Genomic DNA, 72,089 nt, shown 5'->3' with positions numbered 1-72,089 from the left:
TGTACGTCATAGTTCATATTTTTTCACATACTGTACAAATAATTTTGCATATCTCCATTATTACAGTTTTCTACTGTAGCGTATCACGTTAGCGTCGGTGTGGGATTTGCTACTCACTTAATCGTCGCTCTTCGGCCCCGGACGCACCTTCACATTACAGTGTCTACTGGGCTATTAGACTGGGTGAACCCCAACCCTACCGAGTGGCGCTTTCTCGACCCTGAAATCTTCCAGGGCCCTGTTATCACTGACCCATAAGTGTAATGTCATATGATACAACTGTCAAGGAAGGAACTCGTCATGCAAAGTCTGATAATTGTTCATTATGCCTTTTCTTTAGTTCTAGGTCTAGTTCTAAGTCTAGTTCTAAGTCTTAGTTCTAAGTTCAGTTCTAAGTCATTTATTATATTTATGACAGTAAACTGTGTTGATCTTAAGTTCATAATTCTCAGTATGTTTTATGTCTTCTTCTCAGAGAAATTGTAATTTAACCTAGTCACACTCTTTTTTGTGTTTGGTAATATAAGACATTAGCTCAACTCTTCTTATCATTCACCTGACCGACTGTGTACCTTGGGCGTAAAGTTTTTTTTATTATTGTTATTTTATGGATACGTCAAGTTCCGTAGGACCACATCGAGGAGCAATTCTCCAAGGTCATGAAACATCTCAGTACATGAAATTACAACATAAAAGTAATAAGAGATAAAAAAAATGTCTATGAACCCGAAAACAGTCAGTCCATAAGTTTAAGTAAACGCAGTCATCAATACAACAAGAATCAGATTCAAGGAACTCCCCGACGAAATAGAAGGAGTGACCCATGAGGTAACTCTTCAATTTCGATTTGAAAGCGTGTGGATTACTGCTAAGATTTTTGAATTCGAGCGGTAGCTTATTGAAAATGGATGCAGCAGTATACTGCACACCTTTCTGCACAAGAGTTAAGAAAGTCCGAGCGAAATACAGGTTTCATTTATGCTGGGTATTAACTGAGTGAAAGATGCTTATTCTTGGGGAAAAAGATAACATTGTTAACAAGAAATCACTGTAATGACTATACATACTGAGAGGCCAATGTGAAAATACCCAGACTCGTGAACAGGGGTCGACAAGAGGTTTGTGAGCTTACACCACTTAGTGCCCGAACCGCCCATTTATGAGCCAAAACCATCCTTTTAGAATGGGAGGAGTTAGGCCAAAATATAATACCATACGACATAAGCGAATGAAAATAAGCAAAGTAGACTAATTCTCGTGTCGAACGATCGCTGACTTCAGATACCGTTCGAATAGCGAAAATGGCAGCATTAAGTCTTTGAACACGATCCTGAACGTGGGCTTCCCACAACACTTTCTATCTGAAAACCTAGTAATTTGAACTGTTGAGATTCACTGATCATATGTCCATTCTGTGAAATTAAAACGTCAGGTTTTGCTGAATTTTGTGTTAGAAACTGTATAAACTGAGTCTTACTGTGGTTTGGCGTTAGTTTATTTTCTACAAGCCATGATCTCAGATCATGAAATGCACTACTTGAAATTGGGCCAATGTTCCATACAACATCCTTTACTACCAAGTTAGCGTCATCAGCAAACAGAAATATTGTAGAGTTACCAGCAATACTAGAAGGCATATCATTTATATAAACAAGGAACAGGAGTAGCCCCAACACTAATCCCTGGGGCATCCCCCCCCCCCCCCCCCCCCCCACTTGACTGTACTCCACTCAGACCCCACATCACAGCCCTTCTCAACATTGTGAATAATGACATTTTGCTGCCTGCTGCTAAAGTAAGTGGTGAACCAAATGTGAGCTGCTTCCCATACGTATTCCATAACGGTCAAACTTCTGGAGCAATATTTTGTGATCAACACAATCAAACGCCTTAGTTAAACCAAAAAATACGCCTAGCGTTCGAAACCTTTTGCTTAACCCATCCAGTACCTCAAAGAGAAAAGAGAATGTAGCATTTTCAGTTGTTAAACGACTTCTAAAACCGAACTGTACATTTGATAGCAAATCGTGTGTTATAAAATGATCCATTATCTTTACATACACAGCCTTTTCAATAACTTTAGCAAGCACTGAGGGCATAGAAATAGGTCTAAAATTTTCTACATTATCCTTTTTGTATAAAGCGGCTTTACTACCGAGAATTTTAATCGTTCATGAAACTGACCATTCCTAAAGGAAACATTACAAATATTTCTAAATACAGGGCTAACATGTGCAGTACAGTACTTTAATATTCTGCTAGACACTCCATCATATCGATGAGAGTCCGTGGTCTTCAGTGATTTAATTATTGACTCAATCTCCCCCTTGACTGTATCACAAAGGAGTATTTCAGACATCAATCTCGGAAAGTCATTTGCTAAGAGAGGTATATGATTCCTTGTAGAAACTAAATTTTTATTTAATTCACGAGCAATGCTCAGAAAATGATTGTTAAATACTGTACATATATCTGATTTATCAGTAACAGAAATATTTTTACTGTAAACTGACTTTATATCGTCGACCTTGTGCTGCTGACCAGACACATCCTTCACAGCTGACCATATGGCTTTAATTTTATCCTGTGAATTAGCTGTTCTATTTGCATAACACATACTCTTTGCGTTCCTAATAACATTTTTAAGCATGTTACAGTACTGTTTTTAATGGGCTACTGTAGCTTGATTGTGACTACTCCTAACATTTTGAAATAATTCCTGCTTTGTTATACATGATATCCTTATCCCACTAGTCAGCCACCCAGCTGCCTATTACTGCTAGTACCCCGTTTAGAACGTTCTAATGGAAAGCAACTCTCAAAGAGCATGAGAAACGTGTTAAGTAAAGCATTATATTTATTATCTATGTTGTCGGCACTATAAACATCCTGCCGGAAAATTACGTTAGAGACACTATAAACATCATGTCACTCTTGTTCCTTGACGAGGTTTAAAAAACTCTCTATTGCTGTTGCATTAAGTTTCCTACATAGTTTGTAGTTATATGTGACATTTGTTTGAGTACAAAACCCTTTTAGTGTTGAACTTTGTGCGTCAGGGTCTGAAAGGCCATCCATCCTTTTACTAACATAATGCCCATCTAATAATGAAGAATTAATATAAATATTGTCTATGGCTGTGCTACAATTCCCATGCACCATACCTGAAAAAAAAACACAGTCTGCATCGGACTATATGAACTTAAGAGATCTACTGACTTCCTTTTTATTGCACCAACATACACAAAATTTATATTGAAGTCACCACATATAACTAATTTCTGGTACTTCCCACAAAGTGAATCAAGAACTCTATCTAGCTTGAGCAGAAATGCTCTGAAGTCAGAGTTAGGGGACCCATGAACAACAACAATTAGAAGTTTAGTTTCACTAAATTCACCTGCCCCTGCACAACATTCAAATATCTGTTCACTGCAGTGCCGTGATACTTCTATGGATTCAAATGGAATACTGGTTTTTACATACATAGCCACTCCCCACCCCTCAAGGAACTCCTTGACAAACAGCCAGCTAATCTGTATCCTTTTAAAGGAAACCTCTGAATTTCCAAATTATTTAAGTGGTGGTCCAATATACCAATAATTTCGGAGTCAACATCAATAAGCAGTCCACTAACTTTATCTCTAATACCACTTATGTTCTGATGAAGTTCGCTAATTCCTTCTCTAGTTGGAAACATGACGCCCTCTGAAGGTGATTCCTTAGTTAGAGGGACTTCCTTTAAGCTGGTATACCTATCAGCTGACTTCAGTCTATAAAAGGTACAGCACTAACACCAATTAGTACAGGAATTTTTCCATGAGTGATCCCACCACCACCCACTACACTGGCATCTATAAGCTTTGTCAGTCTCCCCATACCATACCTACTTACGTGCAGGCCATGCCTAGTGTACCCCATCTACTGATCGACCAAACTGGCACCACTGAAATGTGACCCATGCCCTCTGCCATCTGTAGCCTCTCCAGCCGCATGATTTAGTGGTCTCTCTGTTCGTCTGCAATTTTTTTGTCGTTCTTCCACTAAAGTTCTTTCTCATTCACGCAGAGTGATACTGATTTTTGTACTCGTACATTGCTTTTCTGGAGAAACTTGATGCCATTTACCGTAACTGGAGACACCTCTCAAGTAAAAATTTCTTTGAATCATTCCCAGTTTTATGCAGGCCATTTTCCTTTAATTTCTCAGTATATTATGCGGTCAATAATAACTTGACCATTGCTTAAATAAATTTTGTAAGCTACGCTCTGTTATTCTTCAGTGAAAGCACAAAATAATAATGATCAAATTTATGCAAGTATATCAGTGGAGTTATAATATCTGACACTGACTGTCGTTTTTGTGGATTTTAAATTGTAATGACAAGCGAGATGCCACAGTAACTGTGGCAACGGTGCTTTAATACTTACCAACAAACATGGACAGTAACTGAAACTAAACTAAACTCTGTCGGAACAGGTCTCGGAAGGTCAAGCCGTACCAAGCGACCGTTGCGCCGTCCTTAGCTGATAATCGTCATTGGATGCGGTGAAACATCCCCTTAGAAAATTAAGAATGACAGTGCTGGTAAACCTCTTACGTTATTTGATTTTCAAACAGCTAAGCAAAACTGAACTTACTCAGACATTTCTCTCTTTACTTATTCTGATCAACTGTAAACTGACTCACCATATATATATATATATATTATTCGTGTTTTGCCCTTAAAGAGCGCATTTGATTTGGACTAAACTACATTGCCAGTTCCTTTTGCTGCCTTCCTTGCTGCCCAAACTTCCCTCATTCGCTCGCTGTGTTTCTGTTTCAGGTCCTCTGTCCATGCTTTTTGTCGGCTTTGTGTCTTCGGCTTCATCTTGATTGCCTTTTTGGTTGCTCATAATTCTTTCATCTTCTGGCTATGATCTTGCATGTGTTCTTCGGTCCATTTTATGCCTGTTCGTTGGTCACATTGTATCTCATATAGTTTACTTTTCTTAATGATGTTTCTGAATTTTATTCTGTCGCTTATTGTGTCTGCTGTTATGTTGAGTTGGTTCAGGTCGTTTTCTACCTCTGCCACCCATTTGGTGTTTCTAGTGGTTACCCAGTCAAAGATCTGTTTGGTCAGCCTGTGTGATGACATTCTGTATTGGTGTCTATAGAATTGTAGTCTGCGTTTTCTAATCTTTTCTGTGATTGTCTCCTTATGTTTGTACAGTTTCTCTGTAGGTTTCTTGATCCATATTCCATTGTTGTTAGTTGCGCCAAATATTTTCCTAAGTATTTTCCGTTCTACTTTTTCTAATTGACTGATACGTTTATGCCCTAGGATTAGTGTGGTCTCTGCTGCATATAGTGCCTCGGGGAGCACCACCGTGTCGTAATGGCGTAATTTGGCTTTTTGTGAGACAGACTTCTTGTAGTAATGATTCCACACTACTTTGTATGCCTTGTCCGGTTTAGTCTTTCTTTCTTCGTTTGAGTCTCTGTTATGTCCACTCATTTGTAGTGTTTCACCGAGGTATTTGAAGTTTGCCGTTTTGTAAATCGTGCCATACTTTGTGTTCAGAGATGAGAGTTTCTTTGTGCTCATAAACTGTGTCTTTTCGTAAGAGGTCTGTAGTCCAGTTTTGGAAGCGATTTCGTGCAGTTTTTCAATAGCGTCTTTTGTTCTCTTTATACCCTTCGTGACAATCGCCAAATCGTCTGCAAAAGCCAGGCATTTAATCTGTAGGTTTCCTAAGGTTATCCCCTGTTGTGATGTTTCCCATTCTTTTATGACCTTATCTAACACCAGATTGAAAAGGAGAGGTGAGAGGCCATCGCCTTGTCGGACACCTGTGCGAATTTCAAAGGGTTCTGATAGTTCCCCACAGAACTTTACTTTGGAGGTCGTGTTGGTTAAAGTTTGCTCTATGATAGCCCGTGTTCTGTTGTCTACTTAGTATTCTGCTAGAATTTTGAAGAGAGTTTTCCGGTCGATAGAGTCGTACGCTTTTTGAAGTCAACAAAGGTAATGATCAGGTTCTGTTTGTGTTGTAAAATCATTTTCAGGTTCCAAATTTGTTCCGCACAAGACCGCCCTTTACGGAAGCCTGCTTGGTATTCCCCAATCAAGTGGTCGGTCTGGCATTCTAGTCTGTTCAGTAAAGCTTTAGACAGGATCTTGTATGTGACCGGTAGTAGGGATATTCCTCTGTAGTTGTTCGGGTCAGTCTTGCCACCTTTTTTGTGTAGTGGGTGTATCAGGACAGTTTTCCAGTCGTCAGGAATTTTCATGGTCCTCCAGATGTCTTCCAAGGTCCTGTGGATGTCTTTGGTGAGTTCTGGGTCTTGTAACTTCCAGATTTCCGCGATGATGCCATCTTCTCCTGGTGCTCTATGATTCTTGAGTGACTTAATTATTTCTTTAACTTCTTCTAGAGTTGGAGGTTCACTATCTGGATTGTATGTGCTCGTTTCTGTCATTATTTCTTCCATAGGGGGGGTCCGTGTTGAGCAGTTTTTCAAAGTACTTTGCCAGAATGTCACAATTTTATATATATATATATTTATTTATTTATTTATTTATTTATTTTTTTTTTTTTAGCGCAACGCAATGTCACTTTCAATAATCCCTACAAAAGAATGGCCCTGACTTTCATGAATCACTTACCTCACAAAAATCTTCGTTACTCAAACTACTGCAATACAGCATGCACCAGTACTGCCAGCTAAATAAAAGATTCTAGTTACTGAAGGCGCTAACTACTGATAGGCATAGTTAGCAAATGAAAGATTTTGATGGAGAACAAACAATGTATTTACCTTAATAGCATTCGAAAGTCATAATATATATATCAGTTCATGACATCCAGTATTACAAATTTCCACGTCCAGATCTTCCGCTCTCAAAATTCTGCCATCCTTCTCCCCACATCCACCACTGCTGTAGGCTCACCTCCAACTGCGCAACGCTACACTCTTTTCACATCCAACTGCCCAACACTGCTATAGCAAATATTCCTACAATGCCAACCAGCCACAGACTGTATGTACACAGCACAGTCAGTGAGTTTCCTACAGAGCGCTACGTGGCGTTACCAACATAAAAACCTAAACAGCTTACTTACAGCGGGTTCGATGGGGCCTGTGTTGTGACCAGTACCCGCTCTCCTAGCTGTTGTCAGGTTTAGTGCTGTACTTCTCAAACAAGATCCTCCTCAATAGGCCTCAGCTAGCATGATGTTAGGAAGAGTTCGGCTAATAGCTGGTAAAGTTGTCGTTTATTGAAAGACAACCGGTTTCGCGAGCTAAAGACGCATCATCAGGTGCAACCTACGTAGCAAAGAGCAAAGTACAGTGTCATCACATTTTTGGGTATTGAAATTAATAATGGCATATCTGAAATATACGCATGACGTTAATAGGTCATTAGAATACCCATCGGTCCTGATGAAAATTTACTATTCGTTGATTAATAGTACTACGACGAGCGAAAGCTAAGGAGGACATGCTCCAGTGATTTAGGACAGATTGCTGATAGGTGAAACTTGCTTTCAGACAGTCATTTTTTAAAAGTTGTCTGCATCTAAAAAGGAAAGAGTGAAATATTTTATAGTGAGAGGACGCAAAAAAATTTGAAAAGGGCAGGGTTGGCGATAAAAAGTTGTCACTGCTAACATGATGAGTCGCAACACTATGCTTTGAAAACTTTTTAGCATTTTCTCATTATAAAATATTTCTCTTTTCTTTAGATGCTGCCATATTTTAAAACATGACTCTACAATCACAAGTTTCTTCTATCAGCAGTTTGTCCTAAATCAATGGAGCACGTCTTCGCTACTTTCGCTCGCTAAAGCATTGACAGTATTCACTGAATAGTAAATTTTGACTAGGAGCTATGGGTATGCGATTGACCTTTTAACGGTGTGTGTATATTTTAGACACTCCTTTATTAATTTTAATATCCACAAAATATGTTGACACTGTACTTTGCGCTTTACCATTTATGTTGCACCTGATGATGCAGTTTCAGGCTATGAAACCGGTTGTGTATCAATAAACAACAGTTTTACCAGCTGTTAGCGGAATTCTTCCTAACGTCAGACCTTTCAACAGCTGTGGATGCCGATAATATAACATAGTTTAACCTCAAATGGGTTCAGTGCCTGCCAGTAGCGCTTGCCAGGATCGGACGGTCACCCATCCAAGTGTAAGCCAAGCCCGTCAGCGCCTAAATTCAGTGAGCAGATAGGAACCAGTCAGTGTTACCACTGATGCAAGCCCGTTAACATGATCAACAGCTGAAGTGGCTAAATACCAGTTGCACACAACTCTGTCATTCCTCAGGAATTCTGTTTCTTTCAGTCTGGCAATGTGTGATGCATATAATCGCTTTTTATTTATATTACAGTAACAACGTGGGTTCCTCATTCGTTACTAACCATTTTTTAAAACATTTATTTCAGTACATGTGTTCCTTCATGATTTTTTGTACTTTGTATCATTTTTCCAATAAGATTATTGTCCATTTTCCACTACATATTTACATGTGTTGCCACATCATTCTATCAGAAAGTAAAACAAATAAATTAAATCATTAAATGATTTAACTAGGGAATTATATTTGCTTACTGGATAGTTGCTGTCTTTTTCACAAATGATGTATTAGTTGTCAGTCTCATTTTCAGAAGCTAATGTTTGTAATAGTGCTTTTATGTCAATGAATTTATTATCCTGTTTACATTTTATTAATGATAAAAATGTTTTAAGTGTACCAATTAATATCAATTAAAATGAAAAGACGTTCCAAGTACATAAATATAGGTAAACTAATTGCTTATAATTCTTATTTTAACGAAACTGACCTACCTTGGACCACGACACAATTGATTACAGTTTACACGGCTATTAAAAAGCTTATTCTCAAACAAATAACATCTCTCTATTACGCAGTATGAATAAAAAGGAAACAATCAGATCATTGTATCAATAGTTTCCTCATGGCCATTGTCTTGAATATTAGTTATTACTTTGAAAAAAATGGGACTTACATAGGAATGCTGTAGCGTCATTCATTGTTGGCTGGAGTAGTCTATGTGACACTCAGTTATTGATTGTCCATTTTAAAATGGTATCTTCAGACATTAAGTAAGCTTTTGTGTAGACAATCTCCAGATCGTGCTGTATTATATATTGAACATCAATGACTGTTGCTGATGTTTACAAGAAACAAACTTTTATACTTCCCTCACTGAAATAAAAATCTTAATCTGTAAACCCTGTTTTCTACTACCTGGAAAATCTTCTGAAATGCTGCAGGTGAAGCCAGTGAACACAACAGTTTGAGAGGCTCACCTGCATTGTTATTGCCTGGTGTTATACTTTGATCTGTCTTCGGCCTTTCTCGTGCAAAAACACTGCAATTCTTTGGAAATTTTGTGATATATATTATATGTATATTATTATTGTTCATATAATCGTACTGGGATTCGAAAATTGTTTTTGATACTGTTATTCGAGGAATTTAGGAAGTCCCATAATATAAACTATTTTGAAAGTAGGAAGATGTCACAGGAAATTACCTTCCTTTGTATTTTCCTTATGTATGAGTGGTAACTAGAATTTAGTTACACATTACAAATAAGAAATTTGAGGAACTACTATATGATGATCAGTTTAGCCTCTAGAGAGGTAAAGGCACAAAGAGTCGGTTCCGACGTTGCACTTCTAGTGGAAGCAAGGCTCAAGGAGAATCAAGACACATTCATATTACTATTAAAAGCAGAAAAAGCGTTTGACGGTGTACAGTTGTGCAAGAAGTTCGAAATTCTTAGGAAAATACATGTAAGCTGTGGAGAAAGGTGGGTAATATACAATATGTACAAGAACTAAAAGACAAAACATGAATGAAAAACCAAAAACGAAGTTCTCTGATTAGGTATAGTACTAAACAAGCACATAATATTTTACCACTCAATCTATACATCGAAGAGGCGATTATGGAAATACAAGAAAGGTTTAGATTGGATAGAAAATTTAGATTGAAGAGATATGAGTGATAAGATTCGCTGATGAAATTGCCTTCTACATTGGAAGTGAGGAAGAATTTGAACTGAATGGACAGTCTAAGGAGTACAAACTGTGGGTTGAGAATAAAAGAAAGGAAAAGGAAGTAACGAGTAATAGCAGAAGTGAGATTAGCGATAAACTGGGGACCGAGAAGTAGACGAAGTGAAGGCATTCAACTTCTTTGGAAGCAGACTAGCACAGCTAAAAGGGTATTACAGGCCAAAAGTAGGCTACTAGTATCAAACAACGGCGTTAATGTGAGGAAGAAATTTTTGAGAATGTACATTTGGAAAAAATCATTGTATGAATATGGAGTGTGGAAAACCGAAAAAGAGAATCGAACCATTTGTTATGTGGTGTAATAGGATGCTGAAAATTATGTAAATAGATAAAGAAGAAACGAGATTATCAACAAAGGAATTGACAAGAGCAAAGGACAGGATGAAACGACTTGTGTTAAGTCGTAAATGAAACGTTTCCATGATGCTTGAGGGAGATGTAGAAGCTAAAAGCTGAGGTGGGGATATGTTCAACATGTGAGTGAGAACGCTGCGGTGCACTGTATCAGATGAAGAGGTTGGCACAGGAGAGTAACACGTGGCGAGCTGCATAAAACCAAACAGAAAACAGAAGATTAATAAAAGTTTTAATATGACACGTGCACGGGAGGCTTAGTTTTGTACTGGAAGTGACTGCAAAATTTTGTTTATATTCTGGCAATACACAAGGTTTATTTTGGGATAAACATTGTTCACTTCTTATTCCTGATAGACACAATTAAATTTTTATATTAGGAAGATCAACCATTGAGCACAAACAGATCCAAAAGCAAGACAGTTTGCAAATAGAAAGCAATGATATCAATATAAATACAGTTAACATAAGTTATGAAGTATGTATAACACGGAACAACTGCAGGCTATATGGTAAAAACTTACCTAACACAGTGTGTAAGGCAAGTGTTAGCCATATACCATGTAGCATGGTATGTTACACATCTGTAAGACCATTAGCATCGTGAGGATCCAATGAAGTATCGCAACACAGAGATTATGATGTGCACTTTCAGTTACTGGGGTAATGTTGTTGTGGAAGCTGTTAAAATTAAACTAACTGACCTTATAAATATAATCGGATGTTCTTGTTTGAAATCTGTTTGTAATTTTACTTCTTGATATGATTCAATCTATTTGTAGACTGTCATCTCACATGTTTCATTCATAACTGATTTAAATTCAGCACAATCTGAGTTCTATGTGTGTCAGATAATAAATATTTAAGGTTTCTAACAATTAACTCCATTAACTGCCTGGATTAAGCTGTCTACTTTTGAATTAATTCAATCTCTTTTCTGGTTGGGCAGAGAGAGCTAGAGTAGTGACTCACTGTCTGGTCAGGACCATCGTGGCGTTTCAGAAAGTGGGGGGAATGAGGGCGAAGGGTCGGCTGTTGATCTTGCTACCATAAAAATTTAATTACGTCTGTCAGGAGCAAGTATATCCCCGGCACTGTTTGACCTAGGCGCTTCAGAGTCTGGCCGTGTTTCGCATGATGCACACTGCGCAATATGGAACCATGTCACTATTCAAAAAAGTTGTGTAACGTTCCATAACGAGCACCTGCACTAGTGTAGAATTATAGTTTGTACAAGTTGTGTCATCTGCTCGAAACTTATTTAAAAATAATTTTGTTTTTCGCCGTCAGGTCGCCTTCCTGGAACATTGTGGAAATGGAAGTCCACCACAGATACTGATCTCAGTGTTCCGCGTAAAGTGATGCAGCTGCACTCTATTCAGGAGTTCTTTTCCGCCTTTGTAAAGCGTTGGTCCGTCTTTTTCGCGCCACTTTATGAGATGAACACTTTCTTGTCTGAAAGGTTGTAAGAGAGCTCCTCGTTGGTTACTCTTAAAAAATAGCAGAGAAGGATAGTCAAGAGACCAGTTCCCAGAAATGTAATCATGGAGAGTAGCATACTGGCTGAAGTGAAAACTTACGTGGGAATTAGACGATTAGTTAAAGACATAAAATTTTGCTAGGTGGTAGAATTGCCCAAACTGGTAGACAGGAAAGAGAAGTCTGTTTCGGGAGAGAACTCTTAGCCGGCAGATTCTGGAGAGAACGCTTCGCCGGCCGCAGTGGCCGAGCGGTAGTAGGCGCTTCAGTCCGGAACCGCGCGACTGCTAAGGTCGCCGGCTCAAATCCTGCCTCGGGCATGGGTGTGTGTTATGTCCTTAGGTTAGTTAGGTTTAAGTAGTTCTAAGTTCTAGGGGGCTGATGAAAATGGTTCAAATGGCTCTGAGCACTATGGGGCTTAACATCTGTGGTCATCAGTCCCCTAGAACTTAGAACTACTTAAACCTAACTAACCTAAGGACCTCACACACGTCCATGCCCGAGGCAGGATTCGAACCTGCGACCGTAGCAGCAGCGCGGCTCCGGACAGAAACGCCTAGAACCGCTCGGCCACAACGGCCGGCGGGACTGATGACCTGGTGTTAAGTCCCAATTTACTCTGAGCCATTTGAACCATTTTGAGAACGCTTCGGCTGCGGATTCTGTAGAGTGGTGTTCCCAGTCAGCAGCTGACGTGCTGCAGACTGCAGCAGATTACAGCACTCGCAACTCTCCACGATACTGAATACAGAATTTGGTGAGACACTGCAGCTTAGGCGACCAGGATACGAGGCTTAGCTAGTGACTGTAGATGTATTATTTAGCTCAAGTAGGTTTTCCTGAGAGACTGAAGTCTCATTCATGACTCGATAAGTGATGTTATCTGCATGTGTAGTTTTAATTCCTTTTCTGCGATTAGGCACTCACTGTAGGTAAGTTCCCAGTTTTGTCCCTTTCACATAAACTGTGCTGTCTATGCCAGGTCACGTAAGAGTTAAATTAAAACTATTTCACGTCAAAAATTATTCCATTCAATAATTGTCATTTTCCATGTTCTCTGCATTTGTCAAGATCGTATACATTCTGTAATTATTTCTAGTTCATTTTTATGTAAGAAGGCAAATTTATAATAAATAGGGGTTAATGTGGACCAGTGTTTCATTTCATAGTTACATGATCCCCTTAATTATTATGTACTATGAGAAGCGCCTACCACGTCTCATTTTTGTAGGACCATCCCCGTTCTATTAGTTACCCACTGCGCCATAATTTTCTTAAGGCATGCGAGGCCTTGACAAGCGACCTGAGTACCGGCCCGTCCAGCGGAAGCGGATCATTCTGACATCCACAGCTGTGACACAGTCGACTTCACATATCATCTGCCTCAACAAACAAGAGAAAGACAGAGTCAGCGCTACTTGCTGACCTGTTGTCGATTAGTATATCACTATCAATAACGTCTGATGTCAGTCATATTCTGTTGCTTGATGGCGCTAGTTATTCACAGTGTGTATTGTATTTCAGCATACACAGCACCTTCGTTTTCTGGTTGACGTAACCCTGCACACCAAGGGCTTAGCCGGCCGAAGTGGCCGTGCGGTTAAAGGCGCTGCAGTCTGGAACCGCAAGACCGCTACGGTCGCAGGTTCGAATCCTGCCTCGGGCATAGATGTTTGTGATGTCCTTAGGTTAGTTAGGTTTAACTAGTTCTAAGTTCTAGGGGACTAATGACCTCAGCAGTTGAGTCCCATAGTGCTTAGAGCCATTTGAACCATTTTTTTTTTAACCAAGGGCTTAACTAGCCAGGGACAGCGATTCATCGTTTTATTTGCGCCTTGAAAATGGAGGAGTTTTCACCTGTCGAAATATCGGTGGTTGTCGAGGACGCTACCTAGTGGCAATGCCGTAAATTATTTGAACACCGGTAAAGTTCAGTTGCTCCATACGTTGTGACAGGTGTAAGTTGTCCTCCGCAAAATGTTTGCAATGTAGCCTGTAAAATTGTGGAAACTTAGACACATCTTAGTGTCCGTAATTTACTTTGTATGGATTATAGCTCTATATTGTTGTATCTATATTATTATACAGGGGTCATCGCTGCTGTTAGCTGAACAAGTAAATAACGAAGCACTTGTAAGTTTCATATGACGACAGCACTTATCAATACACAAGATTGTTTATTTGGATGGGGAGGGGAAGGGGTGGAGGAGGGGGGCTAGAAGGGGAGTTTAATCGTCGTCCAGACATTTCTATGCGACCCACCACGACTTCCCCTTCTGTGTCAATCCCATTCGGTCAGAGCAGCACTTACATCCAACATAGCCGGCTATATCTTGGGTATATTCCAGTGTCTATCTTCCCCTATAAGTTTTGCCATTTATGAGTCCCTATCGCACAGTGGAAGTTATTCCCCGATGTCTTAATACATGACCTGTTATTCTGACGCTTCGGCTAATCAGTGTTTCCACATACACTTCTCCTCGCCAAATCTGTAGAGAAATTCCTTCCACTTAATTTTGAACAGCCTCCTTCAATACCACATCTCAAAAAGCTTCAGACTTTTCCACAGTCGAAGATTCATTTCCATACAATACTGTGCTCCAGACGTACATTCGCAGAAATATTTTCACCACTTAAGGTCGGTGTTTAATATCAGTCGACTTCTTTTAGCGAAGTATATTTTTACCTGTAGTATGGTGCTTCATATTCCCTCTTTGTTTCGCTTGTCATTCTTTATGTTTCTTGCAAGCTAGCTGAATCACTTCATATTTCAAAAAGTTGTATATTTGAGTCTTTGGTCATATAAGTTACCCGTTTTAGTTTACTACCAAGTCATCATCACATGATTTGGATACGTCGTACAGTAACGTGTCACTGTTTCCCTGTTTCCCTAAGCCAGAACACCTAGTGTGTGTGTTTGTGAGTTACGTCACTTAGTTTCCTACGTGGTCCCCAATGCTGTATCTTCATTCTCATGATCCTTAATAATTTCATATTTCTTTACCTTATTCTCGTTCCATATTCTGTGCACATTAGACTGTTTAGTTACCCCCTCAGTTTCACAAAGCTTTAATACCACTTCTCAACCATTATTTGAGTACTTTCTTTCCTTCTTCGATTTATAGATGATGTCAGAACCTCCTCTCTGTTCCTGTACATTTTGAACAGCCAGACAAACAGATACGCAGCTTTTCACATTATCCTGTACACTATTCTTATCAGCAACTTAAGATACACGATTTGTCAAGTTGTTAATGCGATAGTTTCTTCATCTTTTTGTTCTGCCTATCTTCCGGATTGAGTGTTTGAAAATCTTCCGAAAATCTGATTTTATGCCTCCAATCTCATGGACTCTGTACACTAACTGGTGAAATCGTTCGGGTGCCACCTTCCCCAATGTATTTAGAAATTCTGCATGAATATTACCTTTTTCCTCCGCCATTTTTGATAGCAAGTCTTGCATAAATCTGCCTAACTCATGATCCTATACTTGGCCCCTATGTTCTCCAACCCGAATCTGGTTTCTTGTTCTTGTTGCGTTACCATACAGTTCCTCCCATTCGTAGACGTCTGTGATTTACTCTTCCATTCTGTTCTCCATCTCTTCGTCTGAGAGTAGTATTCCATTTGCAATTTTAATAATGGCATTTTTGCTTTTAAATTCTCCGAAAGCTGTTGTGACGTGTCTGCAGTCTGAATCAGACCTTCTGCTGACAATTAGCTATTCGACTTCTTCGCGATTTTCGAGTGTTCACTTCACTTCCTACTGATGTTTTGCTGCATTTCTAGCTCACCACGAACATTTTTCTATTTCATTTTTTCGTCGATTACTTGCATTACTTCCTCGGCTACCCACATTTCCTTCCACACGACATATTGAGTTCTTTTGTTTTTTCTTAATTACACATGTTTTAGAATGGAAATTGGTGAAAGTTTCGTAGATATTTTGAAATATATTAAAAAGGCAAAGTAAATATTGCATCCAACTGGTTATACGAGGGCTACTCGGAAAGTATGGTCTGATAGATCGCGACATGGAAACCACTGTGAAATCAGAAAGGTCTCATTTCCATCATTTAGCTATACCTTCCAGGTATTTCTGTACATAGGCGCCGCTCCGACTTAGACATTTGTCATAGCATTGTACCAACTTTATAATACCATCGTCACGGAATGCAGTCGCCTGTGCTTTCCACCAATTCCCTACGCTGATCTGCAGGTCGTTGTCTAAGCCAAAATTTCGTCTTCATAGCCAAGAGTTCATATGAGCAGAAATGAATCTTTGGGGAAGCCAGTTACTGGCTGTATTGTGGTTGATCGCACACTTCTCCTCGAAAACTCTGCAGGAGCATCTTCTTTGCCCTGGGAAGTGTGGCCCAGAATTACTGTCATGAAGAAGGAAACGCATGGCAGTTATGTGAACTGCATGACATCAGGCGAAATCTCTCACAAGGCCCTCGTACTAGGGGGGAGGCATCTTTACGTATTCACTGTGCGCTCGAAACTGGAAAGAGCGGCGTGGCACGATCGACGGGCATTCTAGAGACATTGCCAAGAGTATCTGTATTGCCCAACACATTCGTGCAAAGCTTCATCGGATTTTCACTGTGGTTTCCATTTCGCGCACGATCGGACCTTACTTTTCGAATAGTCCTCGTAGTATTGCTATATCAGAGTAAGCTAAGGAAGTAACAGACACTGTGAAATATTCGAATTAGAATACGGATATATTTTTCTTATATGTCACGGATGAACGGATGAGACACTACGTGTATCTTCTTAAAGCTTTGTAATTACTTCTACAGTTAAAGAAATTACGTTGCAGATCTGAAAAGAGTATCTGCTTATAGCATCCCCTCCACCTGGTCAATCTGAAGCAGAGTGAGCAGTTACAAAGACAGTGACATGGGCAACAACCAGATGTATGAAAGTTGTGTGTGAATAAGCGTTGTACATTCTGATATGCCAAGGTGTATCTTGGCCCTTCTCGATGCGCTGAATATAACCTCTAAATAAAGAGTAGAATCCAGTTTTCACACTGAGATACATCTACGTTATTCCTAAAGCCGGTGCTGGGGCACGATAGCTCTTAAGCACTGTCCGTACCATGGCGATGTTGCTGCCAGTCATACATGAGAAACGTTATCAGATTCGGAGCTCAAATGGTTCAAATGGCTCTAAGCACTATGGGACTCAACATCTGAGGTCATTGGTCCCCAAGACTTAGAACTACTTCAACCTAACTAACCTAAGGACATCACACACATCCATGCCCGCGACAGGATTCGAACCTGCGCCCGTAGCAGCAGCGCGGTTCCGGACTGAAGCGCCTAGAACCGCTCGGCCATAGCGGCTGGCAGATTCAGAGCGACGTTAGTAGATATAAAGAACTGTTCGATTTGCAATTTAAAATGCGAACTTTTTAACTTTTGGATTTATCCTGAATTCCGGACTGATGTGCCCGAGGATTTTGGAGGTGACTGGACAACACTATGTAAAACAGTGAACGATGTTATGGATCAGAGAGTTTTAAAACTTCGTGACTGGATTCCATACCCGTCTAAAATGCAGGAAGTTAATACAGCTAAGCTAGAATGGCAAAAAACGATTTGACTGTCAACTCTTAAGCGGGCGTTGGACTGCACCCAAATAGGATTGGAAAGTCAACGTTACAAGGTGATTAATACGTCAGTTGCAAAGGTCTCTGTTAATATGCAGGCCACCGTAAGCTGGTGAGAATTTTACTAGCATAAGTGCAGAATGGCGTGGTAGCGTGCTCGATGCTAGAATAAGGAGACGTAGCCCAGTTAGAAATACAATTTCAGGGTACGATGGGCAGGCTGCTTTACTTTGTGGTTCAGGGTATGGAATATCTCCATGGTTACGATCTCCCTTTAAGTCTGTAAGAAATGCTGAGCAGCGACGATTCAATTTAGTCCGTGCCGGAGAAAGAGCTGTAGTAAGTGTGCAGAATTGCACAATATTTCCAAGCAGCTGAAAGGTCACTTTCAATATCATTTGGAAGACTGGAAAGATGATGATGAAGAAGAAGAAGAAGCGGAAGAAGAGGTAGACGAATGTGAGACTCCTAATAAAGACAAACCTACTGGCAGACAAGTGGAAAGCAGTGGAAGCAAGTTTCGTGGTTAACTGAGGCGGCAGCAAATGCTCGGTCTTATTTAGGTGTCTTTTTCTTGGTTCAATTGTGTTCCATTCCGTTCTAAGAAGCAAAATATAAGAAATGTAATTTTAATATAAAGTCACGTAATTACAACAGAACAGGAAAATTGCACAAACCGTATTTTTATTTTTTTATTTCAGACAATAAAGATACGAATGGAGAGGATACAATAACACGAAGCATTTAACAGTACAAAATTTATGTTTCATATCTTATAATCCGTTTAAATAGACCTGTCCTCTGCAATTTTTCTTGATTTTTCTTTTCTTTTTCTATTGTAAGGTTATGTAATTCCAATTTTCTCAACAATACAAGTCTCTGAAGTTGCGGTAAAGACAAATCTTTTGTTTCTTTAGTTTCATTTGCTGCAAGGGTTTTCACTCCAGATAAAATGTATGTTGATATTAGCGATTTTGTTGTTATAGGACCAACAATGGGCTCGTATCTGCGTGTGACATTTGCCCCTGAACTTCATTTCTATCACAGCCTTTCGCAGCGTTTCATACGTGCTTGACACCAATCAAAATAGCTCATGGAACCTTTCTGAAAACATGATTATCTTCCTGGGAGAGTAATATCAACAAATCCTTATCCAAATGTTTAAGTTTTATCTGTTTATTTCATGTTTTCTTCAGATCAATTTTCTTTTTTATTTGATTCTTCATATTACTGCACAGTTTACGATTTTTATAACGCAAACATGCGCTCAGATATCAAACTGACAATTAGCACTTTGATAACTGTCGTTTTGTCTACATCTCCACATTCACTGGAGGACATGTCGATTATAGACCCAGCTTGACCTGCGCGTCACGTTCCTCTACATGCGGCTGACATATGGTATCAGAACAATGGGTCGAGCCGTAGGGGCGTCGAGGCACACACGGAATAGGTTACTCTTAGGTTGTATCTAGCCGATGTAGAATATACTTACATTTTCCGACTAAACTTGGTATATCTACTAACACTGAGCTTCCAGTTATTCTCTCCACAAATAGTCGGCGCTAAATGTAAGTCTTATGGATTGCTAAGTAGACTCCAGTTTTATTCACATCACTCAATATCCCTTTTCCTGGTCTTCTCTCAATAACGCGACTGTCTTTCCCATGTGCATCGGCTTTATATCTTCCTGTAAAGCCGAGCGGGGTAGCCGAGCGATCTAGAGTGCCTTGTCACGGTCTGCGTGGCTTACCCCGTCGGAGGTTCGAGTCCTCCCACGGGCATGAGTGTGTGTGTCGTCCTTAGCGTAAGTTTGTTTAAGTTAGATTAAGTATTGTGTAAATCTAGGGATCGATGACCTCAGCAGTGTGGTTCCATAAGACCTTACTACAAATTTCCAAATTTCTTCCTGTAAGAGGATAATATGCCCCACTCGGCATTTGACGGGTTGCCTCTTAGGATGCTGGGCTTCGCGCTACATTCTAAGTTCGAGGAGATATTCTTCCTCCCCCCTCTTTATGAAGTCTATGACTAGCGTCTCTTCAAATGTTATCCAGTCTAGTGGATTCGGGATCGGTGGGTAATATAGTCAGTTGCCATGTTAGGAGTGTCCTTTCAGGTTTTCATTTCCTTTTGGAATTTCACAGCCTGTTTTGTCTATCTTTCTCTGTCGTGGCTTCTAGAAGTGCTGTCTCACACGAACAATCTACAATGCAGTACCAAATTACTGTCAATAGGCGGCGCACTCTCGGATTACCGTTAAGTACGACATTCAAAGACTGTACTAATTTGACAGGCAATGTACAGTGTGGCACGTGCTTCAATATTTAAACCCTTACTGCATCAGTTATCGATATTATCCTGTGTTTGACTCCTCTGAAGAGAATACCCAGACTTAACCAAGTTAAACCATTGTTGGTGTTCTTCCCTGGAGGAAGGCGATGTTCTTTTCAAGGAAAAATTTAGAGAACCATCATTTGAAGAACACTGTAGAACTTTTAGGTTAAAATCAACAGTCGAGATCACAATAACACTTGTTTGTTAACCGGATTCGGCCTACGTTGAAGCCATCTTCAGACATTTGGCCGCCAATGGCTGATGCTGGCGGCTCCTCGGCTTACTCGTGATACCACAGTTGACAATGTGCGATCGTGGTACCACGAGAAAACCGAGGAGGCGCCACCATCAGTCATTGGCGGCCAAAAATTCTGAAGATGGCTTTAACGTAAGCCGAAACCTGTAAACAAACAAGTGTTATTGTGATCTCGACTGTTGATTTTAACCTGCAAATACACTACTGGCCATTAAAATTGCTACACCACGAAGATAACGTGCTACACACACGAAATTTAACCGACAGGAAGAAGATTCTGTGATATGCACATGCTTAGCTTTTCAGAGCATTCACACAAGGTTGGCGCCGGTGGCGACACCTACAACGTGCTGACATGAGGAAAGTTTCCAACCGATTTCTCGTACACAAACAGCAGTTCACCGGCGTTGCCTGGTGAAACGTTGTTGTCATGCCTCGTGTAAGGAGGAGAAATGCGTACCATCACGTTTCCGACTTTGATAAAGGTCGGATTTTAGCCCATCGTGATTGCGGTTTATCGTATCGTGACATGGCTGCTCGCGTTGGTCGATATCCAATGACTGTTAGCAGAATATGGAACCGGTGGGTTCAGGAGGATAATACGGAACGCCGTGCTGGATCCCAACGGCCTCGTGTCACTAGCAGTAGAGATGACAGGCATCTTATCCGCATAGCTGTAACGGATCGTGCAGCCACGTCTCGATCCCTGAGTCAACAGATGGGGACGTTTGCAAGACAACAACCACCTGCACAAACAGTTCGACGACGTTTGCAGCAGCATGGACTATCAGCTCGGAGACCATGGCTGCGGTTACCCTTGACGCTGCATCACAGACAGGAGCGTCTGCGATGGTGTACTCGACAACGAACCTGGGTGCACGAATGGCAAAGCGTCATTTTTTCGGATGGATCCAGGTTCTGTTTACAGTATGATGATGGTCGCATCCGTGTTTGGCGACATCGCGGTGAACGCAAATTGGAAGCGTGTATTCATCATCGCCATACTGGCGCTCACCCGGCGTGATGGTATGGGGTGCCATTGGTAACACGTCTCGGTCACCTCTTGTTCGCATTGACGGCACTTGGAACAGTGGACGTTACACTTCAGATGAGTTACGACCCGTGTCTCTACCCTCCATTCTATCCCTACGAAACCCTACATTTCAGCATGATAATGCACGACCGCATATTGCAGGTCCTGTACGGGCCTTTCTGGCTACAGAAAATGTTTGACTGCTGCCCTGGCCAGCACATTCTCCAGATCTCTCACCAATTGAAGACGTCTGTTCAATGGCGGCTGAGCAACTGGCTCGTCACAATACGCCAGTCACTACTCTTGATGAACTGTGGTATCGTGTTGAAGCTACATGGGCAGCTGTATCTGTACACGCCATCTAAGCTCTGTTTGACTCAATGCCCAGGCGTATCAAGGCCGTTATTACGGCCAGAGATGGTTGTTCTGGGTACTGATTTCGCAGGATCTATGTACCCAAATTGCGTCAAAATGTAATCACATGTCAGTTCTAATATAATATATTTGTCCAATGAATACCCATTTATCATCTGCATTTCTTCTTGGTGTAGCAATTTTAGTGGCCAGTAGTGTATTAACACACAAGGTATCATGCCTATTACTTGTAAATTTTTACTGTTTCTGTAGTTAAAGATATTACTTTACGGAAATGAATAACGAACAGAGAATTTATTTATATTCCCCAATTTTTATTAATTTATTACGAAAGAAGTGTATAACGTTTTCTGTACCACCAGATATATTTCTAGATTCGTTGGTGAATAGTTATAGGAAGTGCATCACAAAGTGATGACTCATTTCAATTTGATAGAAAATTACATACGTACAGGAGATATGGAGCATCACTTGCCAACAAAAACTTGAACAAGACCTAAGTTGTGAACAAAAGTAGTGTCTCACAGTTGCTATTGAACGCTGAGATGGTTTGCTGAACTATTTATGAAGGTGAAGTTCCTGGATTCGTCTTCTGAAGACAATGCCCAGTTATCACCAGGTCGAGCCGTTGGCACTCTTTTATGTGTGTTGCGCGTTCTCATTACCTGTAACTAAGGAATGATGCACATAATTTTATGCACTATGTAACTTACCTTAACAGTTTTACGCTCGTCTTTAATGAACTGATGCAACTTGTCTTAACAGCCTAATTTTTAAGTAACGTCTGCGAGAATTTTGATACCTTGTTCTGTATTTCTCATAACTTGTTTCGAGACATTACAGACTCTAAACGACTGTGTTGTATACGATCCATTGTATTGGTACAGCACTGATGTTGGCGTAAATAATGTCACTTAAATATTTGTTGGCTGTTCCAGTGTATATAAACCGTCGAGATGTTTCAGAACAGGGTATACACCAGTGTGCTTAAAAATTTGTAACTTTGACCTTTCGTCTGGTGTGTGTGTGTGTGTGTGTGTTTTACTGTTACGATAAGTTGTCGCACTGGCCTCAGTAATCGCAGTACGAATGATTTTATTTTTCACGAAAGTGTCTCCAGAGGTTGGCCAGTAGCAGTAACTCTATCGATGGCTGTCAGAGTGTAAGGTTTCTAGAGATGAATAGTGTCTAATGCGATGACAATACAAGTGACACATTCCAAAATCTGAACGACAAAGAGTGATTATAGATGAAAAGTAGATTTTGTAAATCGGTGTCGCCGAAAACGGCGGTGAGTTATTAAAACAACCATGGAGGTACAATAGAGCAGGCGTCGGCTACCAGTCAGTAGCTCGAATGTCTGTTACTGCTAAGTCGGAAAAGAGTTGCAAAATCTTAACCCCTGTGGTTGATTAGCAATCCCAAATCTACGTCTTCATCTATATTGCGCAAGCCTTCTTAAGGTGTGTGGTGCGGAGTATTTTTTATATATCGCTATCACTTTCCCCTTTTCCTGTTAGAGTCGAGAATGATTCGCCGAAAGAAAGACTGGTAGTGAACCTCCGGGTGAGCAGGGATCTAATTTTATCTTCATTATCTTTCAGCGAGATATTCGTGGGAGGAAGCAATATATTTGTTGGCTCTTCTAGAAACGTACGCTCTCGGACGTTTAACAGTAAATCCCACCGTGACAAGAAGCTTCTCTTGCAGCTTCTGCCGCAGCAGTTGATGAACACGACGTGATGGTTTCGTGCTCTACATCTACATATACATCTACATCCATATTCCACAAGCCACCTGACGGTGTGTGGCGGAGGGTACCTTGAGTACCTCTATCAGTTCTCCCTTCTATTCCAATGTCGCATTGTTCGTGGAAAGAAAGATTGTCGGTATGCCTCTGTGTGGGCTCTGATCTCTCTGATTTTATCCTCATGGTCTCTTCGCGAGATATACGTATGAGGGAGCAATATACTGCTTGACTCCTCGGTGAGGGTATGTTCTCGAAACTTCAACAAAAGCCCGTACCGAGCTACTGAGCGTCTCTTGTGGTGTCACCGCCAGACACCACACTTGCTAGGTGGTAGCATTTAAATCGGCCGCGGTCCATTAGTATACGTCGGACCCACGTGTCACCACTGTCAGTGATTGGAGACCGAGCGCCGCGACACGGCAGGTCTAGAGAGACGTCCTAGCACTCGCCCCAGTTGTAGAGACGACTTTGCTAGCGATGCTATACTGACATACTACACTCTCATTTGCCGAGACGATAGTTAGCATAGCCTTCAGCTACGTCATTTGCTACGACCTAGCAAGGCGCCATTACCAGTTTATATTGAGATTGTAATTAATGTATCAACAAGAGCGATGTTCTCCAATTATGGATTAAAGTAAAATATTCCAAGAGCTTCGTACTTTATTTACTAGACTCAACTCCTTTAATTGTTCCAGACCTCACGCCAGTCTGCGTGAGCTTAAACGCGTGCATTTCGGCCTCCTCTAGCAACACGGTGTTGGCTCTTCTGCCAGCTCATCATATGGCGACGAGTGTAAAACCGGTCTTCTTCTTTATACTTGCTTAAATTACATGTGTCATGGCTTCGCCACAATTTCCAGATGTACTGTCCGAATTTTATCGCTTGCAGAATCAGCAGACGCAGGCCTTATAGGATGCCCTTGGACAGCTCGTCCAGGGTCAACGTTCAATGCACAACGATGCGGCAACCGCCGCTCCACCGCTACCGCAGCCACAACACGCAGTTGCACCACCTTTTCGTCCTTCTGATGCGGCACTGGAAAGCTGGATGGAGTGGTCACGCCAATTTGGATTCCATCTCGCCGCCTACAGAATTCAAGGTATTGAGCCGCAGCCTTTTTTGCTTTCTTGTGTAGGAGTGTCCACCTACCGTGTGATAGTGAAATTGTTTCCCCGACGTGACGTAGCAACTCCGTCCTACGAAGAAATGTTTTCTCCATTAGATGCATATTTCAAAGAATCAGTCAATGTAGTTGCCAAACGGTATATGTTCTTTCGTACAAAACGTACGGCCGGTCAGACTAATAGGGAGTGGGTTGCAACCTTGCAAGGCCTTACTAGGGATTGTGCTTTTGAGTGTGAATGTGGACTCCCTTATTCAGATACTATGGTGCGTGATGCAATTGCACAGAACGTTTCTGATGTTCGTATACGGGAACAGATTTTGAAACTAGTCAATCCCTCCCTTCAACAAGTGATGGACATATTGGATATGCAGGACACACTTGACTTTGCTCAGGAATCATTTGAAACTTCGCCAGCTGTGTGTCACATTAACCGGCCCGCCGGGCAAGCTGCACGGAACAGTAAACAGCCCTCGTGCCCATTCGCGCAGCTGCCGCCAAGCTCTCCGCTACGTGTGCCGCGCAAGCAAGCAAATGCAGTGCCACAATCACGCCCGCGGTGTGCTACTAGACTTTCGCGTGACAACTGCCCGTCACGCCAGGCTATTTGCTTTTTCTGTAATAAAAATGAACACGTTCAGAGTGTTTGCCAGAAAAAGCTCAGAACGGACACTCACAACCATTCCAGGCCCTTTGCTTCGCGCCGGAATCGGAATCGAACCAAGAATACTCAGGCTCGTGAACCTCCGCCCGTGGAAATTCATGTAGTTCATTCCACTCCGCCCAGTGCCACTCTCTCTAATGGTGACTGTGTTCGTCCCACAAATGGTGTGCGTCGACATCGCAGGAAATCCCGTCAAGTCGCAAGTGATTCTGTACCAGTGTCGGTTCACGTTGCACGAGACAGTCGCTTTTGTCGTCAGCGGGACAATAAACTTTTTGTGGATTTGGACATTAATGGCAACGTGATACCATTCCAGCTCGATACCGGAGCTGCAGTGTCATTGATCAATAAAGACACGTACAAACAACTGGGCACACCTCCATAGCATGCTGCAAATGTTACATTAAATAGTTATTCAGGACAAGCTATCCCTGTGTTAGGACAGTGCAGCCTCCTTGCAACATACAAGGGACAAACAAAACTATTGTCATTTTATGTCCTTCGTTCTTCTTCTGTAGTGAACTTGTTTGGTTTAGATTTGTTTCAGATGTTTAACTTGTCTATAGTCAATCAGGTCCTATCAGTGAACCAAGCTGTGCCTTCAGACAGTGTTTCTCGTCTATGTGAAGAATTTGCAGACATTTTTGCACCGGGCCTTAGTTGCGCTAAGAACTATAAAGCTCATTTGGAACTGAAAGTAAACGCACAACCGAAATTTTTCAGAGCGCACAATGTTCCCCACGCATTGCGTGATGAGGTCGCAAGAACGTTACACGATTTGGAATCACAAGGTATAATTGAACATGTGCAGGCTTCTCTCTGGGCATCACCCTTAGTAATTTTGCCAAAACCTTCCGGAAAATTGAGACTTTGTGTGGTCTTCAAGGCAACAGTGAATCCACAACTAGTGATTGCAACTTTTTCTTTACCCCACCCGGAAGATCTTTTTGACAAACTGTGCCCGGGTAAATATTTTTCGAAGTTGGACCTAGCAGATGCGTACTTGCAAATACCCGTGGACGCTGAATCCCAGCGCGTTTTGGTGGTTAACACGCGTCTTGGTTTGTATCGCTTCAAACGACTGCCATTCGGGTGTGCATCCGCCCCTGCATTGTTTCAGCAATATCTGCAAACCGTTCGTGCCTCGGTCCCTACTGCAGCAAACTACCTGGACGATATTGTGATCTCCGGAAAGACGGAAGAAGAGCATTTAGCCAATCTCAGAACATTATTTCAGGTCTTGCGACAAAATGGTCTTCGCTTGCGGAAGGACAAATGTGTGTTTTTTGCTCGAAACTTACCCTATCTGGGACATGTAATCAATGCCCAAGGCATACATCCCAGTCCCGAGCACCTCCGTGCCATACAAGACTTGCCTTCACCGCAGAATTTGAAGCAGCTACAGAGTGTGCTGGGAAAAATCAATTACTATAACAGATATGTGCGCCACGCCTCTTCCATTTCAGCTCCGCTTCATCGCTTACGCCGTAAAGGTGTTCCGTTCGTCTGGACGACGAAATGCGAACGCGCCTTTCGCCAGTTGAAATCGGCGTTGCTTTCCACTACTTGCCTTACGCCATTCGATTCCCAGAAACCCCTTTTGTTGATGGTAGAAGCATCGGATTTCGGGATCGGTGCTGTGCTTGCGCACCAAGATGGATCGCATGATCGCCCTATTGCCTTTGCGTCCAAATTGCTCTCGTCTGTGCAACGAAATAATTCACAGATTGAGAAAGAAGCTTTGGCTCTCGTATTTGGTGTTACTAAGTTTCATGATTTCTTGTATCGTCGTCACTTTACCATCATCACCGACCACAAACCTTTGACATCGCTTTCTCATCCCACCAAGCCTGTACTTCCACGTACAGCGCAGAAATTCATTCGCTGGTCAATTTTCCTCTCGCAGTACCGCTACGATATCTTGTATCGGTTCACTGCTAAGCACGGAAACGCCGATGCGTTGTCCCATTTGCCTGTTGCTGAGGATAGAGCATTCGATTCCTCCGAACTTGCTTGCATGTTCATTGATTCGGAAACCGATGACGTGGTCGAATCGTTTCCGATTGATTTTCGTCGTGTAGCTACAGCCACAGCTGCTGACCCTGTCCTTGCTACCGTTATGCGTTTTGTTGCTACGCAATGGCCCTTGTCAAGGTCACGGATCGAGGATCCGTTGGTTCGCCGATTTTTTGCTCACAAGGAGAGACTTTTTGTTCGACGTGGTGTTTTACTGTTGCGTTCTGATAATGATCAGTCCAGGGTCGTGGTCCCACGTTCGTTACAGTCCTCTGTCTTACGGCTTCTCCATCAAGGACATTGGGGTATAGTGCGAACGAAACAACTTGCCCGTCAGCACTGTACTTGGTTCGGAATCGATGCTGCGATTACGAATATGTGCTCTTCTTGCATGGCGTGTGCCGAACAACACTCCGCTCCACTGCGGAAATTCTTTGCATAGCCGAAAGCCACTTCCCCTTGGCAACGCTTACACATCGATTTTGCTGGTCCATTCTGGAATGCTCGATGGTTGGTTGTGGTAGATTCATTCAGTAATTTTCCTTTTGTTGTCAGGATGTTTTCCACGACGTCATCTGCCACCATTCAAGCGTTATCCGCTATCTTTTGTATTGAAGGTCTTCCACAGACTATTGTTTCCAACAATGGCCCACAATTCATGTCCGCAGTATTTCAGTCATTCTGCAAGGCCAATGGTATTCAACATCTGACGTCCGCGCCGTTTTCGCCTCAGCCAAACGGTGCCGCTGAACGATTGGTACGGACTTTCAAGTCACAGATGTTAAAGTTGAAAGAGTCGCATTCTCAGGAGGACGCGTTATTGCTCTTTTTGTCCACGCATCGCTCTCAGCCCCGAGATGGTCGCTCGCCGGCTGAGTTGCTCACGGTCGTCCTCATCGAACCTTGATGTCTTTGCTACATCCGCCGCATCAGGTTCCTGTGCAGCGGCAGACGCCTACTTTTGCTCCAGGCGACGTTGTATATTATCGCAACTGTCGAGGGTCACGGCGTTGGCTCGCAGGGCGCATTCTTCGCTGCCTCGGCCGCGCTATGTATCTGGTTTTGGGGGACTCTGGTGAGGTGCGCCGGCATCTCAATCAGCTGCGCCTCTGGCGTCGCTCGGGCTCTGCCGCTCTCCGTCTGCTTTCAGCGACGGTTCCGTCCGGTCAGCGCCCTGGGGACCCATCTACTGGTTCGCCTTAGCCCAAGGTGTTACCGACGCTGCCTTCCATTTTGCCCCATGGCGACGCACCGCCGCCTCCACCTGTTCTCCCGCCGGCGGCGCCCGCAGTGGACGCTTCGCTGCAGCCGCCAAGCGACTCCCTGGGTCACGCGCCGCCGATCGCTTCCCGTGACCTGTTGTCCTCCGCCATGGAACTGTTGCCCACTCCGGACCAGATGTCGTTTTCGCCCCACTCCGGACCAGATGTCGTTTTCGCCCGTCGGGTGCCCCGTTCTGATGGAGGTTGACCCTTCGGCCCCTCCTGTCTCTCTGCGGGCGCATACACCGCATGTTGGCGTGCACCCTGGACTAGGATTTCAGGCGTTTCCTAGCTCCCCTCGGACCGAATGGCAGGGTGCGGGTGGCACAGTCTCGCCTGTTGTTAGGCTCACCACCTCGTCGCATACGTCAACATGGGGTCCTCCCCACGGCGGGCGGAAGCCTTATAACACAACCGTACGCCGATTTACGGGGGAGGAATGTGGTGTCACCGCAAGACACCATACTTGCTAGGTGGTAGCATTTAAATCGGCCGCGGTCCATTAGTATACGTCGGACCCGCGTGTCGCCACTGTCAGTGATTGGAGACCGAGCGCCGCGATACGGCAGGTCTAGAGAGTCGTCCTAGCACTCGCCCCAGTTGTAGAGACGACTTTGCTAGCGATGCTATACTGACAAACTACGCTCTCATTTTCCGAGACGATAGTTAGCATAGCCTTCAGCTACGTCATTTGCTACGACCTAGCAAGGCGCCATTACCAGTTTATATTGAGATAGTAATTAATGTATCAACAAGAGCGATGTTCTCCAATTATGGATTAAAGTTAAGTATTCCAAGAGCTTCGTACTTTATTTACTAGACTCAACTCCTTTAATTGTTCCAGACCTCACGCCGGTCTGTGTGAGCTTAAACGCGTGCATTTCGGCCTCCTCTACCAACACGGTGTTGGCTCTTCTGCCAACACATCTTCTCCCTTGCAGAGTCTTCCACTGGGTTTATCTATCATCTCCATAACGCCTTCGCGATTACTAAATGATCCTGTGACGAAGAGCGCTGCCCTCCGTTGGATCTTCTCTCTCTCTTCTATCAACCACTTCTGGTACGGATCCCACATTGGTGAGCAATATTCAAGCAGTGGGCGAACAAGTGTACTGTATCCTACTTCCTTTGTTTTCGGATTGCATTTCCTTAGAAGTCTTCCAATGAATCTGTCTGGCATCTGCTTTACCGACGGTCAACTTTATATGAACATTTCATTTTAACTCACTCCTAATGCCTACTACCAGATAATTTATGGAATTAACTGCTTCCAGGTTCTGACCGGCTATATTGTAGCTAAATGATAAAGTATCTTTCTTTCTATGCATTCTCAGCACATTACACTTGTCTACATTGACATTCAATTGCCATTTCCTGCACCATGCGTTAATTCGTTGCAGATCTTCCAGCATTTCAGTACAATTTTCCATTTTTACAATCTCTCGATATACTACAGCATCATCCGCAAAATGCCTCAGTGAACTTTCGATGTTATCTACAAGGTCATTTATGTATATTGTGAATAGCAACGGTCCTACGACACTCCCCTGCGGCACACCTGAAATCACTCTTACTTCGGGAGACATCTCTCCATTAAGAATGACACATGGCGTTCTGCTACCTAGGAACTCTTCAATCCAATAACACAATTGGTCTGGTAGTCCATTTGCTCTTACTTTGTTCATTAAACGGCTGTGCGGAGCTGTATCAAATGCCTTGCGGAAGTCAAGAAACACGGCATCTATCTGGGAACCCGACTATGGCCCTCTGAGTCTCGTGGACGAATAGCGTGAGCTGGGTTTCGCACGATCGTCTTTTTCGAAACCCATGCTGATCCTACAGAGTAGATTTCTAGTCTCCAGAAAAGTCATTACACTCGAACATAATACGTGTTCCAAAATTCTACTACTGATCGACGTTAGAGATATAGGTCTGCACATCTGTTCGACATCCTTTCTTGAAAACGGGGATGACCTGTGCCCTTTTGCAATCTTTTGGAACGCTACGCTCTTCTAGAGACCTACAGTACACCGCAGCAAGAAGGGGGGGGGAGGGGGGCAAGATCCTTCGCCTACTTTGTGTAAAATAGAACTGGTATTCCATCAGGTCCAGCGGCCTTTCCTCTTTTGAGCGATTTTAATTGTTTTTCTATCCCTCCGTCATCTATTTCGAGATCTGCCATTTTGTCATCTGTGCGACAATCCAGAGAAGGAACTACAGTGCCGTCTTCCTCTGTGAAACAGCTCTGGAAAAAGACATATAGTATTTCGGCATTCAGTCTGTCATCCTCTGTTTCAGTACCATTTTGGTCACAGAACTTTACTTTGGAATTTATTGAACGCCTCTCGCACAGCCCTCCTGGCACTACATTTCGCTTAGTGTAATTTTTGTTTGTCTGCAAATCTTTGGCTATGTTTATGTTTGCTGTGAAGTTCCCTTTGTTTCCGTATCATTTTTCTAACTCGGTTGTTGTACCACGGTGGCTCTTTTCCATCTCTTACGATCTTGCTTGGCACATACTCTTCTAATGCATATTGTAAGATGGTTTTGAACTTTCTCCACTGATCCTCAACACTATCTGTACTTGAGATAAAACTTTTGTGTTGAGCTGTCAAGTACTCTGAAATCTGTTTTTTGTCACTTTTTCTAAACAGTAAAATCTTCCTCTTTACGGCTGGCATCATCGGCGCTGTAACCGCTTTCTGGATTGGAAAATAGATGTGGGGGAATCAGTTCGTCGTACCACAAATACCGTCCAGCAAGCACCGCCAGGTGGCTTGCGGAGTATGATGTAGATGTCTAAAGTAGGGTCGCCAGCCACACCTTAAACCTCGTTACTACTCCTAAGTCAGAAAATTTGTATCCAGTACCAACTCAATTATGTTCAAAACAATATCAAGTTAGACCTTGAAACTGAAAAATGAGAACTGCAAGCACTCGCTACACTGTGTACAATACCCGCCGATGATCTCCTCCTGCAGAGAAAGGAAAAACTCAAAAAGGAGTACACATACGTCATATTACAAGTCTCCAGTGGAGCGAAGGGATCATTTTAACTGATTCATGCTTGTACGACTTCATAATTGTAGATGAAAAGCTGTAAACTGTGGATAGTCTAGTGCGAAAAGTTAAAGCTGTCCCACGCTCAGAGAATGAGTGTAGGGGAGCAGATGCAGGAATTCTACATCGCCGCTTATGCCGAGGTTATACTGATGTTTAAGAGTGCACTCCTCTGATCTATTATGGCGTATCGAACGTGTATCTCTGTCGTGTGGATGACAGTGATGTTTGCTACTACAGCGTAGCGTCGGGTTTCTTGTTGTGGTGGCGAAAAGAAGAGACGGTGAAACCGAGTGCCGAGCAGCAGCTGGGAGCCCGGCGAGCTTAACGTTCCTCTCCGACGGACGGATCACCATCGACAGTAATACATACCTTCATTTCATGAGGTACTCACACAATGAAAGCTTTGACGACCGGATGTTTCAGCTGCTGAGATTTTTTTTCGGGTTTTATGGCCGTGGTCCATGGAATTCTTCAGTCCCTGGCGTTTCGTCCAAGGCTGAGTTGGACATTTTCGGAGGTGCTCCTGGTTGTGCTGAGTCTTGCCGACTGACGATTCGGACCTCGAAGAGCGGCATAAATACCATGGAAAGTGGGCGTGGTCTGGATTTCAGGTGATAGCAGAGATAGACATTATCAAAGATAAAATATTTTAACTATCGATTATAGTAAGTCAAAGATAAAAACTTTATCTTTGGTCATGGGTAACCCATTGAGTCATACGATTGGTAACTTTTACATGGAAAAATTCGAACAATTAGCTCTGGAAAAAGCGAGTAAGAAACCATGTCGATGGTATCGATACGTGGATGATACAGTTGTTGTTTGGTCACATGGCAAAAAAGCTTTAGAGGACTTCTTTTGTTATTTAAATAGTATAAATCAAAAAAATCCAGTTTACCATGGAAATGGAGAAAGACAATGCAATATCCTTCTTGGATGTCTTCGACGTGAGACAGACTGATGGCAGCATGAAACATAAAGTCTTTCAGAAGGTTACACATATCGACAGACACTTGCATAAGAATTCCAATCATCATCCACAACAGAAAAGAGGTGTAATTAAAAGTCTAGTGGACAGAGCTAAAAGGATATGTATGCCGGAACACCTGGACGCTGAGTTAAAACATCTATAGCAGGCTTTTGAGAAGAGTGTGTACTCTAGTAAGGAAATAAATAGAGTTTTGCGACCGAATAACACGAGGCCTAAGGACAACGATAGGACACAGCGATGGAAGAACACGGTTTTTCTACACTTCATCAAAAAAGTGACGGATCAGATCGGCAAGATTCTAAGGAAACATGACGTTCAACCGATTTTCAGACCAACTAAGAAAATAGGCCAAGCACTTCGTTCCGTTAAGGATAAACGTCCCCCTCTGTCTGCAAGTGGCGTATATAAGATTCCGTGTACGTGTGGCAAGGTCTACATTGGAACTACAAAGGGAAGTGCGAATACACTGTTGAAGGAACATTAAAGTCTTTGCCGACTAGGGAAAACAGACAAATCAGCCGTGCCGGAACATGCTCTTCAATCAGGTGATCACGTAGTGAAATTTTCGGAAACTAAAGTTTCATGTACTATGACGAACTATTATCCATCGCTGTATAGAGAAGCCATCGAAATATATAAAAATTGGGATAATTTTAACAGAAAAGAAGAAGCCATGAATCTCAGTGATATATGGAGTGTGGCGCTACAGAACCGATGAGAAGTTTTTATCTTTGACGTACTATAATCGATAGTTAAAAAATTGTATCTTTGACAATGTTTATCTCTGCTATCACATGAAATCCAGACCACGCCCACTTTCCACGGTATTTTGACCACTCTTCGACGTCCAACTCGTCAGTCGGCAAGACTCGACGCAACCAGGACCACCTCCGAAGATGTCCAACGTAGCCTTGGACGAAACGTCAGGGAATGAAGAGTTCCATGGACCACGGCCATACAACCAGAAAAAATTCTCATGAAACACTGCCGAGAGGTTCGGAATTCAGTCGGAGACATTGGCGCAAAGACAGGTAACCAGGAACTTTACACCGTCACCTCCCCTCACCTTGACGGCAAAAACTGGCAGTGAAAATTTTTCACTGACAGGATTCGGACAACTTAGTAATTGTAAATGGAGTTAATCAATTGTGGATGGGATTTATTGTCTTTTATTAAATCTCGCCAAGTCTGCCACATCCATTAAAGAGCACCCACAACTAACAAATGGCTCCGCAGTACACTCTGCAATGCAGCGACTCCCTACCGAGTAAGTGGACTCTCACAAGACTGCAATATTCACCAAAAAACCGGCAAATCTCTGAATACCAGGCTTCCGGTGACGCGCTGACAAACAGCTCACATCTTTCCGGGCAGAAAGAATAGATTTACTGGACACAAGTTAATTCACTCCCTTCCACTGGGCCCGCGATTCCTTTCCTTCACCCCTCATGGTTGCCCAATAGCTGCTGATTTTCACTTCAAGACGCCTCCCTGGTCCCAGAGGACATTTGCCTTCTAGACCTCACAAGGGCTCCAAACCACTCCACAAAATTGCCTTACATCTGGGCCTTTACTGTTTAATTGGCCGTTTCCTGGTCCCACTAAGAGCAGTTTTCCGTATAGTGCTGCTACCTTCCAGGTTCTTTTAAGCAGTTTCTTTCCAAAGGGTGTTGCAAAACACCTACTGCCAGGGTAAACCCACAAGGCCTTAATCCAGTCGAGTAGGTCTCGGTCACAACCCATTTAGGAAGATTACAGAAAGACTAGCCCATTATCAGCAAGTTGAAGAAAAACCCCCGTGTCCCAGATAAGGGCAACCAGTTCTAGCAACCACAATAGCGAACGGGACGGGCACACAAACACACCCTGGAAATGGCAAGTCTCAACGTCTGGGTATTTTAAAATAAGTTTTAATCGGTTGCAGCCATTCGAATGTCACTCCACCTCGGATACTTGTTGGTATGGGGGTCGGAAAAAATTTGGGAACATTGCGAGAAATGTAAGTTGAAACATAAATGTAGGTTCTAGCGAAGCGTGCAAGTTTCACTGTTGTACTCAGCTACTGAGAATTCCTCCGGGTTGTATGGCCGTGCTCCATGGAACTCTTCTATCCCTGACGTTACGTCCAAGGCTGCGTTGGACATCTTCGGAGGTACTCCTGGTTGTGGTGAGTCTTGCCGAGTCGGCCATACAACCCGGAAGAATTCTCAGCAGCTGAAACATTCGGTCGTGAAAGCCTTCATTGTATGACTGCGCTGTTGTACTGTTGCACTGTTGTGCTTGACCAATAATGGTATCTGCGCAAAGTCCGCAGTACAGTTACAAGTGTTAGGCGTTCCCAGAACACTGGTCTGTGTAATTGTGAGTGCTGTAAAGGATGAGCCAGACAATCGGGGATTTTATTATATGAGCTTCCAAACGGTAACTTCATTTTTCCATTGGGGTCAAGCCACGGCCGGCAGTGTTAGCTGCCTGTAAATTCTTTCGTCCCACAGTCTAACACCGAGAAAGGGCACCTTGGCCACGCGCCTCTCTCACGTGCCTGTGACGTAACGCCGCCCCAGGCGTCGCTTAGCGGGCAACGCTCTGGAAAGTTCCATGCCGCCCGCACGGTTTGCTCGGTCCTGATCAATTAGGGCGGAGGAAGCCCCGTGGTGCGTCGAATATGCCCGGCCGCCAGTCGCCAGCCCCGCTCTCTTGTATCCTTGCCCACCCGCGAGTCGGATGCGCGCACTGTAGCATTGAACATCTCCTGCTTCTCCTGGTGCTGCGGCACTATGGACTTAGTTGTAGCAGACAACCACTTTCGTTATTTTCGCGAACTATGTCTCGCTAAACTCTACGCTCTGGCTCACCCTCACCTCCCTAGGCCTATGTAACCCCTTTCAACATGCTTTCGCCAATAAACGCCCTTTATCTGAAAGTTATGCCCATCCTGTAAAGTGGATTATGTCGGAGCTAAGCGAATGCGAACGTGGGCACATTGTTGCTGCTCATATGCTGGGTGTTTCTGTAATCAAGGCAGCCGAAGTGTTTGGTGTTTCAAAAGACGCCGTATCACAGGAAAAGGAAAATCATTTTCCGCTAAGTGACAATGCGGAAGAAAGTCTTCAGTGATCCTTGTGGTGTCACCGCCAGACACCACACTTGCTACGTGGTAGCCTTTAAATCTGCCGTGGTCCGCTAGTATACGCCGGTCCCGCGTGTCGCCACTATCAGTGAATTGCAGATAGAGCGCCGCCACACGGCAGGTCTAGTCTAGAGAGATTCCCTAGCACTCGCCCCAGTTGTACAGCCGACTTTGCTAGCGATGGTTCACTGTCTACATACGCTCTCGTTTGCGGAGACGACAGTTTAGCATAGCCTTCAGCTACGTCATTTGCTACGACCTAGCAAGGCGCCATATTCTTCAAGAATGTATTCTGAACCGATAATATTGTGAATCATGTACCATCAAGAGCGACGTTCATCATTAATTGATTAAAGTTAAGTATCAAACTAATTACGTCCGCTTCCTGAATTCTAAATCCTTGTCATGTTCCAGACCTCACGTCAGTATAGTCCTTCCCTCCTCACGCCAGCCTGCGTGAGCTAAAACGCGTGATTTTCGGTCTTCACTAGTAACACGGTGTTGGCTCTCCAGCCAACACAACAATCCTGACAGACGATCGTTGAAGAGGAATAAGAGGACGACAGCTACAAAAATCACTAAAGAAGTGAATGTCGCACTCGCAAATAGTGTCACCACCAAGCCACCATGAATGGAACTCCTTAAGCGAAGAACTGCACGGCGACCTGGAATTCCAATAGACACTCGTCAGTGACGAAAATGCCTGCAACAGGAAAATGTGGTGCCGAAGCGATAAAACGTGGTCTGCGAAACAATGCAATGAAGTCATTTGGCCGGATGAGTCTTTATCACACTCCTTCCTGGCGAAGTTAACGTCACAACAGTGAAATGAGGCGGGGGTTCGTTGATAATTAGGGCAGTCATATCGTGGTAACCCATGGGCCCCATGGTTACTCGTCAAGTTCGCACTATGCCAAGGGCTATGTGAACATTTTGGCTATCAGGTTAGCCGGATCGCGCAATGTTTGCTCTCCAACGATGATACTGTGTTCCAAGATAACAAGGCCGCTGCTCACGCAGTTCGCACTGTCTACGACTGGTTTTTTGAGTACGAAGATGAGTTGTCACATCTTCCGCGGCCACCACAGTCACCAGACCTCAATATTATTGAGACTTTGCGGTCTCGTTTGGAGAAAAGCGTGCGTGATCACTATTCATCCAGAGCGTCGTTACCTGAACTTGGCACTATTGTGCAGGAAGAATGGTACAAAATGTCCTTGAAAATCACAAAGGACCTTTATGTATCTATTCCGAGACGACTGGAAGCTTTTCCAATAATAAGTAGCTTCTTACACCGCATTATGAATGGTAATCTGTTGACAATCATAGGACAGCGATACACACCTATGCAGATGGCAGTAGTATCGCGTACACGAGGTATAAAAGGGCAGTGTTTTGGTAGATCTCTTAACTGTGCTCAGTTGATTCATGCGAAAAGGTGTCCGACGTGGTTATGACTGCACGACGGGAATTAGCAGACTTCGAACGCGGAATGGTAGCTGAAGCTAGATGCATGGGACATTCCACTTCGAAAATCGTTAGGGAGTAGAATACTCAGAGGCTTACAGTCCAAGAGTGTTATATCCACAGATTACACACATATGCGAACAAAATATTTTTATTAGGTGGAGCAGGGCCTCCGCTTAATTTTACAAAAGATAAACTTCCATCGAAAACAAAAAGCTTCCTCTCCTGCCAAGATTTTATAACAAGCCAAAGAACTATGACACCTTATTGAATTGAAATATTAGCAATTGAACTGAATTTACGTTCCTTTGTCTGGTTTTCTCTCGACGCTTTCCGGCGGATGCCGAGAGAGTAGACGGGAGCAGAGTCCGGCGTAGCGAAGACGTGGCACCTGGACGTTCCGGCTGCGTCGAAGTCTCTTCCGTGCGGCAGTCCGCGGCAGGTCGAAAGACGCCTGCTTTCCTTTCTTCCGGCTCTTTAAGCCGGCGGCTCCAGTCTTCCTCCGCTGATTCCGGAGTGATGATTGGCTGCCGTTGGCGATCCCTGATTAGCGGATGGTGATATCATAGTGTCTAGTGTGACCATCCGCGCCAGAAAAAGGCTCGTGCGCGTGGGTAATTCGCGGCTGATTAAATGTTTGGCGGGAACGCCTCTAGCGCTAGCTGGCGGAACGCGCCGGTACTAAGTTGCAGGCGCCACTTAACTCTACTGCGGTAGCCGACCGGTGTGTTTGTGCGCCATGGCAGAGTGTGCCGAGAATACCACATTTCACGCACTACCTTTCAGCTCGTACAAAGCAGTGAGCGGCGGTCTTCACTTAACTACCGAGTGCAAAGGCGTGTGTGCATAATTGTCAGTGTTAACAGACAAGCAACCCTGCGTGAAATAACCGCAGAAATCAATACGGGAAGTACGACAATTGTATGCCTTAGGACAGCGCGGCAAAATTTGCCACTGATGGGCTACGGCAGCAGGCGAATGACACGACTGGCTTTGCTAACAGTACGACATCGCCTGCAGTTCCTCTCCTGGGGCCCTATTCTGTATCGTTCATATCGGCCGATGTAGTAGGTTCGTTTCGGTAGTGACGTCATTTTCGGTTCTTTATCGAAATAGCCTATTCAGTAAGCTTCTGAGACCTGTTACCAAACGGTCCTCCCACCGATTTTACGACAATTGTACCAAGAAGTTTTGGATTTCGGTGTGGCCCTGTCGATCGGTGAGCTGTGGTTTATGTACATCTATAATTAGTTATTTTAAACTTATTTAGCGGATTTAGCTTTGTATTTAGTGATTGTGTTACTAAAGAATCACCAGAGGACGCATCCGATTGGAAAGTGAGTTCATAATAGACTATTTCCCTTTGTTAGAAATATGGTTAGGTTAGGTTATTACTGTGAATCATTACATCAAAAAAGAAAACGTTTTCGGTCAATATTCTCTCAAAATACGTGTTATTTTAATGCAAATAAGAGTTTAAAGATCATTAAATAGCAAGACATCGGCTCTGCTTACGTATATTACGTGAGTGTGAACTGACGTTACTAGTGACTTTGTGTACTTTTTCCCACAAATAGTTTAGTTAGTAATTACGACTTTCAAGTAACAATGGAAAGCAATAATGTGAAGCCTGATAATGGAAACCTTCCAAACTATTAAGCATTTCTGACTTACGCAGCAACGTTTGTCAACGAAGTCAGGCTATGTTCCTGCACAATACTACAAGAATTCAGCATCGCGTAGTTGTTGTCTAGCGTAGCCAAGAGTGGGTAGCGTACGCGATTGTTACACGAAAGGACACAGGTTCGCGCAGGGATGGGTGCTTAAAATTTTTTTCCCTCTTCATATATGCAACACGTTCTGAGACATTGTAAGTTAAGATTTTTTTCTGTTATATTACGCACATGTAAGAGCGTGCTTTGTCCGTAATGAGTTTTTTCGATGCCATGACTTCAGTCTAATAACACTAAAACGAAAGACTGAACTACAGATGAAATCAAATCACTTTCAGACCATTTCTCTACTATTCCATTCTCGAATTATAGCTCTCAGTCATCACCTAATGGCTACAATTTTAGCACAGGCTACAAATACTGGACAAGTTCAATAATAAGTGCCTCTCCATATCCAGGGTTGCTGTTTTTGTTTCAAGTAAAATACCCATAAACGGCAATCACAATAGCAATCCTTAAGGCTCTTTCAGTGTCACTGAATTGTGAACCTACTAACCTCATTTTCGTCAGACGTTTCCGCTGGTATTTTAGCAACACTTCGTATAGCGAAAACGCAAGTTCGGTACTGCGAAGAATAGCGCGCCTGTGTCGTCTGCTAGCCGCTTTGTGTTCGTAGGGCTGTGCGCGGTGCAGAATGCATGCGCGGATCAGCGGCCGCTTGCTTTTGATTTGCTTGTGCTACGCGAACCGACAACAGCGCTTCGGTTCTCTAGACCTGAACGATATCGCTATCAAAATGCATACTGAATAATGATGGGACTCCAATTCGATTAGTAGACCGTTCGGTGCTCTTGAGTACCGAAATGATCGGCACAATGGAGGAAAGATACAAAATAGGCACCCTGGGCTCATGATTTGATTTTTTGATTTGATTTGATTTTAACAGGAGAGCTAAAACAGCTTAGGTCTAACCCGCCACAGCCCGCTGCGAAATTAGGTTTCTTGTGCGGTATCGCTCCCTGTATATCTAGTAAAGCCAACCAGTGCCCTTGAAAAGTGCAAGGAGTCCCTCTACCAGTTTTTTTGTTAGACACAATTTCTGCAGATCTAGTTGTCTTGAAGATTCTGTATCTTTTACGCTCCAATGCCATGCCTTCAAAGATTAGGTGTGATCCAGTTTCTTCACCCTCATCATAAATCCTACAATTAGCGTCCTCTTCCATTATACCCATTGTGTGTAGGTGTTTTTTGAAGTTCCCATGGCCGTTCATCAGTCCAGTCATGAGTTTGATCTATTTCCTGTTCAATCACAGGATTACAGAGCTTCTTTTAAAACATGGCTTGGGCATCATTACCTTACCATGCTTTTGTTTATGGATCTTGGTCCAATATCCTACTTGCTGTTTCCTAAGCCAGTTCCGTAGTTCTAATTTGATCATAATTCATAGCCTTGGTGATTATCAAGACAGGTTCTGGTCCAATAAATGGAGTTGTTGCCCCCATCCTAGCCAATCTATCGGCTTTTTCATTGCCACAGATCCCTGAGCGGCCAGGGACCCACACTAGGTACACCCTATTGCTTCCCCCTAGCTCCACCAGAACCCTGTGGCAATCTGCAACAATCTTAGATCTTGTTGCAGGAGCTGCCAATGATTTCAGGGCTGCCTGACTGTCTGAATAGATGTAGATGCTATGATCATTGTAGCACCTGCTCATATTCTCCTCTCCACATGCCTTGATTGCAGTAATTTCGGCTTGGAACACAGAGGGCAGTTTCCCTAGAGAGATGCTGCTCTCCAGTCTTGGCTGAACCCCGTACAACCCTGCCCCAATGTCTTGATCTGTTTTCGACCCATCGGTGAACCAAACGATGTCCCCCGTACGGTGTCGAACTGTTTTCTCCCAGTGCTCCCTGCTGGGATCATGACTATGTCGGTTGTGCCCTTGACGACTGGAAAAATGTGACCTCGTCAGATGACTCCCTATTTTAGTTGGTTAGAGCTGATGATAGGGTTCGAGTGTGGCACAGACCCCACATAGCCATGGCCCAAAGTTATCAACAAGGCACTGTGCAAGCTGATGGTGGCTCCAGAATGGTGTGGGCTGTGTTTACGTGGAATGAACTGGGTCCTCTGGTCCAATTGAACGTATCATTGACTAGAAATGGTTATATTGGGTCAGACTGGCTTGAAGAACATTGTGGACAATTCGAGCGAAACATCTGGCCACCCAGATCGCCCGCCATTAACCCCATCGAACATTTATGAGACATAATCGAGAAGTCAGTTAGATCACAAAATCCTACACCGGCAACACTTTCGCAGTTATGGTCGGCTATAGAGGCAGCACGGCGCAGTATTTCTGCGGGGGCTTTCAGCGACTTGCTTAGTCTATTCCAAGTCGCTGTTGCGGTACAGCATACAAAAGGAGGTCCGAAACGATATCAGGAGGTATCCCCTGACTTTTGGCACCTCAGTATACATCGTTAATGAAGACAAATGTAGGAATGACGTGCAGCGCACCTGGCGGCAGGAAGGTGAGCAGCACGGTGCAGTAGGTGGTGACGGCGGAGACGAAGGTGATGACGAGGCGCAGGTCCAAGGCGAGCGTCCGCAGCAGCAGCGCCGCTGGGCTCCTGGCGGTCGCCTGCCGAACTAGCAGCCGCAGCTCGCGGCCCACCGCGCCAGGTGCAGGCCGGGAGCTCTCGAGCAGCAACTGGGAGCTCAGTCTAGCCGACCGCCGTGCCTCCGTCTTGGTGAGGTGGGCGGAAACCAGCAGCACACACAGTAGGCTCACGCTGTACCCCAGCGCGTAGCACTTCTGCCCTATGGGTTCCCTCCTACCCAAGAACAGCTCGTCTCTGAAGATCAGGTACAGCTGCGAGGCAACCACTACTATCATCGTGACCAGGTGGAGCACTAGAAAGATTTCGTGAGTCGAAGTCACTACGAGAGATAGCTCACAAAGTTTTGCATGTGCTCTCCTCAGGGTTCTGATGTGAAACGGCAGGTAGCTAGCATCAGCGATGTTAATGTGACCCTCTTCGCAAAACGCGTATCTTTCCGACACAGGTATTCGTATGCATAGAGTACCTCGCATTTCATCTCTCACGCCAAGCAGACAAATGTTGAAAACCGAAGTTCTGTTCTTTACGATCAGCTGCAGGTTTGAAAACCTGAAAATCGTCTGAGTCACAACAGAAAAAGTGTTTACGCTAAATAAAGCACACAACTTCCAATTGCAACCAGTATTTGCATCGAACAGGCCCATACGAAACCATAAATAAGGGCTAAGTAATAAAAACAACTGTATTTTTACAATCTTCCCAACAATTTCATTCGTGGGTCTCCTGAACAAGTACATGTTCATAATCCTATCACATGACACGATCAGTTTAAGCATTTTTTCGTATTTCCTTCGATTTAATAACTGATCAGTAAGTATAGAGACCACAGATAAGGCAGACATATTTAAAGCGACAGAAAAATTAACAATATTAATCGAAAATAGTCGCCCTGTAACGCGGACAAAGAAATACGGGAATGCGCAAGCAGAAATTAGCTGATACGTGCAGGCGACGACGGAGATGATCAAGTCGCACTTCGATGTCTTCAAGGATGCCGTAGTCGTATCCACTGTGAATGGCATTAGACCAAACATTTTGCATGTGGCGATGAACAGTTTGCTGGCCACCAGAAGATATCTCGTGTTTTCTTGCACTGGAGGAGACGTTCCCGTAGGTGACACCATCTGAAAGAAAGAGATGCCCTCCTCAGGCTTACACGTCTTACGCGTTCCGCTACACGCAGTGTGTGTAAAAATTACAGTTCTTGGCTCAACGGTAGTAGAATGTCGTCGATTTATTGAAAAAATTATAAAAGTTTTCCGCATGCTTTTCCTCGATTATGTGGTTTAATTTATGACACACAATTTAAGTCTTTTACGTTAGCTACCTATCTTAGTCATCCATGATTGATGAAGTAACGTGTACGTTTTGAAAATTTTTCAGTAGTTGTATTTTCAAATACACTACTGGGCATTAAAATTGCTACACCACGAAGATAACGTGCTACAGACGCGAAATTTAACCGACAGGAAGACGATGCTGTGATATTCAAATGATTAGCTTTTCAGAGCATTCACACAAGGTTGGCGCCGGTGGCGACATCTACAACGTGCTGACATGAAGACAGTTTCCAACCGATTTCTCATACACAAACAGCAGTTGACCGGCGTTGCCAGGTAAAACGTTGTTGTGATGCCTCGTGTAAGGAGGACAAATGCGTACCATCACGTTTCCGACTTTGATAAAGGTCGGATTGTAGCCTATCGCGATTGCGGTTCATCGTATGGTGACATTGCTGCTCGCGTTGGTCGAGATCCAGTGATTGTTAGCAGAATATGGTATCGGTGGGTTCAAGAGGGTAAAACGGAACGCTGTTCTGGATCCCAACGACCTGGTATCACTAGCAGTCGAGATGACAGGTATCTTATCCGCACAGCTGTAACGGATCGTGCAGCCACGTCTCGATTCTTGAGTCAACAGACGGGAACGTTTGCAAGACAACAACCATCTGCATGAACTGTTCGACGACGTTTGCAGCAGCATGGAATATCAGCTCGGAGACCATGGCCGCAGTTACCCTCGACGCTGCATCACAGACAGGAGCGTCTGCGATGGTGTACTCAACGACGAACCTGGGTGCACGAATGGCAAAACTTCATTTTTTCGGATAATCCAGGTTCTGTTTACAGCATCATGATGGTCGCATTCGTGTTTGGCGACATCGCGTTGAACGCACATTGGAAGCATGTATTCGTCATCGCCATACTGGCATATCACCCGGCGTGGTAGATGGGGTGCCATTGGTTACACGTCTCGGTCACCTCTTGTTCGCATTGACGGCACTTGGAACAGTGGACGTTACATTTCAGATGTGTTACGACCCGTGGCTCTATCCTTCATTCGATCCCTGCGAAAACCTACATTTCAGCAGGACAATGCACGACCGCATGCTGCAGGTCCTGTACGGGTCTTTCTGAATACAGAAAATGTTCGACTGCTGCCCTGGCCAGCAAATTCTCCAGATCTCTCACCAATTGAAAACGTCTGGTCAATGGTGGTCGCGCAACTGGCTCGTCACAATACGCCAGTCACTGGTCTTGATGAACTGTGGTATCGTGTTGAAGCTGCGTGGGGAGCTGTACCTGTACACGCCATCCAAGCTCTGTTTGACTCAATGCCCAGGCGTATCAAGACCGTTATTACGGCCAGAGGTGGGTGTTCTGGGTACTAATTTCTCAGGATCTATGCACCCAAATTGCGTGAAAACGTAATCACATGTCAGTTCTAGTATAACATATTTGTCCAATGAATACCCGTTTATCACCTGCATTTCTTCTTGGTGTAGCAATTTTAATGGCCAGTAGTGTACTATCGGAAACTGCACACATTCGAAATAGGAGACGTTGCGCTTCAACAAAAGTCACCACGCCAAAGACTAAAACAGTTGGAATGGGTTCTTTTAAAATCAAAATTTCAGGCTGTCTAACACATTAAGTTTAACCCGAAACGTTATAAACTGATCCCGATGACTAACCGAAATCACAGTTAATGTCGCGTTTCCTATCGCAAAATATTCTTTATTTATTTATACAGTAGCGATAGTTTGTTCTTTTGCAGTATTAGACAGAATAGCACCCATGTAGTGTATGGGTTACAGAACCGTGCGAAAAATTTGACGAGGTTTCTTCAACCCGCCAGCTGTTCCATTGATCTGCCGTTATTCATGTGGCAGTGACGTCTTCTCAAATTGAAACAAGTTAAAGTTGCCATGAATCAGCCACGGCTCCATCTTCTCAAAAACTACACGTATGCATCTACGTACTATATGAAAGCTCTCTGACCCAGCCACTATCTTTTCAAGAAACATACACATTCGTATGCCACAAATTAATGCTGCTTGTTTTCCCCAAGTAAGGAAATCCAAAGTCATTGTAATTGTTATAATAAATAAACGAACAACGGTTACTTTCACACAACATTGTGTTGATCTTCAGGAATACACTTCTCTCTGTTTGCTACTGTAGTTTAACTTCTCGTTCATGCGTTTCTGCGTCATACACTCCTGGAAATGGAAAAAAGAACACATTGACACCGGTGTGTCAGACCCACCATACTTGCTCCGGACACTGCGAGAGGGCTGTACAAGCAATGATCACACGCACGGCACAGCGGACACACAAGGAACCGCGGTGTTGGCCGTCGAATGGCGCTAGCTGCGCAGCATTTGTGCACCGCCGCCGTCAGTGTCAGCCAGTTTGCCGTGGCATACGGAGCTCCATCGCAGTCTTTAACACTGGTAGCATGCCGCGACAGCGTGGACGTGAACCGTATGTGCAGTTGACGGACTTTGAGCGAGGGCGTATAGTGGGCATGCGGGAGGCCGGGTGGACGTACCGCCGAATTGCTCAACACGTGGGGCGTGAGGTCTCCACAGTACATCGATGTTGTCGCCAGTGGTCGGCGGAAGGTGCACGTGCCCGTCGACCTGGGACCGGACCGCAGCGACGCACGGATGCACGCCAAGACCGTAGAATCCTACGCAGTGCCGTAGGGGACCGCACCGCCACTTCCCAGCAAATTAGGGACACTGTTGCTTCTGGGGTATCGGCGAGGACCATTCGCAACCGTCTCCATGAAGCTGGGCTACGGTCCCGCACACCGTTAGGCCGTCTTCCGCTCACGCCCCAACATCGTGCAGCCCGCCTCCAGTGGTGTCGCGACAGGCGTGAATGGAGGGACGAATGGAGACGTGTCGTCTTCAGCGATGAGAGTCGCTTCTGCCTTGGTGCCAATGATGGTCGTATGCGTGTTTGGCGCCGTGCAGGTGAGCGCCACAATCAGGATTGCATACGACCGAGGCACACAGGGCCAACACCCGGCATCATGGTGTGGGGAGCGATCTCCTACACTGGCCGTACTCCACTGGTGATCGTCGAGGGGACACTGAATAGTGCACGGTACATTCAAACCGTCATCGAACCCATCGTTCTACCATTCCTAGACCAGCAAGGGAACTTGCTGTTCCAACAGGACAATGCACGTCCGCATGTATCCCGTGCCACCCAACGTGCTCTAGAAGGTGTAAATCAACTACCCTGGCCAGCAAGATCTCCGGATCTGTCCCCCATTGAGCATGTTTGAGACTGGATGAAGCGTCGTCTCACGCGGTCTGCACGTCCAGCACGAACGCTGGTCCAACTGAGGCGCCAGGTGGAAATGGCATGGCAAGCCGTTCCACAGGACTACATCCAGCATCTCTACGATCGTCTCCATGGGAGAAAGCAGCCTGCATTGCTGCGAAAGGTGGATATACACTGTACTAGTGCCGACATTGTGCATGCTCTGTTGCCTGTGTCTATGTGCCTGTGGTTCTGTCAGTGTGATCATGTGATGTATCTGACCCCAGGAATGTGTCAATAAAGTTTCCCCTTCCTGGGACAATGAATTCACGGTGTTCTTATTTCAATTTCCAGGAGTGTATTTAGTTCTAACAAAGGTTCCACAACAGGTGTGATTATTTCATTCCTATTTTTCTCCACAGCCTTTCTCATTTCCGGCTGCATACATGCAATGAATCCTTCAACGTCATTTTTTATTTTCTTTTATTATCAAAAACAGGATTGTTTTTGAAAACAGCCTTATGCAAACACAATTAGTTTATTTTTATATTTCCCCAGACATATTTCGATACCAATGTGTCATCTTCTGTGGGTAAAAATGTTTATTTCTGTAAAGTACAATATCACATGTGTAATAATTTAACTGCTGCAGGCCTAAGAAATACAATATTCGCAATTTGCTTCGTTTTGTTTGGACACTCACTTTAAAATTACATCACTAATCGAACTGTATTATTATTCATCGATTTAAGTGCTCGTTTTCGTCGTTTTTTTTGACAGCATGTCGTCTGCAAACTAGCCATGAAAATTATTGCGTATTTGTGGAGAGCTGTTTGGAGGGTAGAGGCTATGTACGTTTCTGTACTTACATTTTCTGTCCTGTTTCGTGCCCCTGGTTGGTGTCTCCATCAGCTACTATTTACTGCATTGCTTTCACTCAGTTTTTCATAAATTTCCGCTCACTACTTCACCTCACATGCACTTACACAAAATGTGGCACTTCCGACAATACACTCAGTGAGAGATGTCATGTTATTGTCGTTTCTCACTTGTTTATCGATGGTCTTGTGTTTGTTATTGCACTTATTTTGCTTAGACATTGCCATACACAGAATCAACAACAAACGTAATTTTTGAATTTTCAGGAAACCTACAGCCATAAGTACAACCATTCACATCAACTCCAACCACCCACAAGAACACAAACATATATGCATATATATATATATATATATATATATATATATATATATATATATTTTTTTTTTTTTTTGTTGGGAGTCACCTTTGTACAGTTTACTTAGTGTTCCAAACAGTGTTTTGTTGCACAGTGTTGTATTTTCATTCAGGACTCTCTTTCCCTGTATTATTGCTTTTTGTATGTGTATGATGAAATAAAAGAAATTATTCAGATAGTGAAGGGAGACGAGAATTTAATAGTCATGTGTGACTGGAATTCGAGTGTAGGAAAAGGGAGAGAAGGAAACGTAGTGGGTGAATATGGATTGGGGCTAAGAAATGAAAGAGGAAGCCGCCTGGTAGAATTTTGCACAGAGCACAACATAATCATAGCTAACACTTGGTTTAGGAACCATGAAAGAAGGTTGTATACATGGAAGAACCCTGGAGATACTAAAAGGTATCAGATAGATTATATAATGGTAAGACAGAGATTTAGGAACCAGGTTTTAAATTGTAAGACATTTCCAGGGACAGATGTGGACTCTGACCACAATCTATTGATTATGACCTGTAGATTAAAACTGAAGAAACTGCAAAAAGGTGGGAATTTAAGGAGATGGGACCTGAATAAACTGAAAGAACCAGAGGTTGTACAGAGTTTCAGGGAGAGCATAAGGGAACAATTGACAGGGATGGGGGAAAGAAATACAGTAGAAGAAGAATGGGTAGCTTTGAGGGATGAAGTAGTGAAGGCAGCAGAGGATCAAGTAGGTAAAAAGACGAGGCCTAGTAGAAATCCTTGGGTAACAGAAGAAATATTGAATTTAATTGATGAAAGGAGAAAATATAAAAATGCAGTAAATGAAGCAGGCAAAAAGGAATACAAACGTCTCAAAAATGAGATCGACAGGAAGTGCAAAATGACTAAGGAGGGATGGCTAGCGGACAAATGTAAGGATGTAGAGACTTATCTCACTAGGGGTAAGATAGATACTGCCTACCTTTGGAGATGAGAGAACGACTTGTATGAATATCAAGAGCTCAGATGGAAACCCAGTTCTAAGCAATGAACGGAAAGCAGAAAGGTGGAAGGACTATATAGAGGGTCTATACAAAGGCGATGTACTTGAGAACAATATTATTGAAATGGAACAGGACGTAGATGAAGATGAAATGAGAGATACGATACTGCTTGAAGAGTTTGACAGAGCTGTGAAAGACATGAGTCGAAACAAGGCCCCGGGAGTAGACAACATTCCATTGGAACTACTGACGGCCTTGGGAGAGCCAGTCCTGACAAAACTCTACCATCTGGTGAGCAAGATGTATGAAAGAGGCGAAATAACCTCAGACTTCAAGAAGAATATAATAATTCCAACCCCAAAGAAAGCAGGTGTTGACAGATGTGAAAATTACCGAACAATCAGTTTAATAAGCCACAGCTGCAAAATACTAACACGAATTCTTTACAGACGAATGCAAAAACTAGTAGAAGCCGACCTCAGGGAAGATCAGTTTGGATTCCGTAGAAACACTGGAACACGTGAGGCAATACTGACCTTACGACTTATCTTAGAAGAAAGATTAAGGAAAGGCAAACCTACATTTCTAGCATTTGTAGACTTAGAGAAAGCTTTTGACAATGTTGACTGGAATACTCTCTATCAAACTCCAAAGGTGGCAGGGGCAAAATACAGGGAGCGGCAGGCTATTTACAATTTGTACAGAAACCAGATGGCAGTTATAAGAGTCGAGGGGCACGAAAGGGAAGCAGTGGTTGGGAAAGGAGTGAGACAGGGTTGTAGCCTCTCTCCGATGTTATTCAATCTGTATATTGAGCATGCAGTAAAGGAAACAAAAGAAAAATTCGGAGTAGGTATTAAAATCCATGGAGAAGAAATAAAAACTTTGAGGTTCGCCGATGACATTGTAATTCTGTCAGAGGCAGCAAAGGACGTGGAAGAGCAGTGGAATGGAATGGGCAGTGTCTTGAAAGGAGGATATAAGATGAACATCAACAAAAGCAAACCGAGGATAATCGAATGTAGTCGAATTAAGTTGGGTGATGCTGAGGGAATTAGTTTAGGATATGAGACACTTAAAGTAGTAAAGGAGTTTTGCCATTTGGGGAGCAAAATAACTTATGATGGTCGAAGTAGAGAGGATATAAAATGTAGACTGGCAATGGCAAGGAAAGCTTTTCTGAAGAAGAGAAATTTGTTAACATCGAGTATAGTTTTAAGTGTCAGGAAGTCATTTCTGAAAGTATTTGCATGGAGTGTAGCCATGTATGGAAGTGAAACATGGACGATAAATAGTTTGGACAAGAAGAGAATAGAAGCTTTCGAAATGTGGTGCTACAGAAGAATGCTGAAGATTAGATGGGTAGACCACATAACTAATGAGGAAGTATTGAATAGGATTGGGGAGAAGAGAAGTTTGTGGCACAACTTGACCAGAAGAAGGGATCGGTTGGTAGGACATGTTCTGAGGCATCAAGGGATCACCAATTTAGTATTGGAGGGCAGCGTGGAGGGTAAAAATCGTAGAGGGAGACCAAGAGATGAATACACTAAGCAGATTCAGAAGGATGTAGGTTGCAGTAGGTACTGGGAGATGAAGAGGCTTCCACAGGATAGAGTAGCATGGAGAGCTGCATCAAACCAGTCTCAGGACTGAAGACCACAACAACAAAAACATGCGTTAGTTCTCCACTATTGTGAGTTTTTGATAGACTGTTGCTCTCTCTGAGGAGTCTCCATGTTTTTTGGGTAGTGGTTTTCTTGTGTTATTTTATTTTTGGGTGAACACACTGGAATGAAACAATTACACAGTGCCACAAATACAGTTCACCCAAAAAACAAAATTCACCATTGAGGCATGGCTTAGACATTGCCATACACAGAATCAACAACAAACGTAATTTAGGAATTTTCAGGAAACCTACAACCATAAGTACAACCATTCACATCAACTCCAACCACCCACAAGCACACGAACTCTCAAGTTTCAGACCCACGCTACACAGGCTCAACAAAACCCCACTGGACAAACTCACCTACACACAGGTACTAAAAACAATACACCAAATAGCCAGAGAGAATGTGTACAACACAAAAAAGATAAGCAAACTGAACAACAAATTAAAAAAACAAATTGAAAGAGAACAAACCATCAACAACTCGCCAGCCACAACAGGAACCTAGAACACAAGCTCCAGACAGTCACAAGATACCAGGAACACCCTACAAAGAGTACAGCATGGCACACACTGGCATACAGTAACAAAAATGTACACAAGGTGGCAAACGTACTGAAGAAACAAGGACTACAAATATCATTCCGCACAAATAACACAGTAAAGAAGGATCTAAGATCCAAGAACACCTCTGCAGACAAATTTCAAAATGAGGTACTTCGAATACCTCAGAGCCCTAAGAAGTGATAGTACACACTCCACTTTTGCACACCATTTAATACAAGAAAACCACCACCCAAAAAACATGGAGACTGATCTTAGGATTTTCCGAGAAAGCAACAGTCTCTATCAAAAACTCACAATAGAGGAGAACTACCACATATAAAAAGCAGTAAAACAGGGAAAAAGAGTCCTAAACGAAAATACAACACTGTGCAACAAAATCCTGCTTGGAACACTCAGTGAGCTATACAAAGATGACTCCCTACAAAAAAACCTGCTATTTTCTTGGTTTTCTCCCCACCCCTCTACCCATCTCTCTTTCTCTCTCTCTCTCTCTCTCTATCTATCTATCTATCACACACACACACACACACACACACACACACACACACACACACACACACACATATTCAAAATCTTCACCATTACACACACAAGACCACCGATGAACAAGTGAGCAACGACAATAACATGACACCTCTCACTAAGTGCATTATCACAAGTGTCTACTCAGATCGCATTTGAGGAGAAGTAGTGGGCGGAAATTTATGAAAAACTGAGTGAAAGTAGCTGATTGAGACACCAATCAGGGACACGAAACAGGACAGAAAATGTAAGTACTGAAACGTACATAACCTGTACCCTCGAAAGAGCTCTCCACAAATACGCAATAATTTTCTTCGTGGCTAGTTTGCAGACGACATGCTGTCAAAAAAATGAGGAAAACGAGCACTAAAATGGCGCTCTCAGAACTGTCACTGAATGAAAAGGACAGAGATTCAACGCCAATTTTCTGATTTTGTGTTGGAAAACTACGAATGACGTCGTCATTTATAGATTTAGTCGTTTACCATTTGGCCTCACATGTAACCCATTTCTCCTGTTTGCAACATTTCGTGAATTAGGTTCAAGGTTTACAAGCATTATCCTAGTGCAGCAGAACGTATAGACAAAAGTAGTTTCTTAGACGACTTTGCCACCAGCTGCAAGAACGACTTTACACTCTCATTGTATACTATTACGTGACACGTCTGTTACAACAAATAAAGCCTTCAGCGACAAAATGGGCTACAAATCATGGCACACTAAATGGCGTATGGAAAACGGAAGGACAATCAGTAAAAGAACATATCATAGTCTCAGGTGTGTACAGAATCAGATTCAATCCTGTTCGATCTCTATCTCGCTATCAATAAATCGCAATATGGACCTGCATCTAAAGGCCAGTTACTGAACATGACAGAGGAATTTTATCATCCTCTTAATATCTCTCACCGATATCCGTAACAGGAAAAGTCCTCTTTCAAGAGACGTGGTGTGAAGGCATACACTGGGATGAGATATTGCCTCCAGAGTTAGCCACTCGATGGAAGTTTTGGACATCACAACTCATTCATCTGCAGTCATTCAGAGTACCCAGATGTATAGGCTTGCACAGTCAAAAATCGCAAATTTCATAAAATCACTTTTTTGTGATGCCTCAGAAAGGGCGTACGGGCCAGTGCTGTACATTCGAACATCCGACAACAAACATACATTTGCCTGTTTAGTTGTGAGTAAAAACGGAGTTTCTCCAATCAGAAGGGTGACGCTTCCACGACTTGAATTACTAGCTGCCCTACAGGGTTCACACCTTCTGAGATACTCCTGCCAGGCTCCCGAATTTGACATCGCAAACACATTAATGTGGAGCGATTCCACAGGGGCACTTGGCTGGATCCGAAGCGATCGAAATCCCTGGAATACGTTTCTTGCTAATAGAGTAACTGAAGTCCACGAAATTTTAGCGCCATCGCGGTGGAGAGGCTGCCCTACCACAGACAATCCGGCAGATCTGCTATCACGTGGAGATTACAATCTAACATGCCACAGTGGCATGGGCCTTCATGACTAACTCATAACTCTGAATCTTAGCCTCAACAACAAATCTCGTGTGACACATTACCAGAGACACGAAAGATATACAAACCAGCATTAGCTATTAACGCGTGGATATGTCCCACTGACGCATCAAAACACGGTTCTTATTGGAAACTGTTGCTCATAATGGCGTCGACTCTCCGTTTCACCCGTAATGTTACACGTCCAGGAAAGGTAGAGGGTAGATTCACTGCCCATGAACTAGAATCAGTAAAACGGAGTTGGATACGAATGACCCAGTAGGAACGTTTTCCAGCGGAATACCAAGCGCTTAAAAACAAGATCGAGTTTCCAGCGAAATCAAAGACAGAACGTTACAAAGCGTTTCTTCAGGATGGACTCGTACGACTTGGAGAATCAATTCACTTTGTGGACTTGAATATACTGAATAAGCGTCCACTACTCTTACAAGGTTTTCATCCATTTAAAGTTAATTATTCGACAAAAGCACGTACGCTTACACCTCTTAGGAGTTGCTATAGAATTAGCTGAAATACGGAATGAAGATTGATTATAAGGGGAAGACAAACAGTAAAAGGAGTCATACATACGTTTCTCTATTGTAAGACAGCCAGAAGCAGCCGAGGATGTGAGAGAGAACTTACTCTATCACCTGACTGCATTAAATTTACTAAGCCATTTGCAGTAACAGGCTTAGGTTTCGCAGGACCGCTTTTCGTCAGACTCGGTAATTTGTAACGAAAATATTATTTACATGTACTACTACAAGAGCTCTCCACCTCGAACTCGCATCAGATATGAGCACAGATAAAATTTTTATAGCCTTCAGAAGATTTACTGCTTAAAGACGACTACCATATATTCTTTATTCGGATAACGCAAAAACGTTTCAAGCGGCAAACGCAAAATTGAAAGACATCGCTCATTTTTTGAAGACGCAGGGCTCAGCTAGCACTTTTCTCACCAAGGTGTGGCTTGTAAACTTATTGTTTCAATAGTGGCTTTGTGGGGAGGCTGGTGGGAACGCATGGTAAAGACTACGAAGCATTTCCACCGGAATATTCTGTGAAAATCACTAGCAGACGAACTATACACCCAGGACTTTATTACTAGAAATACGAGCCGTCATCAACTCACGATCAATCGCATGTGGTGAACCAGATGCATGACACCAAGCCATTTCTTGACAGGTGAAGGGTTAACTACCATATCAACAGGTCCTGAAAAGAGTATACAGAAGTATCTGCGAAAAGAAACAAGATAACTGGAATAACTGCAAAACGATAGAAGAAAGAATATTTGTCAGAATTAAGAAACTTTCATGAAGTACAGCGTCCTAACAAGAAATTGGTTAAGTGTAGAGTGGGAGACACTGTCCTTTTACAAGAGGATAAGCAGCCAACACACGTGGAAAAGAGCCCACATTATGGAGACAAGAGCAGGGAGAGATGGAATGGTGCAGACCTTAACTCTTCGAGCCCCAGATAGAAGAATTAATACTTTACCGGTGCAACTGGTCGTCTCACTGGAGATCGACCAGGATGGGGCGGATGTTCCATATATCATCAACACGGCACTTTGTAATGATCAGTTTAACCTCTCCCGCACCTCTCTGACATAGGCCAATTGGACTATGTATAAAATGTTTGGAAAATTCAAACTTTGGTGGGATCTCAAAAATAGCCCAATAATTTTGCTAGTGGATTGTCCCTTGAAATGACTATGGATGCATTGTAGTCATAAGTATAAATTTGCAGGAAATCCCAGATAGTGCACTGTGTTGCTGGATGACCTGGGTACTGGCACAGTCTGCATTGTAGACAGTTTTTGTTGAGTCTTCCCCTGATATCACTCACCTTAGGGAAAGTATGTTGGTACTCCCTGCACGTCCAAACCTACCTAATATACATAAGATTCCAGTCTGAGCATGTGGTTCTGGGACAAAGGACATTGTCTCACCGTATATAAACGACATTTTTACCCTATACAGAACCGATTGCGTGCTATCCACATCCCAGGACAAAAGTGTTTTTCCCGCTGCAGATCCGAAACTGTCTGTTAGCCAAAGCATGCCAATTCGACCTCGTTGGTAAGAGGAAGTACACAGCACAGTCTGCTGACCTACTTAACATGCCCCCCCCCCCCCCCCCACTCCCAATCAAGCTATTATTCTCTCAGACCTGAATGACTGTTTTTAGCAGTCACGTTACTTCTCCATTTCATGATACCCATGACATCACGCACATACTGATGCTCCTAAGTGAAAATCCAGTTGCCCTAAGGTTTGATCTCTCTGCTTGTGCTATGCTCGGAAAGGATACTGTTTCGTCTATCTTTATTATAAACAAACGCCATATAGGAGAGGTTCTCTTCCATGGTCTCTGGACATAGGGGTTACAAAGTCCATCCAGTCTTACTGTGTCAGACCTCAGCTGCCGTGTCACTGGCCGCTGGGGTCCCCATGCTGCGTATGATCTCAGGAGACATCTGAGTCTGGCACAACAGCAGTCATGTAGCTGGGAGTCAAGCCAACATCTGCCAGTGACAGCTCCATGCACAGAGATGTCACGCCTACTGTCGATTCACCTATCAATTATGAAGTGTAGAATATTAACTCTGACCTCTGCCAGTTGAGTGCTGCTTGTGATAGCACTAACCTGTATTAAAATGCTAGGGAACATGAAAAATGTAAGAAGCATAGTTGTACCTTAACTCATGCTGAAAAAGGGCAGTGTTTCAAAATTCACCTGTAATCTGTAACACACGCACATTTTATCTAAGGAGATTGAATAATCAAAATATGCACATTCGCCTTCCGAATGTGGAGACTTGTGCAGTGGCTATGAAGTCAAATGAGGTTAGTTGAGGTACTGTGATTATAAAATTCGGTACAAAAAATTTATGTGTCTAATCAGCAGCCTAGCCAGCGACCACAGATTCGTGCACCAGACATATGTCAAACATGAGAATGGAGCACATTTATACGAAGTGACAAGTCAAATCATAATCATGGAAAATGCTGTAAATATATGTGACGGAAACAGACTGCATCTTCACGAGGGTCATGGTTTGTAACCAGTTTTCACGAGATGTTTTATAACGAAACAACCCAATTCTGTCAGCAACCGAGTACAGCGTCAACTGACAGGAGATAGGAGTTGCTTTTGCCAGTGACACAGCACAGCCTATATTTAGATAGATCTATTAACAGACAATAGGACAAATACCACTCTTTAACACGTCAAGGGAGATGTGCAGTCGCCTCCAGCAACTCGTGGCTCATACCATGTCCCGCAATAGGTCGATGGTCTACGATCCCAGCCAACTCTCGCGCCATGATTGTATGCACTCTGCTGACCAGTTAGGCGAAGATTTCGTGACTGTGAACGATCGGTGCAGAATGATTCTTTAATTAGTTATCAACGTATCTCATACATACACAGACTGATATGTGCGTACCTATACAACAGATCATTGAACTTTGACGCCAATTATAAACTCAAATCCACGAATAGTACGAATACTGTACCAACAACACCGCATTTTCCGTGAAAAACAGCGAATATAGTACCGAAATCAATGTAATTTGTACCTAAAGAAAAGTAAAGTCCCTCTCCAGTCAGCCGTGTGGCAAGGTCGATACCTCGTGCCGGGCGAACTTGAACACCATCTTTGGGTATCTAGGTAGCAAGTGGTGTCTATCAGAGGAACGGTGGAGGCTATGGTGAGGCCAAAGGTTGGGAGAGCCTTGGACAAGACGGTGCACGAGGCGGAGAGGACTTACTTTGGGTTCCCATGTCCGAGCAGTGGACCCTGAGTGTAGGCGCTGGTGGTACAGAGCTCTGAGGCAGTTATTGTGGCGTGCCAGCAGTTACTAGCGTATTCCCGCCGGACTGTCTGATGCCTAGTTAGACCGGAGATTTGCCCAGATTGCTTGCCACGATTGGTCTAAAAGCTTGGCATATTCCACTATCTATTTTAAAGCAGAGTACTTTGGTTGGTTGTTTTGGGGAAGGAGACCAGACAGCGAGGTCATCGGTCTCATCGGATTAGGGAAGGACGGGGAAGGAAGTCGGCCGTGCCCTTTGAAAGGAACCATTCCGGCATTTGCCTGGAGGGATTTGGGGAAATCACGGAAAACCTAAATCAGGATGGCCGGACGCGGGACTGAACCGTCATCCTCCCGAATGCGAGTCCAGTGTCTAACCACTGCGCCACCTCGCTCGGTAATGCTGAGTACTCTTAGACATTTCTACGACTACCGTTTCGGCCCGAGGCTCTTGTTTGTGCTTCACTGGTTTAGTGATTATTGATTATTTGGTGCTCAACTCTCCACCATCCGTTTTGAAGTCCGGTTTTCGTAAAGTCTATTTCTGAACTTCTGTCGTATGTGCTCTACTCTCTCTCTCGTAGGCAACTACAGTTTCTGTTAAGGCTAAGTTCTCTTAAACTAAAAAGCAAATATTGCAGAGAGCTCACTTTACTTTTTAGTGTTATTGGTGTTTAATTTCTTTCACAGCGTTTGCAGCCCATATAATGTTTAACCGTTCAGCTTTTCTTTATCAAGAAGAAAGCACACCTTGATAGTAGGGGAAGCATTAGTATTTTGTAATTCTTGTCAAATTTCAGGTAATAGTTGCCTGATAATCCTTCGGACATCCTGAAGTGCTTGTTACTTGTTGGCGTAGTTAACTTAAACTAAGTAGCCAAGTATTTATACACGGCTGAGGTAACCGGTAGCCAGTATGTTCCATCCTGAAAAGGTACTTCGCATTGTTTGGCACGCTTGATTAACTTTGACATAAAATTTTTGGAGATCGAATTTTGTGTTTTGATGCTGTTAAATTTCTCGTGCCCGCTTTTGCTCTAACCTTGAGAACAGTGGCTTTTGTCATTGGCCAATGAAATGCTGTGTTGTTCCAGCTTTATTTAAGAGAGGTTTCATGTACGTTCCAGTTGAGCCAGTGTTAACTTCACGCCTTGTCGACACGGGTCGGCTGGTCGAGATCCAACTCAGAGTGAATGTGCCGTCTGCAGGCTTGCATCCTGATTTCACACTGGGCTGGTTCCACATAATTTATTCATTGTGGTCTAAGGAACTTCTTTGAGTTTTTTTTTTTTGCAAGAAATTTTTGAAGCACAAGGAGTATATATATTGAACTGTTTTAATAAGAAAAGATTTAACGCCTGAAGCTAATAAACTGCTTTGTAATGCTTTTGTAACATAATGCAAATTTGGTTTCTGATGTAAATGAACCTTGTTGCAAAGTTGCACTCTCTCAACTTTTTCGAAAATTATGCAAAATTTACATTCCCGATGTAGATGAAGTTTCCCCAATTTTGCACTGTTTTAATAGGAAAAAAAAATGAATTCTTACTATTAGTAAGTGGTTTGTTGTCAAAAGAAAGGAACGTCTTAACATTTGTAACATAATGGTGGATTGTATATAGTGATAAATTTTGTGAAAATATTATTCAAGAGAAATAAACGATTTTCAACTACACTCATGCTCGTAAATTAACGACAATGCTGATACATGGTGAAACAACGCTCTGGTGGGCGGTTTGCGTGTTTAAATCACCTCGGGGAATGACCATGCGATGCATTTGACCTGCGGTCGTCGCACGGTGGCGATGGCAGCAGTCCAAATATGCAGAGGTGCGTTGGTGCATGTCAGAGAACGGTGCAGCGAGTAAGTGTGCAGACGTTTTCAGACGTGCTAATGGTGACTGTGTGTTGAAAATGGCTCAAAGAACACATATTGACGACGTTGTGAGGGGTAGAATCCCAGTGCAACTGGAAGCTGGTCAAACACAGCAGGTCGTAGCACGGGCCCTCCGTGAGCCACAAAGTCTGATCTCAAAGCCGGCCGCTGGTGGCCGAGCGGTTCTAGGTGCTTCAGTCTGGAACCGCGCGACCGCTACGGTCGCAGGTTCGAATCCTGTCTCGGGCATGGATGTGTATGATGTCCTCATGTTAGTTAGGTTTAAGTAGTTCTAAGTTCTAGGGGACTGGTGACCTGAGATGTTAAGTCCCATAGTTCTCAGTGCCATTTGAACCATTTTCTTGTGATCTCAAGATTATGGCAACGATTCCAGCAGTCAGTAAACGTGTTCAGGCGCTACAGTGCGGGGCGTTCACAGTGTACAGCACTACAAGAAGACCGATATCTCACCATCAGTGCCCGCAGACGGCCACGGAGTACTGCAGGTATCCTTGCTCGGGACCTTACAGCAGCCACTGGAACAGTTGTCTCCAGACACACAGTCTACTAAAGACTGAACAGACATGGTTTATTCGCACGGAGACCTGCAAGGTGCATTCCACTGACCCCTGGTCACAGTAGAGTCCATAAAGCCTGGTGTCAAGAACACAGTACATGGTCATTGGAACAGTGGTCCCAGGTTATGTTCACGGACGAGTCCAGCTATAGACTGAACAGTGATACCCGCCGGGTTTTCATCTGGCGTGAACAAGGAACCAGATACCAACCCCTTAATGTCCTTGAAAGGGACCTGTGTGGAGGTCGTGGTTTGATGGTGTGGGATTGTGATTGGTGCACGTACACCCTTGCATGTCTTTGACAGAGGAACTGTAACAGGTGAGGTGTATCGGGACGCCATTTTGCACTAGTATGACCACCTTTTCAGGGGTGCAGTGGGTCCGACCTTCCTCTGAGTACGTCTGGGATGCTCTCAGTCGACATATCGCTGCACGTCTTCAAACCCCTAGGACACTTCAGGAGCTCCGACAGGCACTGGTGCAAGAATGGGAGGCTATACCCCAGCAGCTGCTCGACCACGTGATCCAGAGATGACAACCCGTTGTGCGGCTTGTGTACGTGTGCATGGTGATCATATCCCATATTGATGTCGGGGTACATGGGCAGGAAACAGTGGCGTTTTGTAACACATGTGTTTCAGGACGGTTTTCTCAACTTATCACCAATACCGTTCGACGCGCGAGTCGCCGAAGTAGCGCCAAATCGAAAGACTTGCACCCAGCGAACGGTCTACCCCACGGGAGGACCTAGTCACATGACATTCATTCGTTCACCAATACTGTGGACTTACAGATCTGTGTCGTGTGTGTTTCCTATGTGACTATGCTATTAGCACCCGTTTTGTGTATTGTCACGTTGTGTGGCACCAAATTCTGAGTCTAGTTACCCAGTCCTTCAACTAGGACTTGGTGTATGTGTCCTCTCCTTAATTAACGTCCTTGTTAGGCCATATCAAAATGATAGCTAGTATGTGATTGCATTCCAGTCTATCTCGTCCTGATTGAACATAGTTCGTTGTTTGGTGAATTACTTCTCTTATTCGCTTTTCTTGGTGTAACCTTTTTTGTGTTTGGAAACAGTTTGCGGCAGGGTTTTGCTCCAAGTACCCCACGTAACATGGAACCTCATGCCGTGATTGGAGTGGGGACACTGAAGAATGAGCAGTTGAGATATGAGTTGAGACTTCGTGGCCAAAATGAAGAAGGTGACGCCAGCGAGCGATGTACCCGCCGCCGTGCAGCATTGACACTTTCCGTGCACGCCGCGGCGCAGCGTATTTGGCAGGTCAGTGACGTGCTTGCTAGTGCCGCCGCCCCTTTAGTGAGTTTAGACCGGAATATTGAGTTTTTGACAGGTTCTGATCCGACTCGCGCTCAAATTTATCGCCTGCAGGCACAGATCGCGTATTTATCACACTTCCGATTGCATTCCTTAATGCCATTATGAGGGAACATTATTTTTCTATAGATACTGTTAATCGGTTATATCCATACACTCTGTCTCATCTACTGCCTTATAAATGTACACTGTCCCTCATATCTCTCCTCGTCCTTAACGCTTATCTCGGAAGAACATGGCAGAAACACACGTTTCCATCATAATAAAATCCTCTCTGTTCGACTGTATCGCTGAGTCACCTTCTCCAAGTCCTTTACAGTAGCGGGAACCCGACTCTGGAATAACCTCCCTCGCTATGGTAGAGAACTTAAAAACATGTCCGGCTTCAAAAAACAGTTAATGACATATCTACTTCAGCAACAGTAATGCCTTCCTCTGTACATGAATGCACTTCACCTCATCACTTCCCACTTTCCCCCACCTTCAATCTCCCTTCCCCAAAACTCGCTATACTAGTAAACATCTACTTTACACACCAAGATATTAATGTACATCTGCACAAATGTTCATTACTATTGCCAATTTTTCTCATGTTTATCATTATTATTTGATTTTTTCACTGTTATTATTATTGCTTTTATCATACATAATCTGTATGTATAGCGCCTGTTGTAAAAATACTGCCAGCATTTACTTTATTAGTTCTTAGTCATTACTCTTTATTCATATTGTCACTAGAGTAATCTAATTTTCTTATTTTAACTATTGTCGCCGGCCGAAGTGGCCGTGCGGTTAAAGGCGCTGCAGTCTGGAACCGCAAGACCGCTACGGTCGCAGGTTCGAATCCTGCCTCGGGCATGGATGTTTGTGATGTCCCTAGGTTAGTTAGGTTTAACTAGTTCTAAGTTCTAGGGGACTAATGACCTCAGCAGTTGAGTCCCATAGTGCTCAGAGCCATTTAAACTATTGTCATGATGTAACTCTGATGTGTGAAATGCTGCATGTGTGGAAGGCTGGTCCGATGTAAGAGAGGGCCTGATGGCCCTAATCTGATCAGGTTAAATAAATAAATATTAATCTGGAGAAACAAGTCACTGTTTTCAAGGTCGCTTGGGAATTGGTTTTTCAGATCTTTTGCCCCTTGTGTAAAGGTCCTTTAATCGAAATGGCCAGTAGTGTTCTGGCCCTTCAGGATGATTTACGTGAGCTACTCTCAATGATCCTTAGGCAAAGACTTTTGACCTGGTTCCGTAACTGGTTGATTAACCAATGTTTTTTCAATGTGCAGTAAGTTGGCGAATCCCTTACGAGTACATGTGGTAAATGCACACTACGACAATTGCTTTCCATGTGCAGCTTTCATAAGAGGAAATGTTGGCTACTATTGTGCAGGGCATTGATAAAAAAAGATCGCTCGCACCTTTTGTTTTCAGAAGAACCCACTACATATCGTGACTTAGAGCGTCTGTTCTCTGACGTCATTGGCATTAGTCAAGCAGATGCCAGGTGTGAGCAGGCTGGGGGACTCGGACGTCTTCCGTATGGTAGCACTGTCATTAATACGAAGAGGCGGTGTTCCTTATGTGAGCAGCCGGGAGATTTAAACCTCGTGCCACCAAACACCTAAATTGATGTAGAAAAGTTGATTCCAGACCTTAAACAGACGTCGTGTACTTCCCCTATGCCTAGCACCCCCAATCATCTGAGTGTGGGCAGTTGAATCCTCCCTCTTTTGTTTGTGCAAGCATCAATCATGCTGCCAGTGAGCAGTCTTTTGGATTCGGGAAGCTCGGTATTTTTGCTGAGTTCTGAGTGCTATTTTAGACACATTGCCGTTTGCAAATTTACTATGTTACTACCTTTAGTTACGGGGTGCTGCACTGTTAGTGGGCAGCAGCTTGCCATAGGGAGTTCGCTGCCATTTATTGGTAGGTAGGTGATTTGTTATGGTCTATCCAGCTTTTCCTAATGTTGTACTGTTTTAATAGCAAAAATTCAATTTTTGCTGATAGTAAAAGGTTTACTGTTAAAAGAAAGTAATTTCTTAATATTTGTAATATGTTGGTGAACTGTATTGTAGTGACAAATTTTGTGACGATATTGTTTAAGAGAAACAAACGATGTTCAGCTTGCTATCCACTCCTTCCATTATGATCTGTTGATTGTGTCTTCTCATAAAAAAAATAATGTCCTTATTAGACTGTATCATCCTGGTGTAGTCTTAAGATTTTTGAAATGAATATTCTACTGATAACACCAAATTTTACGTTGAAAAAAGCGAATATATACGAGGGTCATTCCAAAACAAATGCACACTATTTTTTTAATCCATCTTTTATTTTACATGTTTGAAAGTTTTACAGTGTGTAGATACGTCCTTTAGGAACAATATTTTCATTTCTCCACATAATTTCCATCCCTCTCAACTGCCTTACGCCATCTTGGAACCAGCGCCTGTATACCCGCACGGTAAAATTCTGGACCAACCTGTTGGAGCCATTGTTTGGCAGCGTGCACAAGGGAGTCATCATCTTCAAACCTCGTTCCACGAAGAGAGTCTTTCAGTTTCCCAAAGAGGTGATAGTCACATAGAGCCAGGTCAGGACTATAAGGCGGGTGTTTCAGTGTTATCCATCCGAGTTTTGTGATCGCTTCCATGGTTTTTTGACTGACATGTGGCCGTGCATTGTCGTGAACAGCAAAACATCCTGCTTTTGCCTATGTGGTCGAACACGACTCAGTCGAGCTTGAAGTTCCTTCAGTGTCGTCACATATACATCAGAATTTATGGTGGTTCCACTTGGCATGATGTCCACAAGCAAGAGTCCTTCGGAATCCAAAAACACCGTAGCCATAACTTTTCCAGCAGAAGGTGTGGTTTTGAATTTTTTTTTTTGGGTGTATTTGCATGATGCCACTCCATTGATTGCCTCTTCGTCTCTGGTGAAAAATGATGGAGCCATGTTTCATCAGCTGTCACAATTCTTCCAAGAAGTTCATCTCCACCATTCCCGTACTGTTCCAAAAGTTCGCTGCATACTGTTTTTCTTGTTTCTTTGTGAGCCACTGTCAACATCCTGGGAACCCAACTGGCACAAACCTTTTTTAACGCCAACACTTTCAGTATTCTGCAAACACTTCTTTCCCCTAGCCCAACGTAGCGTGACAACTCTTTCACTGTGATGCATCTGTCAGCAGTCACCAATTCGTTAACTCTCTTCTCATTGTCTGGAGTGTGTGTAGTAAGAGGCCTATCGCTGCGAGGACAATCCTCAATATTGCCGTGCCCGCTTTCATCACGTAACCTGCTTGCCCACCGACTAACTGTACTGCGATCAACAGCAGCATCTCCATACACCTTTCTCAACCTCTTGTGGATGTTTCCCAATGTCTCGTTTTCACAACACAGGAACTCTATGACAGCACGTTGCTTCTGACGAACGTCAAGTGTTGCAGCCATCTTAAAGACATGCTGTGACGGCGCCACTCACGGGAACGGGTTGAACTAAGTTTGAAAAGAACCGGGAAGGATGTATCTACACACTGTAAAACTTTCACACATGCAGAATGAATGCTGTATTTTTACAAAAATAGTGTGCACTTCTTTTGGAGTGACTCTCGTAGTAAGAAATTGTGAAATTAGTACAGCCATTAGTTATTGGCTAGGACTGTAAATGCGACACGATATTCCGTACATCTCGGAACTGTACTTAACCTCACCAGAAGTCGGGAACACGAACTTAATGTTGCAAGTATTTGACATCATCATTGAAAGGTAGTTAAAGCTATGTCCGCCGTAGATTGAGCTCGTCCATACCACTAAGGTTCACGGAACTGGGATGCTTTATGGTTACTTGACAGAGAACACGTAATGTACGAAGGCAAATAATCGTTCTCCCACCGCTCCATTTTCGAATGGATTAGGAAAGGGTTATGACTAGCAGTAATAAACTCCTCATGTATTGTTCATACCTTAGCAGAAGTTGCGTGAACGTCTTTTGATTGGAATAATACGATAATTTCACATGTTATACTTGAAACAGCCCTCATATAAACAGAAAGCTCTCTAGTATGTTTAAACGATTTGTCATATAAATTGTGTTTTACATTGTGCATAGGGCACACCATCTAGAGCGGATTTCTTATGATATCGTCTTCCGGTGTTTATCGTCTGGACCTGTGACCCATTGAACTCAATGTCATCATAAGGAAGATCAGCCTCGTGAGGAGATGTGTGGTATTGTCTTGGTTGGACGCGCTGAGACGGGCACGTACTTTTGTGATTTCGGTCATCACTCAATATTACTAAGATCGAAGTCCAAAATTCCATGTGTGTAGCAGACAATACCTGGAATCAGAAGATTATACCACAAACATATCCTTAAGACCGAAGCTGTATTACTCCACACAAATCGATTAATTAACGTAATGAAATCTTATGGCCCTAGTTATCGACCCTATAGCAGGTGGAGAGCATTGCCTAATTAAAACATTGCAGGTGTTAACAAGTACAAGGCATGTACAAGCACATTAATGTAATGAAACATAACACAAATACGGAAATGCATGTGAATATCTGACAATAAACAAAGTTAAAAATACAAATATGTACCATGAGCTTCAATCAAAGTGGATCTTTTGGTTGACAAATTCATTTTAAAAGACTGATAGCGGCACCTATAACTGCAACTCATGTTCTGAAGTAACTCAATATATTCCTGTTGATCCTAGTCTCGCTTCCCAGACCCTTGGAAAGTTAACGAACTATGCTTGAGGCTAGCTGATAGTTCTGTGGCATCTTCAATTTTGGAAAGCTGCTGAAGTCACTGTTCTTAGCATGGGCAACGCACCGGCCTCCTGCTGTCTTTCATACCACAGCACTCTGCTTGGCCGACCAGAGTGGAAACTTGCTATAAAACCGAAAATTAGTTGTGGTCTGCCAGGGAGCGATCCTTAGACCCAGTTTTCTCCACGACAAACCTTCTCTTTCTACCTGCGGCATGGCCTGAATCTGTTTCCGCTATTGTCTGTGTCCCACCTGCATTCCAAAGCCTGACTTTTTTCTGATAGACCCTGCACCTGTCCTGAGTCGGACCTGTGTGATTCCCAAGCTCTCTCAGAAAATCAAAGAACAAATCCAGAACCAGGGTAAATATGAGAACGCTAATTAAGACAAGAAGGCACCAAGAAGTCAGCACATACAGTCGCTGCTGTCATATTTAGCCTTGAAAGATATTGTTGTAAGATCCTCCCTCTCATTATCCTCTAGCTGAATTAATTGTCATACTGAATCAAAGGACACAAGCCAAACGGCTTGCCCTTTTCATATCACCTCACTTGTATCTAAATTTTGCACTGGTGGTGGTCCTCTCAAGCCCGATAGTGGGACAGCAATAATCAAAATTTACAAACAACTGTGAGCTGTATTCGGCGGAAACTTATAGAGTCGATGGCTGTCAATAGGAAACAACGAACGGTAACTATGCCAAACACAACATGAAAATAAGGTTCAGGCAGGTGAAGCAAAACATGTACAACTTCGAGGAAACCACCATGAAACATTACCATTTAATGCTAGCTAGTGTGGATGCTGAAAACAAATCCTTGTCTATCAATGAATGTACACGAAATAAACCAGGATTCCATTACCAGTTGGTCAATAATCATTCACCCCTTTACCAAGGCAAGAGTTGCGAAACTAATTATGATAATTGTTTTTGTTGCTCTGGCCTCCACAGAAGTGTGGTTCCTTGTCCATTCGCTAAATCGCAGGATAAAATTTTCAGTGAGTGAAGGTCCACTCATACGAAGCACCTACCAAGTACATCTATACAGTTATTTATAACAAAGAGTATACAAAAGACATACGGAATGCACAAAACATATAGGTTCTTATCTTGATAGGATTCTTCCTTTGAATAAATTATTCAAAATGACGCTGTTATCTCCACACAGCTATGTTGTCAAAAAAAAAAAAAAATATTCTTCCCTTCAATAATGCAGAGGTATCCTAAAGATATATTCATCAACAAGTTCGACAACAGATACGTATGATAATTTAGCAAGGCTTACACACAACTATATAAGAAGCAGGGGAAGTAACATTAAAAACAGAGACAAAACGTACACACACGCTTTACCAAGGTTAAAGAGCGTATCGATAAAAAGTTAGAAGAAGCAACAAATCTGTTACGAGATCAGAATCACGAAATAATAGGAAATGAAATTCAGAAAGCTGGTGTTGGCTCTTTTATTACTAATGCGATATCGGTACAGAATCGTAAGAGGTACAGTCACTTCTCGCTTTCAAGAACCAACAAGACAGTCCCAATCGACAGCAACTGAAAAGAAACGAAGAGGTAGATAAAAAGTACGGCTATCTGCAAAGGAAAGCCATTATTACATTAGTCGAGGAATCAGACTCTAGTGAAACGCACATGCGTGTGCCGTTGACCAGATGCTATGCTCGCGGTGGGAGCAGGTGCAGTTTTGGACACATAAGTAGTGAGAACTGTCACAGCGAATCCACACAGGGAGGAATAAGAAGAACACTGGAAACGACATTCAGGGTGTACATAAATGGGTTGGAGCCATTTGATTTTAAGTTTCAAAATTAGAATGACAATGGAATCACGCTGCATCCCAACACTTGGATTTTGCAATTTGATCTTTTGTTGTCACCATCATAGCTACTGGTTCGTAAATTAGAGCTCCTGTGCCGACACCTCGGAGGAACTGCAGCAGAAACAGTGAGAGGAATAGCTGCCGCTTGCACCTCTTACATGGAGTTTAGCCACATTTGCCATATGCTCCATTTTTCCACCTTCAACTCTGCTGGATTTTTTTAAAAATCGTCTTACGACTTTCCTTTACTGTTTTCCTGCATTCTTCTTTCGCTTCCATCGCTACTCCCCGAGCTTTGTGTGCTTCATTCTTTGCATCCTTATCCATTTTATAAGTCTTTTCCCCCAGTTTCAGAATTCTCCTCATCTCTCCCTTTATTTTCTTAACTTCGATCCATATCCTTGGCTCCTTTCTTCACATTTTTAAATTTCTTTTCTTGTGTCGATCAGTCTTCTGACTGCTTAGATGTGTCCCAACTACGAATATCTCTGCTGTACCAGCCTCTTCGTCTCAGAGTAGCATTTGGAACCGACACCCACAATTTTTTGATGGAAGTATTCCAATCTCTGTCCTTCACTACAGTTTTCAACCTCTACAGCTCCCTCTAGTACCATGGAAGTTATTCCCTGATGTCCTAACAGGTGTCGTATCATCATGTACCTTCTTCTTGTTAGTGTTTCTTATGTAGTCCTTTCCTTACCAATTCTGCGAAGTACCTCTTCATTTCTTACCTTATCAGCCCACCCTGTTTTCAATGTTAGTTTGTAGCATGATACCTCCAATGCTTCGATTCTCTTTTGCTTTTAGACCGCTCTAGTTCAAGTTGCATCTTACTCCTTGTGATTATTAAGAATTACATATTTACTACAGTGTTAAACCCAACCAACTGAACATCATCAAACTAATTCTGCCCTCATCATAACAAATCACTTAAACATAACACATAATCGATTCAAAACTGTCCAACACCGAATTAACAAATCCAGTCATTTATCAGATGTAGAACAGAATCCACGAAAACAGAGATATGAAATTGAAAATAATATATATATATATATGTGTTATTTATTCATACCAGTGAATGTACTGCAAGCTATCGCAATTATGAGTACTTAACATGGCCAAGTCATTTACGACAAACATATAAGGACTGTCTGTGTCACAGAATATCCTACCGAGCGAGGTGGCACAGTGGTTAGACACTGGATTCGCAATCGGGAGGACGACGGTTCAATCCCGCGTCCGGCCATCCTGATTTAGGTTTTCCGTGATTTCCCTAAATCGCTCCAGGAAAATGCCGGGATGGTTCCTTTCAAAGGGCACGGCCGACTTCCTTCCCCGTCTTTCGCTAATCCTATGAGACCAATGACCTCGCAGTCTGGTCTCCTTCCCCAAAAACAACTCAACCCAGAATATCCTATGCTGATAAGATACTGGCAGGGTCTGCCAATTTAGGCAAAATGCTGTGTGTGTAGAATGTAATAACTTGAATTAAAAAATTAATTTTGAGGTGGACACACCCATAAGACACAAGCAAAATTTCTGTATGTAATGGATTAATTATGTTAAGGCCCTAGCTGTTGATCCTAAAGGACGGAATTGTCTAATATCAAAAATTAAAGTATTTAACAAGTAACAAAAAAGATTTGAATGAGCATTTTACTTTGATCAAACAAACATCAAATACGGAAATGCATCTGATCATCTTGATGATAAATGGAAACACCAGGTTGGAATACAACAAAATAAGGAAAAAATAGATTGCAGCAATCTGGAGGGGATGGGGAAGGGGAAAGAATGGCTGTGTAAGGTATGGGGGGGGGGGGGGGGGAAGAGCACTGTTTTGCGAAGAGTGTGGGTACTAGAATGCAATCAGGCGCAGCGTTGGGAGGGAGTTGGGCAGGGAGGCAGATGGAGTGGAGGAGCAGAGTAGAAAAGGAGAGGTGTATGTAAATATAGGTGGGTGCATTGGCAGAAGACGGCACACAAAGAGAGTGGGAAACGAGAATAAGGAGGAGGCGATAGGACAGAGGGGGTGGAAACTATTGGGTGGGGGTATGGAGACAGTATGTTACTGTAAGTTAAGGCTGGAATCATTTTGGGAGTGGAGACGTAACAATAACTTCCATTTGTGCACTTCAGAAAAGCTGGTAGTGGAGGGGAGGATCTAAATGGCTTGGGTAATGAAGCAGCTATTCAAATCAAGCGCATTCTGTTCAGCTTGTGACACAGGGTAGTCTACTTAGCTCTTGGACACAATTTGGTGGTGACCTCTCATTCTGGTACACAGCTGGTTGGTATTCATACTAGTATGAAAAGCTGTGTAATAATTGCAGTAGAGCTGGTATATGACATAGCTTGTTTCACACATGGCCTGGCCTCTGAATGAGTAAGATAAGCCTGTGACGAGACTGGAACAGGATGTGCTGGGTGGGTGGATTGAGCAGGTCTTGCACCTCAGTCTTCCACAGGGATATGCCACTTGTGACTAGGGATTGGAATTAGGAGTAGTGTAGGGATGGAAAGGATGTTGTGGAGGTTGAGTGGGAGACATAACACTACTTCATGATGAGTAGGAAGGATCTCAGGTAGCCGGCAGGAGTGGCCGTGCGGTTCTAGGCGCTGCAGTCTGGAATCGAGCAACCGCTACGGTCGCAGGTTCAAATCCTGCCTCGGGCATGGATGTGTGTGATGTCCTTAGGTTAGTTAGGTTTAATTAGTTCTAATTTCTAGGCGACTGATGACCTCAGAAGTTAAGTCGCATAGTGCTCAGAGCCATTTGAACCGTTTTTGATCTCAGGTAGGATGCTCCTCACATCAATGCATGATGTTAGATAATCAAAGCCTTGACAAAGGTTCCATTCTGGGATAGTACTGGATGACGAAGGGGGTACTCCTTTGTGGCTGTTTCTTGAGGATGGTGGGAGGATTGGAGGTGTGAGGGGAAATCGCAAGGGGGATCTGTTTGTGTACAAGATCTGGGGGCTAGAGCCTGTCAGTGGAGGCCTTCATGAGACGCTCAGTACACTGGGTGAGGAAGTTCTTGTCACTGCAGATAAGCTGTCCCTGGGTGAACAGGCTGTATGAAAGGGGTTTTCTGATGTGGAAGGGATGAAAGGGATACAGGTTTTATTGGTGGTTGGTGGGTTTAATGTGGACAGAGGTGTGGATGAAGCCATTGGAGAGGAGGAGATAAACGTCCAGAGGGTGGCACGCCAGGTTGTGCAGGACCCATTGAAGTGGGTGAAGATATCATGAATGAAACCTGAATGAGACTAGGAGTTTGTCGTTTTTTTTTTTTTTTAACTAGGAGGGTCTCGTCTAGACGGTCCATAAACAGGTTGGCGTAGTAGAGTGCCATCCAGGATCTAATGGCTGTGTTCCACAATTGTTTATATATCTTCCCTTAAAAACAGAGGTTGTTGCGAGTTAGTTAAAGTTAGTAAGATGAATGAGGAATGAAGTAGTAGGTCTGGAGTCTGAAGAACGTTGGGAAAGGTAGTGTGCAAGAGCATTGACACCATGGTCATGAGGTATGATGGTGGATGGGGAGGTGACATTAACAGCAACAAGCAGGCTCCAGAAAGTAAAGCGGTGCTATTGATGGAGAGCTGGCGAAGCAAGTCTTGGGTATCTTGACATTAGAGGCTACATTGTGGGCAACTGGTTGGTGATGGTGGTGAACGATGGCCGAAATTCTTTCAGTGGAAGTACAATAACCAGCCATAAGGGGGCATCCAGGACTGTTGGGTATGTGGATTTTGGGGAGGTGGGTGTGCAGGTTGGCATGAGTGTGACGACAGAAACATATTCAGGGGAGGGATTCTTCGTAGGGCCTAACACTTTAAATAGCGATTGGAGGTTATGTTGGACTTAAGAGATGGGATCATTCTGGCTGAGCTAGACTTACTTCCCAGGTCCTGGGAAAGTTAAAGAACTGTTTCTGAGGCTAGCTGCCAACTTTGTAGCATCTCCATGTTTTCTAGAAAGCTGAAGATTCTTTTCAGCTGAAGGCACTATTTTAACATGAGCAGTAAGCCAGTGTGCTTCTCTTTCTCCTATCACATCGCTCCCTAGTCATCCAGCAGAGTAAAATCATTCCATAAACACAAACAGTACCTGTCGTCCCCCTGGGAGTTGCCTGGCAGCGCAATTTTAGCACTGAAAAGGCTTCTCCCTCTAGCTGTGATACGGTCCGGCTCTGTCTCCACGAGTACCTGTGAGCCAACTGCAAACCAAGACCTGTATTTATCTGCTGGACCCTGGATTGCCTGTCCTGAGTCCACAAGGTGTGCAAATCCCAAATTATCTCAGAAAAACAAAAAACAGACCCTGTACCAGGTTACATGTGGAAACGCTTATTAAGAAAAGAAATCACCAAGAAGTCAGTACATACAATCATTGCAGTGATACTTACTCTTCAAAGCTACTATTGTTAGAACCTGCCTTCTCATTATATTCCATTTAAAGTAATTATCATTTTGAATGGAAAGAGTCAAGCCAAATACCTTGTCACTTTTTAAAAGTTTGATGACATGTATCACTGGTTTGCGATCGAATATGGATGGTACTGCAGTACATCCATTCAGAAGAGTAGCAGTAGATGTGCATTAAGTTAATTGTCAGACATATTCTGAAAGTTCACTTCACTTGTAATGAGGACTTTCGGTAGTTGTGCAAGAACACCGTGCTTAACATTAGCTGCTTGGCCCTGATGGCCAAATCGTCTAAAGTTCCAAGAATTTTAATTGGTTATTAGCTCTGGTGGCTATCCTAGCACAGTGGAATTTTAATTGCCGAATTCCAGAACCCCCATCCATGATTTGGACTTTTAACAAACGAATTAAGTAATTTTCTTTGGCAGGGGACAGGAGGTTAAAAATTACAGGCTGAGGGAAAACGTACGTGCTTGCACGTTGAAGCAAAGGTAAACAAACTGAATGGATGCGTAATGAACCATTTATTTAATAATTGTTGTGTATTTGTGAAACTACATTTGCATGGAACACACATAAAGCACAAACACTATGGTTCCATATGAGCAAACGATAACGTACTAATTATCATCGTAAGCAAATTATGACTGTTTGGATGAAGGTAACTTTACGTGGAAGCACAACTACTCACACAAAGATATGAAAGCAAGGTACATCACTTTCCATAACCAAATGACTCATGAAAGGCAGTTCGTTACTCAGAGTATCATCACAATGAACTGGACACATGATAAATGAATTGCATCATAACAGGTTAAACAACGAATTCAGTTCCATCTGAATTTAAGTGAAATGACACTGAAATCGTCACTCGTGATAATTCTGCACTGCTCCTTTCTTTTGCGTCATCAGTCCTCTGATTGGTTCGATGTGGCCTGCCACGAATTTATTTCCTATGCCAGCCTCTTCATCTCAGTGTATTACTTGCAGCCTACGTCCTCAACTAATTTCTGAAAGTATACCAATCT

The sequence above is a fragment of the Schistocerca serialis genome, chromosome 5 (assembly GCF_023864345.2).
Source record: "Schistocerca serialis cubense isolate TAMUIC-IGC-003099 chromosome 5, iqSchSeri2.2, whole genome shotgun sequence".
NCBI classification, from domain to species: Eukaryota; Metazoa; Arthropoda; class Insecta; order Orthoptera; family Acrididae; genus Schistocerca; species Schistocerca serialis.
Note: the sequence above shows the minus strand (reverse complement) of the source record.